The 71,043-nt window shown below is 42.4% G+C and overlaps 5 protein-coding genes across 5 annotated transcripts in view; 2 read left to right on the top strand and 3 right to left on the bottom strand.

Annotated features, from left to right (window-relative positions):
• Positions 1-710, top strand: part of LOC139384746 (adhesion G protein-coupled receptor G3-like) — a 5,322-nt gene extending 4,612 nt beyond the window's left edge. Inside the window, exon 12 of the mRNA XM_071129612.1 lies at positions 1-710. This exon is cut by the window's left edge and continues 373 nt beyond it. The gene's annotated coding sequence lies outside the window, so the exon portion shown is untranslated.
• A 2,733-nt stretch (positions 711-3,443) lies between these two features.
• Positions 3,444-6,723, top strand: LOC139384745 (solute carrier family 7 member 6 opposite strand). Its single transcript, XM_071129611.1, has 5 exons — positions 3,444-3,726; positions 4,426-4,734; positions 4,948-5,154; positions 5,974-6,106; positions 6,239-6,723. The coding sequence occupies exons 1-5, from the start codon at positions 3,535-3,537 to the stop codon at positions 6,346-6,348; spliced, it is 951 nt and encodes a 316-aa protein (XP_070985712.1). The 5' UTR covers positions 3,444-3,534; the 3' UTR covers positions 6,349-6,723.
• Positions 6,724-8,143: 1,420 nt separating this feature from the next.
• Positions 8,144-15,343, bottom strand: LOC139384510 (Y+L amino acid transporter 2-like). Its single transcript, XM_071129338.1, has 9 exons — positions 14,747-15,343; positions 13,994-14,119; positions 13,729-13,873; positions 13,105-13,228; positions 12,592-12,695; positions 9,613-9,709; positions 9,224-9,373; positions 8,800-8,983; positions 8,144-8,634 (listed from the first exon to the last, which is right to left on the bottom strand). Exons 1-9 carry the CDS (start codon positions 15,246-15,248, stop codon positions 8,567-8,569), a joined length of 1,500 nt encoding a protein of 499 aa, XP_070985439.1. The 5' UTR covers positions 15,249-15,343; the 3' UTR covers positions 8,144-8,566.
• Positions 15,344-26,096: 10,753 nt separating this feature from the next.
• Positions 26,097-33,957, bottom strand: LOC139384990 (receptor-interacting serine/threonine-protein kinase 2-like). Its single transcript, XM_071129951.1, has 11 exons — positions 33,812-33,957; positions 31,960-32,113; positions 30,713-30,862; positions 30,304-30,446; positions 30,105-30,154; positions 29,812-29,961; positions 29,317-29,402; positions 29,046-29,114; positions 28,810-28,951; positions 28,462-28,656; positions 26,097-27,823 (listed from the first exon to the last, which is right to left on the bottom strand). The coding sequence occupies exons 1-11, from the start codon at positions 33,955-33,957 to the stop codon at positions 27,513-27,515; spliced, it is 1,596 nt and encodes a 531-aa protein (XP_070986052.1). The 3' UTR covers positions 26,097-27,512.
• A 4,490-nt stretch (positions 33,958-38,447) lies between these two features.
• Positions 38,448-55,439, bottom strand: LOC139384989 (adhesion G-protein coupled receptor G5-like). Its single transcript, XM_071129950.1, has 14 exons — positions 55,017-55,439; positions 49,281-49,375; positions 48,705-49,151; positions 48,503-48,554; positions 44,454-44,568; positions 44,246-44,368; positions 43,867-43,995; positions 43,164-43,206; positions 42,686-42,792; positions 42,446-42,561; positions 41,933-42,192; positions 41,711-41,810; positions 41,310-41,590; positions 38,448-39,274 (listed from the first exon to the last, which is right to left on the bottom strand). Exons 2-14 carry the CDS (start codon positions 49,345-49,347, stop codon positions 39,165-39,167), a joined length of 1,950 nt encoding a protein of 649 aa, XP_070986051.1. The 5' UTR covers positions 49,348-49,375; positions 55,017-55,439; the 3' UTR covers positions 38,448-39,164.
• Positions 55,440-71,043: the final 15,604 nt, after the last annotated feature.

Here is a 71,043-nt window from a genome sequence, read left to right as displayed (position 1 = left end):
CTCCAAACAGTGGTGAATGGAAAGAGACAGCTGTTACACAAAACACCAAAAAGTGTCATGACATTTGGCATTTGGCATTAGGCCAGAATGTATGCGTCCACTGCTGTCTGCGTGTATCTCAGTGTCGGCCACTCATCTCTGCCTTGGCATAATTTCAGTGTTTCTTTTTGTCGAAACACATTACATTTTGGAGCATATGCCTACCACCTGTTTTCATGTCCATTTGCAAAATGCTCCTGACTCTGACATGCGGTAATGATAAAACATAGTATAATAGGCCACAGTTTTTTTTAAACATTTTGATTTAAATGATTGTGATAGGCTCATATTTTACCTGTACAGCGTACCCCCACCATTTATTTTGTGGACGCCAGACCGTACCACTTTACTTTCACCCCTGGTGTAAACATGACATTTATGATATGACACATAAAGTGTGACACAGGGAGCAAATAGCCATTAGCACACAGCCTATCTACTGGATAAAATGGTGTTGTGGTGTTAATCAGATAATTGAATAATTGAATGTTTTCTTATTGTTTCATTAAAATAATTTACCAACACTATCTAACCTATGATTCAGCCTTTTCCCCAACGGTTTAATGATACATAGAATGTCACTTTAAACTTTAATGTAATGTAATTTATTGTAGCAAGAGCATGGTGAACGGAGAGATGTGGTTATGGACAGCAAGGAAGAAGGAGAAGAGGTGAGTATAGTGGAAAGATGTGTGTTGAGGAAGAATGGCGCCAAGTATAAACCATATTCTGCTGTCTCTGATGGCTCAGAAATGGAACCTGACGCGAGTGAGAATGAATTACCTGTGGTGGCAGGTGTGTTGAAGACCTCCGAGCCCGGGCCTCGCCCCGATGGTCATGCAAAGGATGATTCTGGCCAAGTGGGAGTGACATTTCTGTATTTCTTCTGTCCAGAGAGAGTGGGTGCTTCTTTTATTATTATTTTTTATTTCACCTTTATTTAACTAGGTAGGCTAGTTGAGAACAAGTTCTCATTTACAACTGCGACCTGCCAAGATAAAGCAAAGCATTGCGACACAAACAACAACACAGAGTTACACATGGAATAAACAAACATACAGTGAATAATACAAGAAAAAGTCTATATACAGTGTGTGCAAATGAGGTAGGATGAGGGAGGTAAGGCAATAAACAGGCCATAGTGGCAAAATAATTACAATATAGCAATTAAACACTGGAGTGATATACAGTGCCTTGCGAAAGTATTCGGCCCCCTTGAACTTTGCGACCTTTTGCCACATTTCAGGCTTCAAACATAAAGATATAAAACTGTATTTTTTTGTGAAGAATCAACAACGAGTGGGACACAATCATGAAGTGGAACGACATTTATTGGATATTTCAAACTTTTTTAACAAATCAAAAACTGAAAATGTGGGCGTGCAAAATTATTCAGCCCCTTTACTTTCAGTGCAGCAAACTCTCTCCAGAAGTTCAGTGAGGATCTCTGAATGATCCAATGTTGACCTAAATGACTAATGATGATAAATACAATCCACCTGTGTGTAATCAAGTCTCCGTATAAATGCACCTGCACTGTGATAGTCTCAGAGGTCCGTTAAAAGCGCAGAGAGCATCATGAAGAACAAGGAACACACCAGGCAGGTCCGAGATACTGTTGTGAAGAAGTTTAAAGCCGGATTTGGATACAAAAAGATTTCCCAAGCTTTAAACATCCCAAGGAGCACTGTGCAAGCGATAATATTGAAATGGAAGGAGTATCAGACCACTGCAAATCTACCAAGACCTGGCCGTCCCTCTAAACTTTCAGCTCATACAAGGAGAAGACTGATCAGAGATGCAGCCAAGAGGCCCATGATCACTCTGGATGAACTGCAGAGATCTACAGCTGAGGTGGGAGACTCTGTCCATAGGACAACAATCAGTCGTTTAATGCACAAATCTGGCCTTTATGGAAGAGTGGCAAGAAGAAAGCCATTTCTTAAAGATACCCATAAAAAGTGTTGTTTAAAGTTTGCCACAAGCCACCTGGGAGACACACCAAACATGTGGAAGAAGGCGCTCTGGTGAGATGAAACCAAAATTGAACTTTTTGGCAACAATGCAAAACGTTATGTTTGGCGTAAAAGCAACACAGCTGAACACACCATCCCCACTGTCAAACATGGTGGTGGCAGCATCATGGTTTGGGCCTGCTTTTCTTCAGCAGGGACAGGGAAGATGGTTAAAATTGATGGGAAGATGGTTGGAGCCAAATACAGGACCATTCTGGAAGAAAACCTGATGGAGTCTGCAAAAGACCTGAGACTGGGACGGAGATTTGTCTTCCAACAAGACAATGATCCAAAACATAAAGCAAAATCTACAATGGAATGGTTCAAAAATAAACATATCCAGGTGTTAGAATGGCCAAGTCAAAGTCCAGACCTGAATCCAATCGAGAATCTGTGGAAAGAACTGAAAACTGCTGTTCACAAATGCTCTCCATCCAACCTCACTGAGCTCGAGCTGTTTTGCAAGGAGGAATGGGAAAAAATTTCAGTCTCTCGATGTGCAAAACTGATAGAGACATACCCCAAGCGACTTACAGCTGTAATCGCAGCAAAAGGTGGCGCTACAAAGTATTAACTTAAGGGGGCTGAATAATTTTGCACGCCCAATTTTTCAGTTTTTGATTTGTTAAAAAAGTTTGAAATATCCAATTAATGTCATTCCACTTCATGATTGTGTCCCACTTGTTGTTGATTCTTCACAAAAAAATGCTGTTTTATATCTTTATGTTTGAAGCCTGAAATGCGTCAAAAGGTCGCAAAGTTCAAGGGGGCCGAATACTTTCGCAAGGCACTGTATGTGCAGAAGATGAGTGTGCAAGTAGAGATACTGGGGTGCAAAGGAGCAAAATAAATCAAATAAATAACAGTATGGGGATGAGGTAGTTGGATGGGCTATTTACAGATGGGCTATGTACAGGTGCAGTGATCTGTGCGCTGCTCTGACAGCTGGTGCTTAATGCTAGTGAGGGAAATATGAGTCTCCAGCTTCAGTGATTTTTGAAGTTCATTCCAGTCATTGGCAGCAGAGAACTGGAAGGAAAGGCAGCCGAAGGAGGAATTGGCGTTGGGGGTGACCAGTGAAATATACCTGCTGGAGTGCTTGCTACAGGTGGGTGCTGCTATGGTGACCAGTGAGCTGAGATAGGGCGAGGCTTTACCTAGCAAAGACTTATAGCCTACTGTAGCATACCATGTTATATAATAAATATGTTGCTGGAGTCATTGCAAATCAATTTGTGCCACTGTGCCAGTGGTGGAAAAAAGTAAGTCACCCAAAAGTCATACTTGAGTAAAAGTAAAGATAGAAACATTATACTCCAGTCTAGTAGGTGGCGGTAATGCAACATTTATTGGATGCCAACCGCCGTTCAACCTCATAGAAGAAGATACAATAGTGGAAAAATAAGAAGAACCCTGCCTCCTCTTTCACAAGTGCGACTATAGCTAGCTAGTTACGGTAGCGACAGCTGGAGCAGTAGCCATGGATCCAAGCACCACTATTCTCCGGGTGAAAAGAAAGAGAGGAACTGACCCTGCCGATGCTTTGCTACTTGCCTGTAAACGTATTCGACCAGAGACCACATCCCAGACCGTTGGGGAATCTGTGCCTGAGCCGGATGATACAGAGGTTGAGAATTCGGTCTTCAAACTCGTGGCGACCGTTGCATCACAGGTATGGGCCGCTTTCAAACCACGGTGTCTCGTGGGCGCTGGACAGTCTGCTGGTGTTGCGCAAGACAATATAGTCTGCTGTTTAGCTAACTAACTATGGTTAGCTTATCAGCTGGTTAACGAACGTTATGTTTATTACTAGTTAGGTATCTAAATTAGATTTTCTCTCCAGCTCAAGTCATCCTTACTTAGCAAACTGGCTAGCTCGCTTTGTGTTGATTAGCAAGCTAGCCAACGTTAGCTGGCTAACAACACAGATAGCTATCGTTAGCAAGCTAGCTAGCCAGCCAGCCTACGTTCTAGATAATGGTGCTGTGAAGTTAACGTTATCTGGTGTACCTGCCTTTTTGTATTCATGCCATTTCAAGACCATGGGACAATATTAATTTGTATAGCTGTCTAGCTATGAGGAAATAATCCTTCGCAACACCTGTTGTTTGGGTAGGAAATAACTTTTGTTCGCAGATGACTTGTGTGGTCATGGTCCTGAAAGTATGACAGTCATAGCTAGGTAGCTAGTTTCTATGACCTACTACTTCTACATTGAAAATAAAACAATCTTAATGTGTTCTTAGCACTCAAACAGTTCTGTTAGCTAAGTTAATTTAGTAAATCTTTAATGTAATGCACTGCCAGTCTTATTAGTCTCTCAACCCTCTTTGTTAGGATAACTGTTTCCCAACTTTGTCACTATTCTCAGGATGCCCCGGTCCAGACACATGTTCGTGAAGCACTGACCCGCCCCCGCATGGCCCACGCCCTGCGCCCCTCCGCAGGCAGCTCCCAGAGGATTGTGGGAGATCTACGGAGCGCTAAGTGGAGCACCAGGCGGGAGGAGCGATACAGGATCCTCTCCAGCCATCGAGCAGGGCTGCCAGCAGAACAGCCCCCCTCAACGCAGCCAGAGCCCACAGAGGAGGAGCCAGGCAAAAATGCCTGGAGCCTGGGTGAAGTTCAGGTGTTTGACATTATCCAGGAAGATGGGGACCAGGACAAAGCTTCTAGCAAGGTAAGTGTGAGCCGGGCTCCCTAATGTTTAGCTAGAGCTGGGGAAACATTCTTAAAACCAGGATATCCTATGTAAACGTATCGGTTCCAACAGTTCCCATATGATGAATTCAGTTGATCCAGATTTTAGCCTACCTGCCACTGACATACAGGCCTAATATTTGGATGGCTTGAATATGATGCTTATTGTGTGACTGCACTCTGTGTTTCCCAGTTGCTGACCCCTGACCCAGAGACTATCCTGTGTAACTCGATGAAGATGATCCGTGAGAAGCTGAGTGTGTCTGGAGAGGGTGTGGGTGTTGAGCATCGTGAACGGGAGGACGACTACGTGTATGACCTTTACTACCAGGAAACCGTCACAGCAGGCTGGATCCAGGACATCCTGTCCGTCAGGCCCTACTCAGACGAGGGAGAGTTGGTAAGGATCAGAACACAATACTCAAATGCAATGCACATTCATGATACAAGTATGACCATTCACAGCCATGCAGATAACTTAGCCTAACACATAGACCAATCTCAATTGTACCCTCCTAATTGGTTTGGTGAACCGCTGTGGTATCTGACTAATCTCGTCTTCCAGCCGACTCTTTCAAACTGTCTGGTTTCACAGTGCCTCAGAAAGGGACTTGAATGGAGCCTATGGCAGGATTGGGAAGAAGTCCAGCTGGATTTCATTAGCTGATCTGTCAAAATTCAAAAGGCACTCGCACATCTGAGCAATGTTTTTGCAGGTGCATGGCAACAGTTGAACAAGATGAAGGAAAAAGGAAACCGCACACCGCTCTTGGTAGTATCACTGATATTTAATAAGCGTATTGGCCTTGCGGCCTTCATCAGAGCTTTTCAGAGCTTTTAGTTGATCTGTCACCATCTAGCAGAACCCCAATGTAGAGGGGAGGTTCTGAGGGATTTCAAAGCGCAAGCAGTAAAAGTGATTTTAGCCTAAACAAGGAAGGGAAATGGGAATGTTTTCAAACTGTGCCCAAACTCACTCAATTGGGCTTCCCAAAACTATGGTTGCGGTTATAACTTTTTACAAATTCTAATAGAGATGTAGCAGGCTCTCTCTCGCCTCGATTTTAACCCATGCCTCTTTCAAATAAATGCAAGGCCCACTTTGTTGCACTGTGTTTCCAGGCTCTATATGCGGTAGCAATTGAGCCTGGGATGAGGTTAGTATCTGAATAACATAAAATGGTGCAGGAGGGATAACCTCGATGTCTTGGTTTTCCAGGTGCCTGACTTGGTGGTGAATGAGGAAGAAGTGTATGAGGACGAGGATGATGAGAATGAAGAGGGGAACTGGAGGAATGACTACCCAGATGAAGACGGTGAGGATGGCAGCGACAGAGAGGAGCGCTATGGAGGTAGGCTAGTACTTTTTCATTTTTTTTCATTGTACAAAAGTTTCACACAATGATTATCAAAGCTCCCGTATTAAGGATAGTTGTGTTACTAGTTTCTCTCCGGAACCTAATTTTGCCGTTCTCATGCTGAAGGGTACTGGGAAGAGGAGCACTCGTACAGTCGGAGATCCTGGGACCAGTACCAGAGCGAGGTGATGCAAGAATTGGATGATGACGATGGAGACAAGGATGACTCCGACTGATCTCCAACTTCGAGTATTGGTGGATGTTTGAGTGTCCTTTTTTACTGTGCAAGTGTTGGTGTGAGATGTGTCGCACAACCGTGGTATACTTTGTGTGCTTCTTGTTAAATTTGTATGTTGGTGAGATGGTTTGGACTGCGTGTTTGCATTTTGTGCATGTTAGTATGTACATGTAAGCGTATGGTAGTGAATCATTGTGTGTTAATGTTTGGGTCTACATTCCCTGTCACATGGAGATTGTACTCTTGAAGTGTGAGTGACGTTTGAAAGATTAACTCTGAATCCCTTTTGTAAATATGTAGATGTGTATAAAATAAAGCTTTCAAAATAAATGTGCATTTATTGCTGTAATGAATTAAAATATACTGCAAACTGGTTAAGAATTTTTATTGCTAAAACTACACAAATTAGAAAACCATCAAATCTTCCATGGGGCATTTTGTGAAGTTAGTTGGCTCAGTCATGTTTGCCAGTTGTCATTCCCCAGAAATAAATATAGTGAACTTCATTGAGTATTGGCCCAGGAGATCCTTTGCATGTGTTTAATTCACTGCTGCTGCCCCAATAAGCCCATCAAGTGATCCCAAACTGTTGGTAAAGCTGACATGACCTCATGAGTAACCTTCCAAAGACCATGTTGACATTTGCCATTGCTGAGATTGCATGGCATTTAGTTGGGGCTGTTGCACATTTTCCAAAGCAATACAGAATGTCTGGGTGGGATTGGTTTTTCAGGTTAATGAATATTGTATAATTTGACAGAGGTCCAGCCCCATTACAGAAAATGTGTGCGTATGGACAAATAGTTTATATAATTGAATACTACATTAACCTTAGAGGTCAATCAGCAGTTCACAGAAAAATGAGCACGTGATAACTGAAGTTTTCCAGAGGAGGGCTGGAAAAAACACTGAACTAAAGGACAGTAGTAGAGCTGTGGTGAACCACATGGCAGCAGACGGAGTCATTTTGTTCCCCTTTTCCAAAAATCATCCATAACTCAAAAGCTCCATGAAAACACAGACCGTAGCATCACTTTTAAGAAATACATTTTAATATTTATAAAAATCTGTCTGTTTGCATGTCCCTTTGGCATTTGCAGTGTACAAAACATTAGGAACGACTTCCTGATGTTGAGTTGCACCCCCTTTGGCCCTCAGAACAGCCTCAAGATGTTGAAAGCATTCCACAGGGATGCTGGCCCATGTTGACTCCAATGCTTCTCACAGTTGTGTCAAGTTGGATGGATGTCGTTTGGGTGGTGGACCATTCTTGATATACACGGGAAACTGTTTAGCGTGAAAAACCCAGTAGAGTTGCAGTTCTTGACACACTCAAACCGGTGCCCAAGACAGCTACTACCATACCCCATTCAAGGGCATTTAAATATTTTGTCTTGCCCATTCACCCTCTAAATGGCACACATCCACAATCCATGTCTCAATTGTCTCAAGGCTTAAAAATCCTTCTTTAGCCTGTCTCCCCCCTCCCCCCCCCCCCTTTCATCTACACTGATTGAAGTGGAATTCACCTAGTCAGTCTGTCATGGAAAAAGCAGGTGTTCCTAATGTTTTGTACACTCGGTTTATATGTTTTTGACAGGCACAGCACATTCAAATTCTAAAAATGAAAGTGTACTCTGAGATCATAAAACAAAATTGTCTAACCTCTCTAGGTAATTCCATCACAAGATACGAGATGTATTGCCATCTTACATGGATCTCCAGCCCCTGAGAAGGGAGAGACCTCCACAGGCTCTGATGTGGATCTCACCCCCTCAGCTCATACACCAGGCAGGGGACAATGCTATGTCAGGAGATGGGGAGAAGTGAAACTATGAGTAGTATAATGACATAAGGAGGAGGGGATGTCCTAGAGTACTGGTCAGATGACCATGGCTTTCTTTGGGATCTGTCCTGGTCCAATGCTTAACTTCACATGAACCATCAGGCACCAGGTTGGCGACAGTGAAAAGCAACTGGAGTCCCACACTGTCACCTCTCTATACCTGTCTGTGTGTGTAAACGTGTGTATAGTGTCCCAACTTGTAAACTACAGACTAATGTAGTAGTCAGACGTTCAGGTAAAATGTATAAATATTCCCTTGTTTTTGCAAAATAGATGATTTTCCATGAGTTGGTCCCATGAGTCTGTTTGTGAATTGCAAAGGGTGGTGGGTAACATGGTGAGAACCTTGTGTCATGGTTGGGAGTGAGGTTTACCCACTGATGTCCATCTCGGTAAGCACACAGAAACAGGTGAGCTGGGTGAAGCGTGTGAAAGAACCTGGCACAAGAGAAAGAAAGAGCAATCGTAAATTACTAAAAGAAAATACTGATTACACATCTCTCAATGGAATTATTTTAAACTATTATACAAGATAGGAATATAAATCAGTTCTTATTTTAAAACAGGCTGAGGAAAGGGTCTTATTTAGAGAGGGTAACTCACATAGTAACTTCGTAATGTAGGGTGGGCGTTTGGTCTCGGGCAGGTGGATGCCCAGGAAGTAGATTGGCACTCCTGAGATGGCAATGGCAATGCCAATGAGAGAGTTGAGGGTGTCACTGTAGAGTGGCACTGCCACGAGGAACACAGTGCAACAACAGAAGATGATGGGGTACAACAGGGTCATCTGCACACAGGAACACAGTGCAACAACAGAAGATGATGGGGTACAACAGGGTCAACTGCACACAGGAACACAGTGCAACAACAGAAGATGATGGGGTACAATAGGGTCAACTGCACACAGGAACACAAGGACAAACATGGAAGAAGAAAATAACATGTAACTACTTATCTTTAGTCTATTAATTGGTAAAGTATGAACATACTGGTTCACGGGTGAGACAGTCAAGTTATCTCATCTCACCTTGAGTGGTCTGGGTCTGTCTGGTTCCTTCCAGCGCAGGTAGATCTGCCCAGCGATAGACAGACCCATAAAGAACCAGTAGCTGAAGCTGTAGTAGTTGATCAGCTGGAAGACATCCTCCACAGTCAGGTATACCAAGGCCATGGCACACTGTGGGCACAAAAAAAAAGACACTGGTTAACAGAGGCAGAATGTGTGACATGGCTCATCAGCATCATCCACTCCAGAGAGTCAGGAAGCTGCACTGGGCATGTCCATCCACCAGGTGTCAGCACTGACAGCAGGATTGCGTTGATGTGGACAGTGGAGATTAATCTACTTCGTTTGTTTGGCATAGAAGTTGATGACATTGTTCTAAAGTTTGTGATGTAAGAAAAGGGGGTGCTTACGTTGAAGAGCAGAGCAGGGACAGGTGTATACCTCTCCGCATGAATCATTGATAAGGCGTCCGAGAGGTGACCTTCACGAGCACCCACGAAGAACAGCCTGCCAACGGCAGAGGTATCACTTAGAGATCATGCTGAGCGATTAGTGCTTTGTTTGGTCAGTTCAGTTTCGGTTACATTATTTAATGCACTATGCATTATGTGGGTTGAACAACACAGAATTAAAAAAATCATAAAAGTCCCATTATGGTAGTGCCTGCCCATTACTGTTTATCACTTATTAATCATCAGTTATTCACATGATTTTAAGTATTAAAATTAAGTATTTCAGTTGTTGTATAAATTACATTTGATGACTTTATTATTTAATTCCAATTCATCACCTCATCTCTATAGAGCTCCTGCCTATGTTGTCTGACAAAATCATATTTTCTTATATTTAACCTTTATTTAACTAGGTAAGTCAGTTAAGAAGAAATTATTATTTACAATGACGACCTACCCCAGCCAAACCTAGACGACGCTGGGCCAATTGTGCGCTGCCCTATGGGACTCCCAATCACAGCCAGATGTGATACAGCCTGGATTCGAACCAGGGACTGTAGTGATGCCTCTTGCACTGAGACACAGTGCCTTAGGCCGCTGCGCCACTCGGGAGCCCAAACTATTTCAATAGTTCTTCAAAGTAAATAAGGCCTACTTTTATGACTGCTGAATACCAACTGTCCATCACTTAGATCGTGTATTTTCAGATAGAGATACCTCACGAAGCAACTGCCCTCTATCCCTCTCAATCGCGCCTCTTCTGTCTCTTCTCTCCCTCTCCGTGGCTGCCCCACACAAACCAGACAAATAGCCGTGCAATGGATTATCGTCAATGTAGTTAATAATCACGTTTTCTGCGCCAAACTACGTAGAAAATTGGCCTTTGGTAACTAGAACTCCCTGCTACATCGCACAGTTCAGGCATGATCTGATTTATGACGAGGGAAACTGCAGCCAACGTGTGCATTGAGAGCTCAAAAAAAAGAGAACGAAACTGAATTCAAATAATTTAACAGATGTCGGTCAATTACAAAAATAACATACATTTCGGTTAATCGCTCAGCACTAGCGGCCCCTAAATCAAATCAAATCAAAATCAAATCAAAATCAAATCAAATTTATTTATATAGCCCTTCGTACATCAGCTGATATCTCAAAGTGCTGTACAGAAACCCAGCCTAAAACCCCAAACAGCAAGCAATGCAGGTGTAGAAGCACGGTGGCTAGGAAAAACTCCCTAGAAAGGCCAAAACCTAGGAAGAAACCTAGAGAGGAACCAGGCTATGTGGGGTGGCCAGTCCTCTTCTGGCTGTGCCGGGTGGAGATTATAACAAAACATGGTCAAGATGTTCAAATGTTCATAGATGACCAGCATGGTCGAATAATAATAAGGCAGAATAGTTGAAACTGGAGCAGCAGCACAGTCAGGTGGACTGGGGACAGCAAGGAGTCATCATGTCAGGTATTCCTGGGGCATGGTCCTAGGGCTCAGGTCCTCCGAGAGAGAGAAAGAAAGAGAGAATTAGAGAGAGCATATGTGGGATGGCCCTAGAGTATCTGGACAACATAATGGTAAATCTGTGGCATACAGCATATACTATATATACAAAAGTATGTGGGCACCCCTTCAAATTAGTGGAATCGTCAATTTCAGCCACATCCTTTGCTCACAGGTGTTTAAAATCGAGCACACAGTCATGCAATCTCCATAGACAAACATTGGCAGTAGAATGGCCTTACTGAAGAGCTCAGTAACTTTCAAATTGGCACAGTCATAGGATGCCATCTTTCCAACAAGTAAATTAGTCAAATTTCTGCCGTGCTAGAGCTGCCCCGGTCAACTGTAAGTGGTGTTATTGTGAAGTGGAAAAGTCTATGAGCAGCAACGGCTCAGCCGCGAAGTGGTAAGCCACACAAGCTCACAGAACGGGACCACGAGTGCTGAAGAGTTCCAAACTGCCTCGAAGCAACGTCAGCAAAAATAACTGTTCGTCGGGAGCTTCAGGAAATGGATTTCCATGGCCGAGCAGCCGTACGCACACAAGCCTAAGATCACCATGCACAATGCCAAGTGTTGGCTGTAGTGGTCTAAAGCACGCCGCCAATGGACTCTAGAGCAGCGGAAACGCGTTCTCTGACAGTCCATCTGACGAATCTGGGTTTGGCAGATGCTAGGAGAACACTACCTACCCGAATGCATAGTGCCAACTGTAAAGTTTGGTGGAGGAGGAATTAATGGTCTGGGTCTTTCATGGTTTGGGCTAGGCCCCTTAGTTCAGTGAAGGAAAATCTTAACGCTACAGCATACAATGACATTCTAGACGATTCTGTGCTTCCAATTTTGTGGCAACAGTTTGGGGAAGGCCCTTTCCTGTTTCAGCATGACAATGCCCCCGTGCACAAAGCGAGGTCCATACAGAAATGGTTTGTCGAGATCGGTGTTGAAGAACTTGACTGGCCTGCACAGAGCTCTGACCTCAACCTCACCCAACACCTTTGGGACGAATTAAAACACTGACTGCGAGCCAGGGATAATCGACCAACATCAGTGCCCAACCTCACTAATGCTCGTGGCTGAATGGGTACGAGTCCCCGCAGCAATATTCCAACATCTAGTGGAAAGCCTTCCCAGAAGAGTGGAGGCTGTTATAGCAGCAAAGGGGGGACCAACTCCATATTAATGCCCATGATTTTGGAATGACACGTTCGACGAGCAGGTGTCCACATACTTTTGGCAATTTAGTGCACCTCCGTAGCCATTACCAGAAAGTAACTCCAGATGGGTTTTGTTATAGAACGTCACTATAAAGCTCTATAGCTCAACATAACCAGAGATATAACCAGATGGAACATGGAAATCGAGGCCTTAGACTGTACAGCAAGACTATAAAGTTTAGGGCATTGTATGGGAGTGTATGTGTGTGTCACAGGGTTTACCTGGATGCAGCGATAATAGATGCGTTTAGCCCTCCGTAACAGGACAGAGCCACAGCGATGGGGATGGTCCAGCTCATCACTCCCAGAGTGTGGTCGGCAAACGTCTACAGAGAAGATTTTATTTTATTTTAATTTTAACACAGAATCTCAAAAACACACTTTTCCAGGGGGCACTTTTACACATTTATAAAGAAAGATCCATATCTAAATGGGAGTCTGTTGGACTGCAATTAAACATCCAGACTCTCACTGGGCCGGGCCAGCCGACAGCGTTGCCTGAGGGTGAGCAGACGCTTATAGAATCAAAAGACAAACAGAACATCAACTCAATGTATACATAAATAAAAAGCAAGGGCATTAATCGCCTGGTAATAACTTCAACATGTGGCATGTGGGTCGGCGCTGCATGCAATTTACCTCTCAAACTACATTCCCGGAAATCAGAGCAATAATCTGCTCTTCAACAGCTCTATTCCATGATATAAAAGTGAGAGCTCTTAATTCTGAACTCACCACAGCCACGGCATCACTGGCGAGGATGGCACTCATGTCCAGCACGGCGTAGTAAGCCACGTTAGTCATGATATATATGATCGTGACAATGGGCATGGAGATGGCAATGGACAGGGGCAGGTTCCTATGGAAACAGGGTAAGAGGTCAAACATTATCATTCATACAGTATACGTCTCTCTCTCTCTCTCTGCTTGGCATATACTCTTACCAGAGTTTACTTGTTTTAACCTACAGTGCAACATGGTGGTAAGGTTACATGTCAATGGCGTTAATGTGTGAACGTACATACGGTAGGTTCTACTTTGGAATCACAGCCAGCTGCCAGCGATCACTATGGCACTCCATTTTCTAACCACTGCATTCACACATCCTTGTTACCAAAGCTTCCTCCAATTAGTAACAGAACCCAGTTACCGTTCTAGCACAGGAGCGGAGCAGTTTGTGCTTCAGCCGACCGCTCTGTTGGATTCGTTGTCATGCCAAACTGTCATGTACGACAAAGGAGTTGGCTAAAGCACAAGCAGATCTGTGGCCAGGCTAGTTAATGACTGACTATAGAGGCGGAAATCAAACAGGTCAATAACGGTATGTTTGGTATGTGTTTGTCAGGGTGTCATGAGTACCTCTCTGGGTCCTTGATCTCCTCGGTAACAAAGTTGAGTGTGTCCCAGCCCGAGTAGGAGAACAGGGCAGAGTACAGGGCCAAGGCAATGTCTCCTGGGTCTGTAGAAGAGCCCTGGAACGACGCCTCAAAGTTCACGGTGTATCCTGAGAGGATAATTACTAATTACAATAATTACTATACAACCTCTCATTCAAATGGGATAAAATTCTGATATGAAAATGAATCAACAATTGTGTGTTGGCAGCAGTGTTAGTGTCACTGACCTTGGCATAGTTTCACTATGCCTGTGATGATGATGACGACGAGGGCGAGAACTTTGGCATAAGTGAAGACATCCTGCACCCTGGTGCCCCACTTCACGTAGGCCGAGTTGATGAACGTCAGCAAACCTAGGCCAACCGAAGACAGTGTTCACACAACATCAGCAGACGAGTACTTAGCAGAAGACTGGTAAAGATCAAAGATCAGAGCCAAATTGTTTTACTGTGCTGTGAGACTTTCAATCACACAGTACTCTTTCAATTCGTTACATGTTATGTGTTACAATTCACAGGTCACATGATGAGAGGACTCGAAGCTTCTTAACTTTGAGAGTAGTTCTGCCTGCTCTATTGGGCTTCTGTCTGTACAGATGCACAGTCCAGTGAGTGCACGCACACACATGCATGAAAACAGATTTGGAATCAGTTAAAATGTACACCCTGTAATGCAGGAACAGTATGTACTATTTCTTGGCCCAAATGTTAGCACACCGTTCTGCTGAAGTAGCGAAGGGTTACTAAAAATGGGTATGAGGTAGGAAGGTACTGGAAAACCTAGAGAGCAAGTCCTACTAAGAGCAATTTGAGAGCATTTTTAGTGACTCAACTTAAATTAAACAGTCTGCTAATATTCTATTTTTACAGTGTCTGCATTTCAGAGCGTGTCCTTTGACACTTTGTTTGCCACTTGTGAGAGAAGGATAAAGGAAAAAGTGAGGCAGAGAGGGCGTAAACGCGTCATAAGTGTTTACTCACATATGCAGGCGGCTGCGATGAGGCGCGAGGCTGAGTAGGGTGGCTCACACGTGGGGAACAGTGGCTGCACCAGGTAGTTAGAGAACGTTATGGCGATGACCGCCTGACTGGTGGGCTCAATGATGAGCAGTGATGTCCACAAGCGAATAAAGGCAATGAATGGACCAAAGGACTCCAGGATATAGGCATAGCTGGCCCCGGACTTGGTGATGGTGGTGCCCAGCTCTGCGTAACACAGAGCGCCGACCACTGAGAATATTCCACCGATGGCCCAGATGACCAGCGACAGGCCGTAGGAGGCGCTGTAGATGAGCACGCCCTTGGGAGACACGAAGATGCCCGAGCCAATCATGTTGCCCACGATGAGGCTGACTCCGTTGAGCAGGGAGATCTCCTTCTTCATCTGCATGCTCTCTTTAGCCTGCTCGGGGGCCACGGCTGAGGTGCCGTCGGGGTGCGAGGAGCTGCCGTTCAGCTTCCTGGTCTCGTCCTGGTTCCCCATGCTGGGATTGTCTGTCTGGGGTCCTAGCTGGCTGGCAACTTCTGGGAAAAGGGTGACTAGGGTGACTCTGACTAGGTGCTATCTGCCCTAAAAGACTAGAGACAAGAAATGAGAAGACAGAGAATTAGAGATTTAAAAGAGAGAAAGAAAACTAGCATGGCTAATGCCTCTGAAGCAAATCCCTCTACTCTCCTTCAAGCCCACTCACCGGTGCAGCGGAAACCTCTGTAGCTCTGGGAGGCCCCATCATTGCCCATCATCTCACACCCATGTCTAAACTGTATGAACATTTTAAAGAAATAATTGACAATAACCCTCCTTTTTAATTTCCACATGTAGCAAGCAATTTTACAGTTGCATCGTCTATGACAATGTTTGACAGCTATCGTCGACGGTGACGACATTGTGATGTCACAAACAATGGTGTAGTATATTTGAATTTGACTGCAGGGCGACATGCCAAATGGCCTATTCCCTATTTGCCATAGGCCTAATACATTTCAATGCATATGTGGTAGTTAGACTATAACATAATGCAAGAGAACAACGTAGATTGTAGAAAGAGCAGAGAGCACCAACACAGCCCGAAATGTCAGATAGGCCTATATCATTGGTTGCTTGGGAAAAAGGGCCCTACACATAGGCTACTGTGAATACAAATGGCAGTAAACGTTACTTTCACAAGTTCATCTTTTAAACAAATGTGTTTTTTATTTATTTCACCTTTATTTAACCAGGTAGGCTAGTTGAGAACAAGTTCTCATTTACAACTGCGACCTGGCCAAGATAAAGCATAGCAGCGTGAACAGACAACATGGAGCAAACAATTAACAAGTCAATAACACAGTAGAAAAAAAGAGAGTCTATATACATTGTGTGCAAAAGGCATGAGGAGGTAGGCGAATAATTACAATTTTGCAGATTAACACTGGAATGATAAATTATCAGATGGTCATGTACAGGTAGAGATACTGGTGTGCAAAAAAGCAGAAAAGTAAATAAATATAAACAGAATGGGGATGAGGTAGGTAAAATTGGGTGGGCTATTTACCGATAGACTATGTACAGTTGCAGCGATCGGTTAGCTGCTCAGATAGCAGATGTTTGAAGTTGGTGAGGGAGATAAAAGTCTCCAACTTCAGCGATTTTTGCAATTCGTTCCAGTCACAGGCCGAAGAGAACTGGAATGAAAGGCGGCCAAATGAGGTGTTGGCTTTAAGGATGATCAGTGAGATACACCTGCTGGAGCGCGTGCTACGGGTGGGTGTTGCCATCGTGACCAGTGAACTGAGATAAGGCGGAGCTTTACCTAGCATGGACTTGTAGATGACCTGGAGCCAGTGGGTCTGGCGACGAATATGTAGCGAGGGCCAGCCGACTAGAGCATACAGGTCGCAGTGGTGGGTGGTATAAGGTGCATTAGTAACAAAACGGATGGCACTGTGATAAACTGCATCCAGTTTGCTGAGTAGAGTATTGGAAGCTATTTTGTAGATGACATCGCCGAAGTCGAGGATCGGTAGGATAGTCAGTTTTACGAGGGTAAGTTTGGCGGCGTGAGTGAAGGAGGCTTTGTTGCGGAATAGAAAGCCGACTCTAGATTTGATTTTAGATTGGAGATGTTTGATATGAGTCTGGAAGGAGAGTTTGCAGTCTAGCCAGACACCTAGGTACTTATAGATGTCCACATATTCTAGGTCGGAACCATCCAGGGTGGTGATGCTAGTCGGGCGTGCGGGTGCAGGCAGCGAACGGTTGAAAAGCATGCATTTGGTTTTACTAGCGTTTAAGAGCAGTTGGAGGCCACGGAAGGAGTGTTGTATGGCATTGAAGCTCGTTTGGAGGTTAGATAGCACAGTGTCCAAGGAAGGGCCGGAAGTATACAGAATGGTGTCGTCTGCGTAGAGGTGGATCAGGGAATCGCCCGCAGCAAGAGCAACATCATTGATATATACAGAGAAAAGAGTCTGCCCGAGAATTGAACCCTGTGGCACCCCCATAGAGACTGCCAGAGGACCGGACAACATGTATAATATTGTTGAAGCGTTTAGCCTTTTAATGCCCTTAAATTGCACAACCGGCAAATCGGGGTAGAAGCTCTCGCAGCAACACTTTCAATAAGCAGAAACAAAAGAAAATTGGCTAAATGAATGATGAGTCAGTGCATGAATGAATGATGAGTCTGTTTTATATGGCTTACAAATTGTGCATTTGTATAAAAGTCAACAACAATCAGATTAAATAAATTATTATTTAGCCTATAACAATCTTTATAACACTTGAATGAACATTGATTTAGGCTAAAAACGAAATAGGCCTATTATTCTTTTTGCCCATCGAACTGTAAAAATCATAAATATACAATGAGATAAAACAAGTGATTTATAACCTTTAAAAACGAATGGCTTATAACCTTTAAAAACATTGGCTTATGCTAAAAACGAATAAGCCTATTAGGATATGGCTTTTGCCTATCGAACTCTACAAATCATATAGGGCTACAAGTTTCAAAATAAATAAAGTAGCCTAAACAAATAAGTACGAAAAAAAACTCAATTAGTGCAAAAAAACTGTGCAAATAAGTCTTTCAAGGTCTATTCTATGTCTCTCGATTAAGATGAACCTGGATTTGAATATAGTCTACATTTAAAATGTAATAAAAAAGTGCAATGAGGAACCATTAGGTTGAGTTGTTTTTTACCTTGTCTTAGCATAAAAAGTTTCTGGCATGGAACACCAGCATCAAATCAAATCAAATTTTATTTGTCACATACACATGGTTAGCAGATGTTAATGCGAGTGTAGCGAAATGCTTGTGCTTCTAGTTCCGACAATGCAGTAATAACAAGTAATCTAACTAACAATTCCAAAACTACTGTCTTGTACACAGTGTAAGGGGATAAATAATATGTACATAAGGATATATGAATGAGTGATGGTACAGAGCAGCATAGGCAAGATACAGTAGATGGTATCGAGTACAGTATGTACAAATGAGATGAGTATGTAAACAAAGTGGCATAGTATAAAGTGGCTAGTGATACATGTATTACATAAGGATACCGTCGATGATATAGAGTACAGTATATACGTATGCATATGAGATGAATAATGTAGGGTAAGTAACATTTATATAAGGTAGCATTGTTTAAAGTGGCTAGTGATATATTTACATCATTTCCCATCAATTCCCATTATTAAAGTGGCTGGAGTTGAGTCCGTGTCAGTGTGTTGGCAGCAGCCACTCAGTGTTAGTGGTGGCTGTTTAACAGTCTGATGGCCTTGAGATAGAAGCTGTTTTTCAGTCTCTCGGTCCCAGCTTTGATGCACCTGTACTGACCTCGCCTTCTGGATGATAGCGGGGTGAACAGGCAGTGGCTCGGGTGGTTGATGTCCTTGATGACCTTTATGGCCTTCCTGTGACATCGGGTGGAGTAGGTGTCCTGGAGGGCAGGTAGTTTGCCCCCGGTGATGCGTTGTGCAGACCTCACTACCCTCTGGAGAGCCTTACGGTTGAGGGCGGTGCAGTTGCCATACCAGGCGGTGATACAGCCCGCCAGGATGCTCTCGATTGTGCATCTGTAGAAGTTTGTGAGTGCTTTTGGTGACAAGCCGAATTTCTTCAGCCTCCTGAGGTTGAAGAGGCGCTGCTGCGTGTTCACCCAGTGGCGAACTCAGCAGGATGATGAACTTGTAAATACTGTGCTCACTGTATTTTTCATACAGGAGTAATAAAGGCCTAGTTCAAAACTATATCTGGTGCTTCAGCACCCTCACCATCCCTACTTCCCGCAGCTATGCTTATATGAGTACTTTTATAGACAAGAGAAACTAAGCCCTACCAATGTGAAAATCATGCGGCCTAGACTAGATAAAAAATAACTAGGTGTAACACAGTTTAGACCTAGCAATGAGTCCTTGATATATCTACAATCTATAGCAAAAAAATTGCCTTAAATGATAACAAATAAAGTACATTCTTTGGGGCGAACCCTGCAATATAGTTTTCATGCATCTAATTAGCCTATTTCTCAGCCGCGCCAGCGACTGGCCTCGGCCTCCTCACCTAATTGGTTATGAAGATGGACAAACAAAAGGCAAGACCAAGTGGTGCACAAAAACGCCCCCCAAAAAACTTTCTGGGAAAACTAGAAAACAGGAACAAGAAAAAGACAGGAGCAAGGGGAGAACCGGTCGTAGGCTTGACGAACAAAACAAACTGGCAACAGACAAACAGAGAACACAGGTACAAATACACTGGGGATAATGGGGAAGATGGGTGACACCTGGAGGGGGGTGGAGACAAGCACAAAGACAGGTGAAACAGATCAGGGTGTGACAGTCTGAGTGTTGGAGTGTGCCCCTAGCGATCCGTCAATTTAAAAACAACAAGAAAGTTGTGGCGGCTGGTTTGCTTAATATAAAGAATTTGAAATTATTTATACTTTTGATACTTAAGTATATATTAGCAATAACATTTACTTTTGATACTTAAATATATTTAAAACCAAATACTTTAAGGCTTTTACTATAGTGACAGTTCCTCTAGTGAGAGTGCCGACCCTCCTTCTCCTCCTCTCCCAGGAAACCAAGCTGGCTCCCAGTGGCGCTCATGAGAGCAGGAGGAGTATTCTGTGAACACTGATAAGCCTACGAGTGATGAGATGAATTGCCCCAACAGTGTGAAGTCCGAGTTCCAATATATAATGTAAATAGGCTACCAGCTAAATACTGTATGTCCAGTGGCTTGCGAAAGTATTCACCCCCTTGGCATTTTTCCTATTTGGTAGCCTTACAAATTGGAAATAAAAAATATTTTTTGGGGGTTTCTATAATTTGATTTACACAACATACCACTTTGAAGATGCACTGTCCGGCTGGAAGGTGAACCTCCATTCCAGTCTCAAATCTCTTGAAGACTGAAACAGGTTTCCCTCAAGAATTTCCCTGTATTTGGCACCATCCATCATTCCTTCAATTCTGACCGGTTCCCCAGTCCCTGCCAATGAAAAACATACCCGCAGCATGATGCTACAAACACCATGCTTCACTGTGGATGGTATTTAGTCTGACCAGAGTACCTTCTTCCATATGTTTGGGGAGTCTCCCACATGCCTTTTGGCAAACACCAAACGTGTTTGCTTGTATTTCTACTTTAAGCAATAGCTTTTTTTCTGACCACTCTTCCGTAAAGCCCAGCTCTGGAGTATACGGCTTAAAGTGGTCCTATGGACAGATACTCCAATCTCCGCTGTGGAGCTTTGCAGCTCCTTCAGGGTTATCTTTGGTCGCTTTGTTTCCTCTCTGATTAATGCCCTCCTTGCCTGGTCCGTGAGTTTTGGTGGGCGGCCCTCTCTTGGCAGGTTTGTTGCGGTGCCATATTCTTTCAATTCTTTAATAATGGATTGAATGGTGCTCTGTGGGATGTTCAAAGTTTTGGATATTATTTTATAACCCAACCCTGATCTGTACTTCTCCACAACTTTGTCCCTGACCTGTTTGGAGAGCTCCTTGGTCTTCATGGTGCCGCTTGCTTGGTGGTGCCCCTTGCTTAGTGGTGTTGCAGACTCTGGGGCCTTTCTGAACAGTTGTATACAGTGCCTTGCGAAAGTATTCGGCCCCCTTGAACTTTGCGACCTTTTGCCACATTTCAGGCTTCAAACATAACGATATAAAACTGTATTTTTTTGTGAAGAATCAACAACAAGTGGGACACAATCATGAAGTGGAACGACATTTATTGGATATTTCAAACTTCTTTAACAAATCAAAAACTGAAAAATTGGGCGTGCAAAACTATTCAGCCCCCTTAAGTTAATACTTTGTAGTGCCACCTTTTGCTGCGATTACAGCTGTAAGTCGCTTGGGGTATGTCTCTATCAGTTTTGCACATCGAGAGACTGACATTTTTTCCCATTCCTCCTTGCAAAACAGCTCGAGCTCAGTGAGGTTGGATGGAGAGCATTTGTGAACAGCAGTTTTCAGTTCTTTCCACAGATTCTCGATTGGATTCAGGTCTGGACTTTGACTTGGCGATTCTAACACCTGGATATGTTTATTTTTGAACCATTCCATTGTAGATTTTGCTTTATGTTTTGGATCATTGTCTTGTTGGAAGACAAATCTCCGTCCCAGTCTCCGGTCTTTTACAGACTCCATCAGGTTTTCTTCCAGAATGGTCCTGTATTTGGCTCCATCCATCTTCCCATCAATTTGAACCATCTTCCCTGTCCCTGCTGAAGAAAAGCAGGCCCAAACCATGATGCTGCCACCACCATGTTTGACAGTGGGGATGGTGTGTTCAGGGTGATGAGCTGTGTTGCTTTTACGCCAAACATAACATTTTGCATTGTTGCCAAAAAGTTCAATTTTGGTTTCATCTGACCAGAGCACCTTCTTCCACATGTTTGGTGTGTCTCCCAGGTGGCTTGTGGCAAACTTTAAATGACACTTTTTATGGATAGCTTTAAGAAATGGCTTTCTTCTTGCCACTCTTCCATAAAGGCCAGATTTGTGCAATATACGACTGATTGTTGTCCTATGGACAGAGTCTCCCACCTCAGCTGTAGATCTCTGCAGTTCATCCAGAGTGATCATGGGCCTCTTGGCTGCATCTCTGATCAGTCTTCTCCTTGTATGAGCTGAAAGTTTAGAGGGACGGCCAGGTCTTGGTAGATTTGCAGTGGTCTGATACTCCTTCCATTTCAATATTATCGCTTGCACAGTGCTCCTTGGGATGTTTAAAGCTTGGGAAATCTTTTTGTATCCAAAGCCGGCTTTAAACTTCTTCACAACAGTATCTCGGACCTGCGTGGTTGGTTCCTTGTTCTTCATAATGCTCTCTGCGCTTTTAAAGGACGTCTGAGACTATCACAGTGCAGGTGCATTTATACGGAGACTTGATTACACACAGGTGGATTGTATTTATCATCATTAGTCATTTAGGTCAACATTGGATCATTCAGAGATCCTCACTGAACTTCTGGAGAGAATTTGCTGCACTGAAACTAAAGGGGCTGAATAATTTTGCATGCCCAATTTTTCAGTTTTTGATTTGTTAAAAAAGTTTGAAATATCCAATAAATGTCTTTCCACTTCATGATTGTGTCCCACTTGTTGTTGATTCTTCACAAAAAAATACAGTTTTATATCTTTATGTTTGAAGCCTGAAATGTGGCAAAAGGTCGCAAAGTTCAAGGGGGCTGAATACTTTCGCAAGGCACTGTATATACTGAGATCATGTGACACTTAAATAAAGTCTACCTGTGTGCAATCTAACAAATTCTGTGACTTCTGAAGGTAATAGGTTGCACCAGATCTTATTTAGGGTCTTCATAGCAAAGGGGGGGAATACATATGCACGCACCACATTTTCCATTTTGAATTTTGTTTTGAATTGTTTGAAACAAGTTATTTTTTTCATTTCACTTCACCAATTTGGACTATTTTGTGTATGTCCATTAAATGAAATCCAAATAAAAATCCATTTAAATTACAGGTTGTAATGCAACAAAATAGGAAAAATGCCAAGGGGGTGAATACTTTTGCAAGGGACTGTAGCTATAGATAAGCTAGTGGGCTAGACTGCATAGTCTGTATAATGAAACAATCCCTAGTAAGCTATTGTTTTGATGGTGGACTGATTGTATTTTTATTTATTTTTTGATGTGTTTTTTCACCTTTATTTAACCATGTAGGCTAGTTAAGAACAAGTTCTCATTTGCAACTGCGACCTGGCCAAGATAAAGCAAAGCAGTTCGACACATACAACAACATAGAGTTACACATGGAATAAACAAACATACAATCAATAATACAGTAGAAATATCTATATACAGCATGTACAAATGAGGTAGGATAAGAGAGGTAAGGCAATAAATAGGCCATGGTGGCGAAGTAATTACAATATAGCAATTAAATACTGGAATGGTAGGATGTGCAGAAGATGCATGTGCAAGTAGAGATACTGGGGTGCAAAGTAGCAAGATAAATAAATAAATACAGTATGGGGATGAGGTAGATTGGATGGGCTATTTACAGATGAGCTATGTACAGGTGCAGTGATGTGTGAGCTGCTCTGACAGCTGGTGCTTAAAGCTAGTGAGGGAGGTAAGAGTCTCCAGCTTCAGAGATTTTTGCAGTTCGTTCCAGTCATTGGCAGCAGAGAACTGGAAGGAGAGGCGACCAAAGGAAGAATTGGCTTTGGGGGTAACCAGTGAGATATACCTGCTGGAATGCGTGCTATGGTGGGTGCTGCTATGGTGACCAGTGAGCTGAGACAAGGTGGGGCTTCACCTAGCAGAGACTTGTAGATGACCTGGGGCCTGGGGGTTGGCGACGAGTATGAAGCGAGAGCGTACAGGTCACAGTGGTGGGTAGTATATGGGGCTATGGTGAGAAAACGGATGGCACTGTGATAGACTGCATCCAATTTGTTGAGTAGAGTGTTGGAGGCTATTTTGTAAATGACGTCACCGAAGTCAAGGATCGGTAGGATGGTCAGTTTTACGAGGGAAGGATGCTTTGTTGCGAAATAGGAAGCCGATTCTAGATGTAATTTTGGATTGGAGATGTTTAATGTGAGTCTGGAAGGAGAGTTTACAGTCTAACCAGACACCTAGGTATTTGTAGTCGTCCACATATTCTAAGTCAGAACCATCCAAAGTAGTGATGCTGGACGGGCGGGCAGATGCGGGCAGCCATCGGTTGAAGAGCATGCATTTAGTTTTACTTGCATTTAAGAGCAGTTGGAGGCCACGGAAGGAGAGTTGTATGGCATTGAAGCTCGTCTGGAGGTTAGTTAACACAGTGTCCAAAGAAGGGCCTGAGGTATACAGAATGGTGTCGTCTGAGTAGAGGTGGATCAAAGAATCACCAGCAGCAAGAGCGACATCACTGATGTATACAGAGAAGAGAGTCGGCCAGAGAATTGAACCCTGTGGCACCCCTATAGAGACTGCCAGAGGTCCGGACAACAGGCCCTCCGATTTTACATACTGAACTCTATCGGAGAAGTAGTTGGTGAACCAAGCGAGGCAATCATTTGAGAAACCAAGGCTGTTGAGTCTGCCAATAAGAATGTTGTAATTGACAGAGTAGAAAGCCTTAGCCAGGTCGATGAATACGGCTGCACAGTAATGTCTCTTATCGACGGAGGTTATGTGTAGCGCAAATCTTTACACATAGGAATGCACGGTACCTTTGACATCGGTTTTTAACATCGGCTTTAAACTAGACATCGACACCGATACCAATACCGATGTTTGCATTTTTAGCTAATATCGGCTGATTCCGATATGTTCACCGATATATCGTGCATCCCTAGATGACAACCAATGAATTCTAAGTGGTTTAAATGGGCTTTCTCCATTCTGATTGTTTTATACTCAACCCCAAACTAGGACAAAACTGACAGTAAACTAGTCCAATTTGTCCAACTTTTCATTTATTTAGCACTGTATCATAGACTGTATTTTTTTTAAAACAACGGTACGTGGATCCATAGCAGTATACATTAAAATACTATATATTGCCCAGCCTTACCACCATACTCACAAGGTCTCTACACAAAGGAAAGTAATGACTTATGACTATGAATCTTTTCAATTACCAGCCTTTCGTTTTCAGTAAAAGGATCATTCTGGGGTATGGCTTATCAAAATCTCTCAAACCACGTAGACATAAATCATGCATCTGACCAATGTTCCCTCAAAAGAAATTAGCACCTGAGCAAATTTCTGGTCTGCTGAGCACAAACTTGAACATTGTGAAAATTTAGTGCAACTTCTGCCGCGCATTTACTGTTAACACTGAGGATGTATCCACTTTAAGTTAGTTTTAACAGTAGACTGCTGTGGCTATTTGTTCATAACGTAGGCCTACCAACCATCCAACCACCAAAAACAATAGAGAAAAATGCACCCCATAACATTTTAACATGGAAATAGCTGTTCTATCATTCAGCCTACAGTAGCAGCAAATTATTACACAACCCCCAATGGATTTTGAGTAGGCACTGTGACAACCAACCCCGTTCTCCCCTACAGGGAAATCGAGGATTTGAATTTTTAGCCTAAATCAGATTGATTTTGGTCTGTTTCTAAAACAATATTGACATTATGTTTACTGTAATGTTCAGTAAAACATACAGTAAACCCCTTTGCAAACGCAAGGGACCAGTCATTTTTTCCATCTTCTTTCCAGGAAATAACAACGTCCTTTATCCTACATGGCAGGTAGGCTGTGAATCAGGCATTTACACCAACTAGTGAAATTAGTAGTAACCGCTACATTTTGTATCGGCTATTTGTCTTACCTTGTTCTTGTTTTCTGTTTATCGCTCTTGACGACCTGCCAAGATGTGTGGCTGCGGCATGCCCACTGAGCACACAGCAGAGATCAATTATCATAGTCACGTAACAGCGGCAATAAACGATCACACGAATGGATACGGTCTCTCAAATACAGTATATTGGAACACTTGTATGATTCACTATTTACTTTAAATATATATATATATACTTTGTGTTCACAGTGTATTTGTTTGATTTACAACTGCACTGGACCAAGAAACAAAAATGAAACCGATTTTTCACTTCAAAGTAAAATAATTACCTGGAATCAATTATTCAGAATTAAAATCAAATGAATTTGGTTGGAGGTAAGTGAAGTGATTCTCGTTTACTGTGTAATTTCTCATCTGTGGAAATTTGCAGGTGTTTTCGGGGTGAAAAAAAGCCATTCAACCACTTTTGAAGCGAGAAAAAACCCACTGGGCACAGATGACAATTAGTCGTCTATTCCACATTGGTTCAACGTAATTTCATTGAAATGACGAGGAAACATTGATACAACAAGTGTGTGCCCAGTGGGCTATATATTTGAGCGCAACAGTAATAGGCAACAATTCTAGAAGTAGACCTACTTTAAGCCACTGGATGAAAATTACAGCCTTTATTAAACATCTGCCTTTGTTTCTGAGTGCATGAACTCAAAACCCAACAAGAAAAGAGCTGCTTGAGTGTCAAGGAGGAGTCTTGATCTAATCATGTAGTTATATATTAATTTACTTTATTATACAACTCCAAATATTCCAATCATTAGGCTATTCACACAGACAGTGCTTGGGGAAATTACTGTCTTCTGTTCTCAGCATGATGTTAAACAGGCCAACAACAAAAAAATCTGTACACTATGGCCAATACTTCAGTGGGCCTCTCATTTGACAAGACCCCTTTTTACCCTTTTAGTACATAAACGTCTTTAGACTCTACTTGTGTGACAATTGGTACTGTGTGAAGCCGGTGGTGCAGTGTGAACACCAGACATGCAATTAGACATATACTGTTAAAAGGCGTGTTGCGCGAGATGGGCAACAAAATCAAAGGGTACCCTGAGGGGAATGTGACAATGACCTATAGGTTCAAGGATTTAACACAAATAACCAACAAAAGTGGCATAAAATGAGACTCAAGTTCAGTTATTTTATCTGATAAACCAACAAATAATAATCTTGTTTCAAGATACCAAGTCAGAAAGTGCTGAACAGGACAATCCAAACTATTTTGAACATATAGTTTCGTACAATATGTACTTTACAAACAGGCTGTCAAAAGACGAGCAACATTGTGGCACCACACAATAACCCACAGAGCAGAGAGAGGGTCAAAAGTCACAACACAACACAGAAAATGTAGCATATAATATAGAACAAACTGTGTTTTGTGTGCTAGCTCAGTAGTCCCTCAACACATAGTTAACACTCATTATCGCTAGTGATGGGTCATAAACATGATCAAAGCAGATGAATCATCCACACAGCTATTCACTTTCATTGGTTTCTCTCCAACACGATTGTTTCTATCATTTGACTGTCACAGAAGCTTCCTCTAATCAAACGTTTGATTGACATCAACTTCAGAGGTAGCACCACTCTGATTGAATACTCAGACTTATCAAAGGCATGGACAGGTGTGTCCCCAACATGGATCTCTATGGATATAGATGAGTCATTGCAGCTGTTCTGATGAAATTAGGAATCTCAGGTTCTCCAATTGATATTCACTCTGACTGACTGTGGTCTGTATTAGACCTGAGTGAGTATAGAATAGATTTGGTTAGGGTTCCTCAGCTCTTCATTCCAAGGCTCCAGTCTCAATTGACACTCTCTGAGATACAGTATGACATGATAAACCGTGAACAGATACATTTGGTTAGGGGCCCTTCACTACACAACCCCCCATTCTAATAACCATCCATCCACCTTCAGTGAGGCATGTGTGGAGGGCCACGATTGGTGGCAATGGACATCAGACCGAGGGTGGTAGCTACCAGGGAAGCTGCATGTTCCCCCTGACAGGCACAGGTGTCCAGTAGGGAGCGTATGCGAGAGGTCAGTGTCAGAGAGGCAGAGATGACCTCAAAGGCCTCCGGGGGAAGGGCTCGCCGTGAGATGAGCACATCCAGCAGGTTGTTGAGTCGTCCCTCCGTCATGCCTCGAATGATGCCTTCACGTCTCTCGCGCAGCATACGACAATAGCTCACCGCCACCGGAGTCGCAGACACACCCCGGGCAGCTGCGGACAAAGAAGGTAGGGTGAAGTTTCAAGGATGACACAAGAACTATAATATCACGTCTCTCTCAAACACTCATAAGACACAAATCGTGTAGAGAGGACTTTGAGAAAAATACCTGGACAACTCAGAGAAAGAGGACAAGAGACAAGCAGTAGCTATCTGATATGAAAGACAGTAATACTTACCGTAGATTCATAGCCCTACTAGACAAGTTACCCTCTTAATCAACACACTGGTCACAATCATAAATGTCTAGTAGCCATGTATTGCTTTTTAAAAAGACAAAATGTTTTTGACTCAGAGCATTTACTGGGACAACAGACAACTTGTAGAGAGAAACAAAGATCCTCAAGGGAGGAAACGCATTGGACACTGATAAGAAAGGATGGCCATGCAGGAAACCAGCAATCCCCCAAACTGCTTACTGTGCACATACAAACACACAAATGGAGGCACTGTTTGTAACGTCTACTCATTTTCATGTTGCTTTACTTTGTCTTCACCTTTTTCAGCAACATTTTAGACACGCTAGAGAAAGATAAGTCAATTCTAGATAGCTACAGTCTGGCACTGTACATACGTTTGCAGACAAAACTGGGTAATAGGTGGGAGGTCTAAGCTTAAACACATTTTCTACCATGGGAGCTGGCAGTGGGCTGGTTGAGAGGGCTCTGTCTGAGGGCTTTTGAGGGACTGGAGGAGAGTGGGGGTGGTGGGCTGAGTCTCTGTCCCTGGGAGACACCTCCTGTCCCTCTGGAATGCTCAGGACCCGGTCCACTGCTGGGACATCTGGGACTGGTGGAAGACACCACAGAGCCGCCAGACACACAGTCTGGGGAGAGACACGTTGCTGTTAGATTGTTCAAGGTACGATATCAATTAATTATTATTTAATAAAGAAGATAAACAACAGGGTGGTTTCACTGACAACAAACTGAGCATATTCACAAACTGCTCTCATTATCAATCAGTTTGAAGTTCTTACCCTGACAGTGCCTCCTCTGGGATGCTTCCCCTGTATATATGGCTGTAGGGGGACTAGGGAGTGTTTCACTAGGACAGGAAGTCTGTGGAAAGGGCAGTGTCTTGTTGCCCACACATTTAGTGTCTCCGGAACCAGCGCAGGCCTAGTAATGAGATAAGTAAATATTGTTTTCAATGTAAGACATCACAAGCATTAAATACAATCAGAATATCACAAAAAATGTGAACCAAGCTCACTTCTAGGTTGTTTATCTCAATGGGAATGTCCTTCACAGGATGTATTTTAGAGTCATGTAGCGCCCTCTCCTGGTAAAGGGACAGAAAACACATACGCATGTTTGCTCATGATTAGTGACTGGTCTATTTACTGTTTTCAGTAATTAAAAGCACATGAAACATATCCTGATTTCCTCAGTCAAAACAAACTGATAGCAGATCAGGTTTGTGGAAACAGAGAATATCGGACTTTGGAGTGTAATAGAACTTATTAAATGAGGATGATCCGTACCTTGCTTTCCCTCACCCTGAGGGTAGCCCTTGTCATGGCATCGGGATCAAAGGTTGCTATGACGCTCCTCAGTTCCAGTGCACAGTCTGTGGACAGAGAGCCAGAGAAAGAAGAGGACATGAGAATGAACATAAACGCACCAAAAGTTTCCGTTTTGTATATACCCACATGGCAGTCATAGGAAAGGAAATACATGGATAAGAACTAATACCAGAAAATAAACAATTGAACACAATTTAGATGAGAAGACTCAAAGAGTCTTATTGATTAAGTGGCAGAAGTAGGGTATGGGATTGTATCTCTCAGTCTCGGCGTGTGGAACAGAGAGGAAGTGGGTGCTGCAAGTGGTTCTGCTTGTCACTCGTCCTCAACAGGCAGGTAGGTAAGCAGTCAAGGAAGGGGGGCTTGTAGGGAGAGATCACAAAGACCAGGCACAGCTGCTCTCTTTCACCATTGTCTATCTACACTCTGATTCACCCTCACAGACAGACTTACCCTCTGCTGTTGGACGGCTGTGTGGGTTAGTGCTCCAGCAGTTGGTCATCAGCTGAGAGAGGGTATGGCAGTGGGGTACATGCTTGGGTAGCAGCTCATCCTTCAGGCCTGAACCAATCCCATCATCACCTGAAAGCAGCTGGAGCAAATCTGCTTGGGTATAGACAATGACGTGTTACAAATGACAAATGTAATAAAATATTGAGACTGTATGATATTCGGCCAGGTATAACCTAGCCTCTGCTGATAGAAACAGAGTTGTGCTTTGAATAGACGGAAAGAAATAGAATCACCTTCACATGGTTGTCTTCTGTTCAACGTCTCCCACAGCAGCACACCAAAGCTAAAGAGAGAAGATGCTCATTGGGTAACTGCATGGTCATTAGTAAAGGCATCTGTAGAAAAGTGGTAAACATATCCTTCCCCCACCTGGTAAATTGAATTAGTGAATATGACTGTTTGAAGTGGCAGGATCATGAAAGGTGACCTCACCTGTACATGTCTGCCTCCACAGTGGGTGTGGTGCCAGTCAGGGCCTCAGGAGACAGGTACACCAAGTCCCTGAAGCAGGGCCCTCCTCCAGCAGAGAGAGAGGAGCCAACCCTCCACTCCCTGGGCAGGCCCCAGTCACTCACCTGGAGGTAGGAACATTAACACCCACACAGATGAACATAAACACCCACACACAAACCGACAAAAAACACCTGCTCTAACACAGACTCAAACCCACGTACGTACACTGTAAAGCTTACACCTGCAACTGTTCACAATACACCATATCCCATGGAAAATATACCATCAATCAAAGGGAGTTCATTCTCACATTAGTTTCACCACTCAGAGAGAAGACTTGAGTCTCTGTAGTACAGGACTGGGTCAGTTATCAGTCACTGTTCTCTACCTTGGCCCTGTACTGCTGGTCCAGGAGAACATTGGTGGGTTTCAGGGCCTGATGGGGGAGTGGTATGCAGTGGAGGTGGCACAACCCCTCTGTCACATCTAATAGGATGCCTAGCCTGAAACTCATGGGTAGACCTGGATACAGCTGGGTCTGACAGGGATAACAAATGTTACAATCATTCAAAAGATGCAGTATCAAATCTATTCACTTCATTATAATGGATAATAAATACAAGGGAACTGAAAAGCACATGACAACACGAAGTTGAAATTGTGAACTGAAAATACTATAGAATTCAACATGACCACAACACAACTTACTGTGTGTAAATACAGTTTAACTACAGATAGACTAAATCATGCGCAGTGTCACGTCTACTGTCTGAACTTTCTCCTGAAACAGGAAGAGCTCTTTGTGTAAATAAGGCAGTGACAGTGCTGATGAAAGATAGATCTCTTTTTGCATCTGCCAGGGGCTTTCCAGACATAGCATGTGGATGACAAGCACAGCACTGGTCTCCATGAAGACACAGGAATTGTAAATAAAGCAATCAAAAGAAGGACATTACTTGACTAACTTTATGTGCATCTATTGACCACCAGTTTGTTGATACACTGAGTGTATAAAACTTTAAGAACACCTGCTCTTTCCATGACAGACAGACCAGGTGAATCCAGGTGAAAGGTATGATCCCGTACTGATGTCACTTGTTAAATCCACTTCAATCAATGTAGATGAGGAAACAGGTTTTTGAGGCAATTGATACATGGATTGTGTGTGTGCCATTCAGAGGGTGAATTGGCAAGAGAAAATATTTCAGTGCCTTTGAACGGGGTATGGTAGTAGGTGCCAGGCGCACCGGTTTGTGTCAAGAACTGTAACGCTGCTAGGTTTTTCATGCTCAACAGTTTCCCGTGATCATCAAGAATGGTCCACCACCCAAAGGACATCCAGCCAACTTGACACAACTGTGAGAAGCATTGAAGTCAACATGAGCCAGCATCCCTGTGGAACGTTTTCGACACCTTGTAGAGTCCATGCCCTGACAAATTGAGGCTGTTCTGAGGACAAAGAGCGACTCAATATTAGGAAGTTTTTTTGAATGTTTGGTGTACTCTGTGTCTACTGTATGCTGCAACACAGGGAAGCTGTAGAACCAACTTAGATGAATCAATTAGCCTACTGCCACACACTATACATGCATATTCATATTTGAGTTAGACTGAGCGCGCATATATAACACTGACCTGGTATAGTAGAGAGTGTAGAGAGCCCTCAGGCATCCAGTCATAGAGCAGGCCCATCAGACACCAGGCCTCGTACACACCCAGAGGAACCAAAACCCGCTCTGAATGGACTTGTCTGACCACAGCCACATCTCTCATCCACTCAGTCCACTTACTGGGGAAGAACAGAACACACAGTAAACACACCACATACAAACCTATGCACACATATACAGTAAACGCATAAAAACACACAAACCCTCAAACAGACACGCACCTGCTGCAGTGGTCTTGGTTCACAAGGCTTTAATTTAAACTAATCAAGTAACCACAATAATGTGTCAGATTTTTTAAAAATATTTTGGAAAGTTGTGAGAGAGAGAGAGAGAGAGAGAGAGAGAGAGAGACCCGACCTCACCCTCCTAGAATCTGAAGTAAAATGTTAACTGTTTGCTGATGATCTGGTGCTTCTGTTCCCAACAAGGGCCTACAGCAGCACCTATAATACAAATAATGGGGATCCAAAAAAGGTTCAATTGCCAGGACCACAAATACAAATTCCATCTAGACACCGTTGACCTAGAGCACACAGAAAAACACACCTACCTCGGCCTAAACATCAGCACCACAGGTAACTTCCACAAAGCGGTGAATGATCTGAGAGACAAAGTAAGGGCATTCTAAGCCATCAAAATGAACATAAAATTCAACATCCCAATTAGGATCTGGCTAAAAGAGCCTTTATATTCTACAACCACCTAAAAGGAAGTGATTCCCAAACGTTCCATAACAAAGCCATCACCTACAGAGAGATTAACCTAGAGAAGTGTCCCCTCAGCAAGCTGGTCCTGGGGCTATGATTCACAAATACATGACAGAGCCCCAGGACAGCAGCACAATTAGACCCAACCAAATCATGAGAAAAGAAAAATAGATAATTACTTGACACATTGGAAAGAGCTAACAAAAAAACAAAGCAAACTGGAATGATATTTGGCCTTAATGATATTTGGCCTTCTCCCGGCAGGCAGTCACTGAGTCCGAGGTGCTAAAGGAGCTCCTTAAACTTGACCCTTTCTTCTTCAAGGTTGCTGACCCTATCATCGCCAAGCCTATATCGAACCTTTGTAACCGGTCTCTCCTTTATGGTGAGGTTTCTATTGCTTGGAAGCGAGCCACGGTTCGTCCTTTACTTAAAGGGGGAGATCAAATTGATCCTAACTGTTATAGACCTGTTGCTATTTTGCCCTGTTTATCAAAAGTGTTGGAAAAACATGTCAATAATCAACTGACTGGCTTTCTTGATGTCTATAGTATTCTCTTGGGTATGCAATCAGGTTTCCGCTCAGGTTATGGATGTCTCACTGCAACCTTAAAGGTCCTCAATGATGTCACCATTTCCCTTGATTCTAAGCAATATTGTGCTGCTATGTTTATTGACTTGGCCAAAGATTTTGATACAGTAGACCATTCCATTCTTGTGGGCCGGCTAATGAGTATTGGTGTCTCTGAGGGGTCTTTGGGCTGGTTTGCTAACTACCTCTCTCAAAGAGTACAGTGTATAAAGTCAGAAAATCACAAACACCATTGTAAATACATACTATATTTATCTGTCTACTTATTTTCCCTTTCGTAGCCTAATTCAACTAGTTGCATATTGTTGCAACACTGTACATGGCTAGTAACACAACTTTTAAAATGGCTCTATTATTTAGAAACTTTTGAGAGTGTAAAGTTACTGTTTATTTCACTTTTGTTTATTATCTATTCCACTTGCTTTGGCAATGAAAACATGTTTTCCATGCCTATAAAGCCACTTGACTTGAATTGAGAGAGAGATTTTGTCATTGCATTTGAGATTTGCCAAATTTACCTTCCACCTGCAGTGCGAGACGAGAGGACCTTGATTGACACCTGTAGCTCTGTTCTCTTGTAAGTACCCTGAAGACACCCGCCTGCGCTGGTTCCGCACAATATCACATTTAGCACATCCTCTTGATGAACAGTTTCCACCGCCATCTGATAGTAGGAACAGAAATCAGTCGACTCTATAATAATAACACTTTATTTTATCTTGCTTGTTGCTCTGCCATGGATTAATGTATTTGTCTTTCACTGCACTGACACATTGAACAGGAAGCATCGAGTTGCCGCGTGGTGCTCTGAAGACAGTGTATGTACATCGACACGATTGGCTGCTTTGTTCACGGAAATCTCCTGGCTAGCTACAGTAGGCTATAAAATGAGGGATGAAGTCATTTTTTTTTGGCAATGGCGTAACAACCGATAAAGGCAGCGACATAACTTGGCTTGAACAACTCCTGATTCAACTACCCACCGGTCAAAAACGGGTTGAACCAACGTAGTTCCCACGTGATTTCAACCCGCAAAATCTACATGGCAATGTTTAATCAACGTGGAAAACTAATTGGAAAACTGAGGGCATTTCGTATTTTTCCCACCCAACGTTTAACCTAAATGACAATGACATAGTGAATATTTTTGTTAGTTGACAACTCAACCAAAAGTGAAAGGGCTGTTAGGGGACAGAGTTGGGAAATTCATTTAAAAAAAGTTTACATAATGTACCTTTCCCCTCCTTCCAAGCAGAAGGGCTGCAACCAACTGACTTTAAATACCATCTGTGTCAGGAAGCCTGCACTAGTGAAATATACTATATATCCCTATATAAACAGGGGGCTTAGGGTATGTAGTCCAATAGGCTACCCACTTTCCTATTTTCTACACTGTTCCAACAGAATTGACTATGTTACCTGTAAAAAAAAAATGGCCAATGTTTATTATGAGCACTTTTCAAACAGTTCCATTTTCACAAAATTCTTGCCCGCAGAAGCCTTCTATACATCCTGTTTGCATGCCGGCACCTGTTGGTTACCAGTGGGAGTATGTGCTGAAATTCTAATAAATCCATTGAAAATACATCACAAAGAAATCCATTATTAATTCATTTAGGCAGGTTCTAAGAAACATAAGACTAAGAAAAATAGAATAGCATATTTTGAGTTTAATGATGTTACTGGTCTGTGTAGCCTATAGGCTGCATGGCTGCGCCATGCAAATGAAATCAATAGTTCATTATATTGTTCATTAAACAGTAAACGCACATATTTTACAGTAAAACAATTATGGAATATAACAGAATAAAACAACTTACACTACCGTCAAAAGTTTTAGAACACCGACTCATTCAAAGGTTTTTCTTTATTTTTACTATTTTCTACATTGTAGAATAATAGTGCAGACATCAAAACTATGAAATTACACATGTAATAACCCAAAAGTGTTAAACAAATCAAAATCTATGTTATATTTGAGATTCTTAAAAGAGCCACCCTTGGTTTTCAACCAACCAGCGGAATGTCGCAGAGTAGTCTGCGGAATACACCACCTGTCAAAGCGACTAGTGCCTTCGCACACAAGGCGACAGCCCACCACAGTCTATGCGACAGCCACCGGTGACCATAGCAATGAAATAAACAAACATTGTCAACATGCGAAAAGGATAATCGCTATAACAACATAAGCATGCATTTAAACGTACTTACAGGCAACAGAAATTATTCACAAAAAAATCTATTACAAAACAATGATCTTTATTGTTAAACGTGACAGTAAGCAGATTGTGCTAACCAGCTAATTTAGCTAGCTAGCTAGAGTGGTGAAGTTAGCTGTGATGGTGTGATAACATTGACTGGTGATGATCAATGTGCTGCAGTAGCCTATTAGGCCTAATAATTGGCCAACGAATGATGGGATAATATGAATGAGCTTCTTCAGCTACACAGCCTGACGTTTCACCAAGCATGCCACATTTTCTAACTGTGATTGGTCAACAATGAAAGGCACTTCTTGAAAAAATAGAGCAGAAGCCAAAGGGCTGTGTTGGAGAGGATCAAAACAGCAGTTTATCATGGATAAATTGTGACTGACTGATCTACAAATAATAATGAGTTGTAATTTATGATGCAAGGTGATTTGTTGATCAGTCCGTAAGCAGTCAATTTGATGCTCTCCAACACGGTCATGTTCTCCTCTCCACCTGGATAGAATACCACCCCCACCTGGGCTTAATTGAAAATGTAGTGGCCACCGCTGTTTGTCAGCACCTTAATAGAGATAGCCCTAACCCTGTAGTCCTAACCTCTTGTTCTTTCAGCCATTCTTACAGTGTGGCGAAAATAAATGGGGAAAGAAAAGGGTTTGGGATAAACGCCGAAAATAAGGTATGAGGTTAACACACGCTTAGGAGATCGTATACGTTTTGTTCTACGAGATAATATTAATAAGTTAACATGACCTTTATGAATTATGAAGCCTTTGTGCTTTTTGGAATGACAAATGCTACAAAATTCACAAAATGTGACTTTAGCTGCTGAAGATTTTCATAGAACAATGCGTATAAGATCTCATAAACCTGTCAACCTTACCTTACTTTCGGCGTATATCACAAAAACGGCGTTCATTTCCACATAGACTTTGTCCAACGAACCATGGCGGAGTTAGTGCCTACAAAAATACGCTATTGCTATTGCTCTCTGGATTGGCTCATTCTCAAACCCGTGCTCAGTGGCACGCGAGCCGCCGCCTAGTCAATCTCCTTCTTCTTCCATGAGGTTTAACGGTGGTTTGCATCCAATAAATGTTGCATTACCGCCACCTACTAGACTGGAGTACAACCCCCTTATACGTTGCTTAAAAAAAATAAACAAATAGCATCCCATCTAACACAACACTCACAAAAAATGATCTAATAACCCAACACAACTCCAGGCTTCGTAAGGGCTATATGACCAACAACGAGAGTGATGGAGGGCTGCATCGGATGACCTGGCCTCCACAATCACCTGACCTCAACCCAATTGAGATGGTTTGGGATGAGTTGGACCGCAGAGTGAAGTAAAAGCAACCAACAAGTGCTCAGCATATGTGGGAACTCCTTCAAGATTGTTGAAAAGCATTCCAGGGGAAGCTGGTTCAGAGTTTATCAAGGCAAAGGGTGGCTACTTTGAAGGATGTCAAACATAAACAAATACAAATATATTTTAACACTTTTTTGGTTACTACATGATTCCATATATGTTATTTCATAGTTTTGATGTCTTCACTATTATTCTACAATGTAGAAAATAGTACAAATAAAGAAAAACCCTTGAATGAGTAGGAGTGTCAACTTTTGACTGGTACTGTATCTGACTTGGATCATCATTTTGTCCATGTGATGATTTTATGACTGGCCTGAATGACTCCGACACAGAGGAAGTGATATTTGTTGAGACGGATGAGGTAGACACAGGTGATGGAGGTATAAAACAGAAATAGAGAAGAGCATGACCTATGTGTCTATCTTTATTCCTGTTTCCATTTACTTTAAGGGCGCTATGCTATTTAACAATAGGCTACAATATATGTATGAGTGTTCAATGAGTAGGTTGAAATGTTTGTGGGTATGAAAACTGTGACTGTGTCTTATTAAACACTATGTTTTACTCACACCTGCCTTTGGGCATTAAACGCACAGGTTTGCTGTATCTAAGTCTGGTAACAGTAAATTCTAATGTAGGCTAAATATAGTCAATCCTCTTATAAGAATGGACATCTCATTGACAGGCTAAAAGTGACATAAGTATCAGTTTGATGGCTTACTTCCTCATTCTCCCCCACTCTTTTCCATCATGTGTTTTTACAGTGCATTTACCCTGCTCCCTGTCACTCTGAAGTAACCCAGTGTGTGGGCCACGTAAAAACCCTGTTGTGCAACTTTCCACACAGTCACTGTAACCATCCTGCAACTAAGCAATCATGACACTCTGTTTTCCTTAGAACCTCTGCAATTTACTGTAAACCAGAGCTACAGCGTCATACACTGAGTGTACCAAATATAAGAACACCTTCCTAATATTGAGTTGCACACCCTTTTGACCTCAGAACAGCCTCAATTTGTCGGGGCATGGGCTACAAGGCGTCGAAAGTGTTCCACATGGATGTTGGCCCATGTTGACTCCAATGCTTCCCACCGTTGTGTCAAGTTGGCTGGATGTTGGGTGGTGGACCATCATTGATACACACGGGAAGCTGTTGAGTGCGAAAAACCCAGCAGCGCTGCAGTACTTAACACACTCAAACCGGTGAGCCTGCCACCTACTACCATATCATGTTCAAAGGCACTTAAGTCTTTTGTCTTGCCTATTCACAAGCCATGTCTCAAAGCTTCAAAATCCTTCTTTAACCTGTCTCCTCCCCTTCATCTTTAACCTGTCTCCTCCTCTTCATCTACACTGATTTGAAGTGGATTTAATAAGGGATAAGGGATCATAGATTTCACCTGGCTTCAACTGGTCAGTCTATGTCATGGAAAGAGCATGGGTTTAATGTTTTGTACACACATTGTAGTTGTATACAGTGCAGGTATTTCGCTTATGAATTGTTAATAATGGTCAATTATTGCCTATTTTTTGTAGTTGTACATTCAAACTAAGGTCCTGGTGTTCTTTTCTTATACAGTCAACTTTTATTGAAGCAATATACATTTACATCCACACAAATACAATATGTTTTCAAAAGTTGCAAAAGATATACACACGATAATGTCAGTGGCACAACCAGTCATGTTTTCTAAAAAATACATCTCTGTACAATAAAGTGCAAAACATAGTCCAGTAACTATGATCTGAAAATACAGTGTTTGTCACAGAATAGAGCAAGTTGCCAACTTCAGCCAAATGTCATTGTACAATGCCTGCTGTCTTTCAGATGAATAAAACAAGCTTATCAAGGTTCGCCCTCGGCTTAAAGCTGAAATCTGTAGGGGTGAAACTGCCACATCCGTTTGCAATATTACAACAAAGACGTTACTTCAAACAACGAACACATTTTTTTTTTCATTGCACATGCGATAGATCAGCAGAGTACTATGATATATATATTTTTTTACCAGGATGCGTCTCTGCCCCATAATAAAATAATAACAAATGTGCCTGGAGTGACCAGTGGCGCTGTTTCACCTTATGTCAATTATAGCTTTAATTTTGACGGTATTTTTTTTTTACAGTCACTCAGATATGTGTATGGAAATGGCTTGTATCGTGCAATATTCTGAATCTCAACCCCAGAGTTGGAATGTTCTGAGTGACAGAGTTACATTTGGTACATTGCTCCTCCTTTAGCCTACAAAAAAATGGTATCCCATGTACCCCAGCTCAGCTCTTCTACTGCAGCATGTGTTGCCTGGTGGAAGATGCTGTGCTACCATCCAAACTAGACCCCGATTGTTTCCGCATCCGATCAAGAATGTAGAATCGGAGCATCAGGAAGAAACCTATGGGACAGACCACACAATGTTTCAGATTAGTTCTGTGATGGACCAATAATACAGTACATAAGCTAGAATCTATGCTCCAGAATTAGATTCCAGATTCTGAATTCAAAACAGCCTATAATCAACATCATTCTAAACTATCTGTAACAACTAAATGCTTAATGAATGTCACTTATTTCAACAGTAGTGAAACAAATGACATGGAAACAAATCCATATTCACTACCGGTCAAAAGTTTTATAACATCTTCTCATTCAAGTTTTTTTTAAATTGGACTTTTTTTTTTTACATTGTATTATAGTGAAGACATCAAAACTATGAAATAATACATATGGAATCATATAGTAACCATAAACTATATGTGTTCAACAAATCAAAATATATTTGAGATTCTTCAATGTAGCCACCCTTTGCCTTGATGACAGCTTTGCACACTCTTGGCATTCTCTCAACCAGAATGCATTTCAATTAACAGGTGTGCCTTCTTAAAAGTTAATTTGTGGAATTTCTTTCCTTGTAAATGCGTTTGAGCTAATCAATTGTGTTGTGACCCAGTAAGGGAGGGGGGGGGGGGGGGGGTATACAGATGATAGCCCTATTTGGTAAAAGACCAAGTCCATATTATGGCAAGAACAGCTCGAATAATCAAAGAGAAACGACAGTCCATCATTACTTTAAGACATGAAGGTCAGTCAATAAGGAACATTTCAAGAACTTTGAATGTTTCTTCAAGTGCAGTCGCATAAACCATCAAGCAATATGATGAAACTGGTACTCATGAGGACAACCACAGGAAAGGAAGACCCAGAGTTACCTCTGCTGCAGAAGATAAGTTCATTAGAGTTACCAGCCTCAGAAATTGCAGCCCAAATAAATGCTTCACAATGTTCAAGTAACAGAAACATCTCAACATCAACTGTTCAGAGGAGACTGTGTGAATCAGGCCTTTGTGGTCGAATTGCTGTAAAGGAACCACTACTAAAGGACACCCATAAGAAGACGAGACTTGCTTGGGCCAAGAAACACGAGCAATGGACATTAGATCGGTGGGAATTTGTCCTTTGGGTTGGAGTCCAAATTGGAGATTTTTGGATCCAACCGCTGTGTCTTTGTGAGATGCGGTGTGGGTGAACGGATGATCTCTGCATGTGTATTTCCCACCATAAAGCATGGAGGAGGAGGTGTTATAGTGTGGGTGTGCTTTGTTGGTGACACTGTCTGTGATTTATTTAGAAGTAAAAGCATACTTAACCAGCATGGCTATCACAGCATTCTGCAGCGATATGCCATCCCTACTGGTTTGGGCTTAGTGGGACTATGATTTGTTTTTCAATAGGACAATGACCCAGCACACAAGGAAAGTGATGGCGTGTTGCATCAGATGACCTGGCCTCCACAATCCCGACCTCAACCAAATTGAGATGGTTTGGGATGAGTTGGACCGCAAAGTGAAGGACAAGCAGCCGACAAGTGCTCAGCATATGAACTCCTTCAAGACGGTTGGAAAAGCATTCTAGGTGAAGTTGGTTGAGAGAATGCGAAGAGTGTGCAAAGCTGTCAAGGCAAAGGGTGGTTGTTTGAAGAATCTAATATAAAATATATTTTGATTTGTTTAACACTTTTTTTTGGTTACTACAAGATTCCATATGTGTTACTTCATAGTTTTGATGTCTTCACTATTATTCTAGAATGTAGAAAATAGTACAAATAAAGAAAAACCTTTTGAATGAGTAGGTGTTCTAAAACCTTTGACTGGTACTGTAGGTATTTTAAAAAGGTCACACCAGCAATAAAGAGCAGCTTTTTTGTGAACTTCTAGCAGACAGAGCTATACACTAGCTTATAATCTAAATATGTAGCTAATAGCTAGTGAATACAACTGGAAATCGGTTGCAGGGAGGTTTTTCCTGATACGCTGTTGAAACTTTTACAGGGCATTGTTTCAAAGCAACACAATAGACGGTTGGCTCTGACAGCCTCCTCTGGTCATGTGACCATATTAACCTTTTGATAGACTCAACAGAGGTGGACCTACCCTGTAGGGAGTTGAGGATGCAGAAGAGGAAGGGGATGAACTCCGAGAGCTGTCCAAAGTCCAAGAATCCCAGGCCCCACGTGGTCCCGAACAGGCAGCTGAGACCCCAGATACTGAGGAACGCCACCTTGTTCTTCCGCCACTCGTCTCGGTTCTGGATATTTCTCAGGACCAGGAAGAGCATGATCAGACCAGAGAGGACCACTACAGCCAGGAAGGTCAGGTTGATGAAGTAATGGGCTAGTAGGCCTACAGAGTGTGGAGACACATCCATCCAGCACCTAGAAGACCATGGTGAAAAAGCATGAACCACTGGGCTAACTTACTCATCACCTCAGTCAAATGTCAAAACTTTAACTACTGTTCATCTTACAGGTACAGTAGATCCAAAGTGCACTCACATCAAGTAGGGGTTGTTGACATCCTCACTGGACACAACCTCTATCACACCATAGACTTTTCCAATGGCAAGCAGTACAATGACCGGAACAGCTGGGAGACCTGGGCAGAGGATCAAAATGATGGTAACAGTCAATGGTTTAAAGGTGTATTCATGTCAATTGTATTCATCTACCAATGGGCAGTGGAATATAAACCGATTCTTTGTGTATGTTTCCACTCACCAAAGCCAACCAGGTGCCAAACATTCGGATTGGGGGAGGGGCTGAACACCATGTAGACCAACCAAAAGGTGTGTAACACTTCAATAAACATCCAGGAGAAGGAACTGAGCAGAGCATAGTGGAGAGCCGCCCCAAAAACCCAGCATGCCTTGTTACCTCCCACGTTGGCCACAGTCCCTGTCAGGAAGAAGAGGAGGCTAAGAAGGAACAGTGCCATGGCCAGACCCCGATGGACTGCAGTGGACTGGTCCTTCACTCTCCTGCCACAGTGCAAGAAGAGGAGATACAGTTAGTGAGTGAGAGAGATGGGGGAGGGGGGATGGAGAGAGAGAGAGAGGGTAACTGCTATGAAACAAATATCACTCATATTTTTTAAGCATTTAGGATTTCCCATGATCTCAGATATTTGCACAACAGGATTAGGAAGTATTGTCACAAGTTGAGGCCTGGTAGGAGATATTATGCGTAGGACAGGCTGCAGGGAGACAGATTATTGCATGTGAGGAGAAGTACCTCTGTGTGTTAAGGAAGTAGATGAGGACAACACAGCTCAACGTAGAGGCAGCACAGCCCATTGATGTAATGACTGTTAGAGCCACCAGATGGCGGACTGGTCGTGGTTCCAATTGCTGAGGTGAATAGAAGACAAAACCAATTTTAGGTCTACTATTACCAATCTACTTGAGATGAGTTCTTATTTATTTATTCAAATGATTGCCCATGTAAATATTCTAGATAGAGGTTATAGCTCACCACTAGGATGGCAAAGTATGTGAGATGATTACAGTGGCACTCTGTGTCCTCCACACCTTTCTGTATGGTCTCACAACCTTCCTTTTTCCATGTGACCTCTGCTGGATCTGCAACAATTAAACCAATACCAATAGCCGTAGCAAGACCGGGAAATGCTAACACTGCATAATTAAGCGTTAAGGCCCAAGGTGGTGTGGTATATGGCCAATATACCACAGGTAAGGGCTGTTCTTACACACGACGCAACGAGAAGTGCCTGGATACGGTCCTTAGCCTTGGTATATTGGCCATATACCACAAACTCCAGAGGTGCCTTATTGCTATTATAAACTGGTTACCAACGTAATTAGAAGAGTAAACAAGTAATTTTGCATCATACCCGTGGTATATTATCTGATATACCACGGCTTTCAGCCGATCAGCATCCAGGGCTCGAAAGACCCGGTTTATAATAATGAATAAACTCTTCTTTACAAACCTTTCTTTGTGTCCCAAGAAACACATTTTCTTGAGTGACTTGTCTGAAAAAGATAAGTTACAAAAGGGAGATAAGAGGCAAGTAGGGACTAACATATTCAATTCACCACTAGATGGTGACCTGGATACTGAACAGCAACACATACCAAATCATGTATATCTGTCTGGCATGCAAGATGAGCTGCAATCATATTTTACAAGTGCTACCGTTGACCAACTCACACACTGAGTCAGACCAGAAAGAGGGATCAAGTGTGCAATGATGTGACCCACAACATTTTCAATTGAACTTATACACCAGAATCAATCAAAATATCTAAAAGTGATAACAATAAGACCATGCTGAGATAAAGTCCAGAAACACTAAACACTACAACCATACAACAGAAAGTTAACTTTACTCTAACTGTACAGCTGTTTAAGGATACACATCTACTGTACTCAGGGGCAACACCCCTGTGATGTACAGTGGTGAATAAAAAGCTACTTGCTACAGTACAATTGCTAGATGACTCATTCTGTGATGAAGCAGACATCTTTTTCTACAAATCTTTCACTTTGTTTCCTTTTGCTTCTGATGGGGCTTTTGAAGTGGTTTGTGCTCGGAGGGTTTGAGACAGTAAAATACATCAAGGGAAGGAAATGGCGTGCTTCCAGTCAACTAAGACACACGGATGCATTCAGGCAAGCACGCACACACTTACTGGTATGGCAGAATGATGGAAACCAATCCTGATTGGCTCTGGAAGGTTGGTGATGATCTCATTCTCCACAGTGATTCCCACCACATCTTCTAGAATCCTGATGTCATTCTGGTCTGCCTTAGAACTCCCCTGTGAACACAACAACCAGAATCACAACTACACTTCATACTATACGGACCCAGATTAAACTTCGTCTTGGACTAAGAAGCATGTTCAATGGAGAATCTTCATTGTCTAATTCTTAGCTTAAATTATGTCCGGAAAGCCGGTCCTGCTATAAGGAAGCATTACCAACGGTTTGGTGCTTTAGTGTAAACTGTAATGTACAGTTTACATCGACTAGGTTAGCAGCCAAGTGAAAAACCCCATTGGCTCTTACCTGGAATAAGATACTGTTTTTGAAGTAGGTACAGACAACCTTGACCTTTTTCTTTTCTGGAGGTTTCAGACAAGAAGGCAGGTGAACTGATGGAATCATTTGAGGAGGAACTCCTCGAGGCACCTGCACAACACCAACACACAAGTTAGTTATAATAATCATATAACATTACGTGTTTGTGTGTCTGTGTGTGCGTTTATGGTCTTACAGGCAGAGTGATGTTGTAGCCCTGAAAGCCTTCCTCCATCTCCACCACAGAGCTCAGGGCACAGGGCAGCACCACGTTCCCCAGCACCTTGGACCTCATCACTGTCTCCTCTATCCTACAGACCAATACAGACAGTATTTACAACCCACTCTATCTCATACAGGTAATTTCTATGCATTACATACAGTGCCTTTGGAAAGTATTCAGACCCCTTGACTCTTTCCACATTATGTTACGTTACAGCCTTATTCTAAAATGGATTAAATGGTTTTTCCCCACCCTCATGAATCTACCCAGAACACCCCACAATGACTAAGCAAAAACAGGTTTAGAAATTGTAGCTAATTTATAATAAAGAAAGCTTGAAACATCACATTTACACAAGTATTCAGACCCTTTACTCAGTACTTTGTTGAAGCACCTTTTGGCAGCGACTACAGCCTTGAGTCTTCTTGGGTATGATGCTACAAGCTTGGCACACGTGTCTTTGCGGAGTTTCTCCCATTCTTCTCTGCAGATCCTCTCACACTCTGTCAGGTTGAATGGGGAGTGTTGCTGCATAGCTTTTTCAGGTCTCTACAGAGATGTTTGATCAGGTTCAAGTCCGGGATCTGGCTGGGCCACTCAAGGACATTCAGAGACTTGTCCCGAAGCCACTCCTGCGTTGTCTTGGCTGTGTGCTTAGGGTCCTTGTCCTGTTGGAAGGTGAAGCTTAGCCCCAGTCTGAGGTCCTGAGCGCTCTGGAGCAGGTTTTCATCAAGGATCTCTCTGTACTTTGCTCCGTTCATCTTTGCCTAGATCCTGACTAGTCTCCCAGTCCTTGCCACTGAAAAACATCCCCACAGCATGATGCCACCACCACGCTTCACTGTAGGGATCCTGCCAGTTTTCCTCAAGACTTTACGCTTAGCATTCAGGTCAAAGAGTTCAATCTTGGTTTCATCAAACCATAGTATATTGTTTCTCTGAGAGTATTTAGGTGCCTTTTGGCAAACTCCAAGCGTGCTGCCATGTGCCTTTTACTGAGGAGTGGCTTCTGTCTGACCACTCTACCATAAAGGCCTGATTGGTGGAGTGCTGCAGAGATGGTTGTCCTTCTGGAAGGTTCTCCTATCTCCACAGAGGAACTCTCGAGCTATGTCAGAGTGACCATCAGGTTCTTGGTAACCTCCATGACCAGGCCCTTCTCCCCCGAATGTTTCAGTTTGGCCGGCTGGCCTGCTCTAGGAAGAGTCTTGGTGGTTCCAAACTCCTTTCATTTAAGAATGATGGAGGCCACAGTGTTCTTGGGGACCTTCAATGCTGCAGACATTTTTTGGTACCCTTCCCCAGATCTGTGCCTCAACACAATCCTGTCTTGGAGCTCTACGGATAATTCCTTCGACCTCATGGCTTGGTTTTTTCGGTGACATGCACGGTCAACTATGGGACCTTTTACAGACAGTTGTGTGCCTTTCCAAATCATGTCAAATCAATTGAATTTATCACAGGTGAACTCCAATCAAGTTGTAGAAACATCTCAAGGATGATCAATGGAAACAGGATGCACCTGAGCTCAATTTTGAGTCTCATAGCAAAGGGTCTGAATATTTATGTAAATAGGGTCTCTGTTTTTAAATTTTTTAATACATTTACAAAAATCTATTTTTGCTTTGTCAATATGGGGTATTGTCACGTGTGCTCCCTCTCCGGCCTCTAGGTCACCAGGCTGCTCGTTATGGCGCACACCTGTCACCATCGTTAAATGTACCTGCACGTCATCAGACTCACCTGGACTCCATCATCTCCCTGATTACCTTCCCTCTTTATGATTACCTTCCCTCTCCCTTTGGTTCCTTCCCCAGGCGTTTTTGTGTCTGTTCCTAGGTCATGTCTGTGCATTGTTTGTGATACGTGTTGGTTTCATTTACTTATTAAAACACTCACTCCCTGAACTTGCTTCCCGACTCTCAGCACACATCGTTACAGAATAACGCCTCACCTAAGGGAAGCATCAGGGAGTCTTTTTTTGTTTGTTGTTTCAGTGTAAATGCAGTCGGGTCCGGGAGCCACTACAGGCTCTCATGCCTCAGCCGGATTGCCAGGCTCTCATGCCTCATGCCTCCTCAGGCGTTATTGTTTCTGTTCCTGGGTCATATCTGTGCGTTGTTTGTGTTACGTGTTAGTTTCATTTATTTATTAAAAACACTCATTTATTTATTAAAAACACTCACTCCCTGAACTTGTTTCCTGACTCTCAGCACACTTTGTTACAGCTATTGTGTGTACAGTTGTGGCCAAAGGTTTTGAGAATGACACAAATATTAATTTTCACAGTCAATTAATTGCAAAGTCCCTCTTTGCCTTGCAAATGAACTGAATCCCCCAAAAAACATTTCCACTGCATTTCAGCCCTGCCAAAAAAGGTCCAGCTGACATCATGTCAGTGATTCTCTCGTTAACACAGGTGTGAGTGTTGACGAGGACAAGGCTGGCTCTGTCATGCTGATTGAGTTCGAATAACAGACTGGAAGCTTCAAAAGGAGGGTGGTGCTTGGAATCAATGTTCTTCCACTGTCAACCATGGTTACCTGCAAGAAAACACGTGCCGTCTTCATTGCTTTGCACAAAAAGGGCTTCACAGGCTAGGATATTGCTGCCAGTAAGATTGCACCTAAATCAACCATTTATTGGATAATCAAGAACTTTAAGGAGAGCAGTTCAATTGTTATGAAGAAAGCTTCAAGGCGCCCAAGAAAGTCCAGCAAGCGCCATGACTGTCTCCTAAAGTTGATTCTGCTGCGGGATCGGGGCACCACCAGTACAGAGCTTGCTCAGGAATGGCAGCAGGCAGGTGTGAGTGCATCTGCACGCACAGTGAGGCGAAGACTTTTGGAGGATGGCCTGGTGTCAAGAAGGGCAGCAAAGAAGCCACTTCTCTCCAGGAAAAACATCAGGGACAGACTGATATTCTGCAAAAGGTACAGGGGTTGGACTGCTGAGGACTGGGGTAAAGTCATTTTCTCTGATGAATCCCCTTTCCGACTCTTTGGGACATCCGGAAAAAAAGCTTGTCTGGAGAAGACAAGGGGAGCGCTACCATCAGTTCTGTGTCATGCCAACAGTAAAGCACCCTGAGATCATTGATGTGTGGGATTGCTTCTCAGCCAAGGGAGTGGGCTCACTCACAATTTTGCCTAAGAACACAGCCATGAATAAAGAATGGTACCAACACATCCTCCGAGAGCAACTTCTCCCAACCGTCCAGGAACAGTTTGGTGACGAACAATGCCTTTTCCAGCATGATGGAGCACCTTGCCATAAGGCAAAAGTGATAACTAAGTGGCTCGGGAAACAAAACATCGATATTTTGGGTCCATGGCCAGGAAACTCCCCAGACCTTAATCCCATTGAGAACTTCTTGTCAATCCTCAATAGACGGGTGGACAAACAAAAACCCACAAATTCTGACAAACTCCAAGCATTGATTAAGCAAGAATGGGCTGTCATCAGTCAGGATGTGGCCCAGAAGTTAATTGACAGCATGCCAGGGCGGATTGCAGAGGTCTTGAAAAAGAAGGGTCAACACTGCAAATATTGACTCTTTGCATCAACTTCATGTAATTGTCAATAAAAGCATTTGACACTTATGAAATGCTTGTAATTATACTCCAGTATTCCATAGTAACATCTGACAAAATATCTAAATACACTGAAGCAGCAAACTTTGTGGAAATTAATATCTGTGTCATTCTCAAAACTTTTGGCCACAATTGTAGATTGCTTTTGGGCATGTGATAGTGATATAGAAACTGCTGTACTATAGATGGACGTTTTGTGTACAAACCAGCCACCACCCACTAGTCACAATGAGCTCAATTTTCTGCTTTGCAGCTCACTCATAATAGATGACATCATTCTTCACTGCTGCCCGAACATGTTTACAACCACGTCTTGTCATGGTGGTTAGTCAACTCAGGAGGATAGGCATAGCCATAGAAGATAAAGGAGTTTGAGAGATGACATGGAGGGGTGTAAAATAAGGTGCAAAATAAAGAGGTAAAACTTACATGTTCACCTTATCACCAGATCCCTGACTCGCCTCATCACAAAACTCATTTTCTGAAAGGCAAAGAATCCATTCAGAAACAGTGTAGTATTTATATTTTCAAGACTGTATAACACACCCAAAATGTACTTAGATGAACAATAAATTATTAAAGTTGATTTCCTCATCAGACAATTTAACTGACAACCTAAAAGCTTGCTTACTGCAGTTGATAATTTCGCCAAAAAACTCATAGGCTGGGTGTGTTTTGTAACTTATGATATCATCCCGTTGTGTCGCGTTGAGTATCCCGTACGTCGAAATCCCTTTGTTTCCGCCTTGGGACAGGTCAGTGCAGCAGTTCCCCTGTAGACCAGACGGCCAGCACAGAATGTGGTTCTGTCCATTCACCTCTACCCAGAGCTGGTCCAGAAGGGGCTCCCAGTACACACAGAAGGGTCTCTCTCTTGCCTCTGGGCTCGGATCCAGCTTGATGACAGAGGAGTTCTCACATTGGGCCGTTATCTCACCTCGGATGGACAGGGAGCTCTCATTGGCTGAGATGGTGATGGTGCCACAGCCCCTTTTCAAATCGTGAGCCAGAGTTAAGAGCCCGTTGCCATGGCGCCAGGTTCCACACATTTTGAAGTCCATGTCGTTTTCCCCTGATCCTGTTTGGACAATAGTTTTTGAGAATTATTTATGTTTTACTTTTAAACTTTTTAAGAAACAGAATCCCTCTCAGTTCATACAGTATTTTTATTTATTTATAAGACATTACAAATAAAATGTTCACTTACCTGATACAAAGAGGGCAAAGAGAAAGATCATCCACAGGGTCCCTCCAAACCCCTGATTAGGCTCCATTGTTACTGTATGGTTTCACCTCTGACCTCTATAGAACGGCAAGAAGAACAACACAGTTGTAAAACATGAATACTGCTCAACTTTAATTAGTGTTCTGTGAAAAGCAGGATAGATCTGTCCCAGGGTGATTGCAGTCAGTCTGAAAACACATATCTGTACCATTCCGTCCAGAGGCGATTCTCTAATTATTTATCCTGTCTTCTCCAAACAACACATTTCCTAGACACCATTCCTCTTCTTAGATACACTTATTCTTTAAAAAAAATGTATAATTAACTATTTCCTTATCAATAAAAACGTTTGTTCAAAAAATACATTCAGTGTCCTTTATTGAGTTCTTATCAATGAGAACACTCTTTCCTTCCAACGATCACACAGACGACACCAGTCACTGTGTCTTGTATTCACTGAGTCTTCAATGACATGTATGTGTTCTGAGGTCTCACAGATGCAGACTTACCAGTGAATGCAATGCTAATTCACTGTATTCACACTAATTCCCTTTTTGAGAACTAAAATATCTATATTGTGGCTGCTGCCATGGTGATCGACGTATCTTCCCACAGACACACGCCACAGTCTTTTATTTCATATCCAACTGAGTTGTAGTAGCAGACAAGTGACCTACATGCGCACAATTTAAAATGTTGGGAAGCTACTCTGAAGATATAGTTTACCAAGCTGCACTCTTACAAAAAAAAAAGGGTTCCAAACAGGTTCTTCAGCTGTACCCATAGGAGAACCCTTTTTTGGTTCCAGGTAGAACCCTTTGTATAAAGGGTTCTACATGGAACCCAGGACGGTTCTACCTGCAACCACAAAGTCTTCTTCAAAGGGTTAAACGCAAAAATTGGGTTTCAAGTAAGAATAATGCAGGTCTGATGCCGAAAAATAAAGGAAATTCTTGCCTACTTCATCCATATTTTATTTTTGTTAAAAAAGTAGTGTGTCATTCCAGTAGTTAGCTACACCACTACATGGAAGCTAGCTAAGGGTGAATTTCGCTAAATTAGTCAAATATGTTTAGTGAGATCTATCTCTCTTCAACATCAGATTTACAACTTTTCTGTTCACACTAGCCTCTGATGTGGTATGGCCAAAGCCACATTACTGCTTCATGTGTGAGTGCAGCTATTAGCATACTGTAAATACCATAGTTTATAGACAAACAAAATAAGGACACCAATTCAAACTATACAGGAGCTTCTCATCTAAACAATATTGAGCACAGTGTTGCACACTTGGTTAATGCAGTGATTTATTCACAAATATATTTGTGGATATTTTTAGGGCCTTTAATTTATAATTTGGCTAACAGAGCAAAAATCCCATCTACTGGTATTACGATAATTAAGGTAATTCTTGCAGGGAAATTATCTTCACGTTGTACGACTCAGAGGGGGGTATATGGTGTAGATGTCTCCCACATTACCTCAGGAGGAAGTGTTGAAGACATCTCTTGAAGAAAGATTTGAATCTAGATCTGTCTCTTTACACCACAAAAGTATATTTCCTGGAACTAGTTTGTGTCGTCAAAGTAGTGTAGTGTAAAGAGGCCCTAAGATTGAGGGGACAGGACGGGATTTTAGCTAGCTAACGTTAACAATGCTAGCTATTTTTGACAAACTTTGCTAGCTAATGGCAACATTGCCATCTCTCTAAAGTAAATTTGACGACATGATAATGATGGCAAAGTTATTTCCTACTAATTATTTGCCTACTTTAGCAATGCCATAATTTAGACTAAATAGTCATTAGTCCCCTTTCAGAATGACTGGATATCAGTCAACTTTTCGGCAGCAATATAGTGGACAGTGGCTTTAGAACGTTTATTACAATGGCATTCCCCAAACGAAGGACGGCAGTGCAAGCTATTGGCTACATGCTTTGGTTTGTGGGAAAACTGCACTCCTCCATTAACAGAATACAGACAAAAAACTGCACACAGCCATTGGGGTTTGTGGAGGAGACAGTTTACGTACAACATACCTAAGAAACCTGTCACCTGCAAATGATATCCACGTACAAGCACTGCGCTAAATGTTGAGACAGAAAGGTTTCCTACAGGTGAAGGCCTATTCTCATCTATGCAAAAATATATTTATTATGTAATGAGTGTGAGCACCAACACAAGTGAGATATCGATCAATCCCACAATAGGCCTACTGTATCACCCTTGCATGACCTACTCCCTTGTAGCCACCTCAACAAGCAGTGTTGCACACCTTCCCTATCTGTCACATTACTGCTAAAGTGGGCATCAGATCATTTGCCAACAAGTTGAAGTACAAAAACAGTGTAACAGTAGTGTTATTATCATGCAAAAAGTGAGCACAATAAGAGAGGTCTTGATTATTTGTCTATGAGTAAATGCAATGCAGCACATTTTTGAAAGTATGAAGACAACGTCAAATATCAGACAATCGTCAACAGCATGGTCTTTATGGATTATACAGTGGACTACACCTTAACCATATTTATAAGAAATGTCTCCCCCACCACATAATCAGACTTCACATAATCAACAAGTACACACACGGTGGTGCTCAGTTCTCTTTTGTTTGAGAAGGGCGAACCCGACCTCCACCCAGTCTCTGCCCCCACCCCCTCTCCATTGTTCAAGCCGAGGGCCTAAATGCAGTGAAAGAATGTCCCTTTCACTTCTCAACTTTGTGTGTGTGTGTGTGTGTGTGTGTGTTGACCCGGTTCAGACAGTTATAAATGTTCAAGGCCACAAAGCATATTGCATAGTAGCTAGCCAAATAACGCAAGAGCTTGGTGTCAAATATGAGTCTTAACATTCGGTAAGCAACTTAAGTTTACATTGTGATACTTCTGATGTGACAGAGGTAAATTCACACACACACAATCATACAAAAATTTGAACTGCTTACTGTAATATCTTTTCACACTTCCCTCACCCGTTTCACCCTTTCTTTTCAAAGATGCTGCATGTGTGAAATTGTGGCCTCAATCGAAACTTCCGCTATCCCTTGAACTCTTGTTCAAACTTTTTTCTTTAATAAGCTGCAGTATTTTAAGCTGCAAACGTTCTTTCTTTAAGCTGCAGTATTTTGATGTATTCAACAACAGTGATTCATCCTGTCTGTCACAGACAGCATCTGTATATCACTTCAGAGTAGTATAGCTCTGAGTGGCAAAGCAGTCAAAGCAATTGTGAGTCAGACAGACATGCAACAAGCTTTACTCCACCACCTTTTGTCTGAGAAGAGCAAACAGAGCATAAACGCCCCGCTAGGGCAGAGAAATGTGACCTGGTCCGTGACATCAGAGCTGAACAAAAAAGCTCTGTTGTTGGGGCACTAAGCTAAACAGACAAAGAGCGTGAATAAAGTTCAAGGTTCAAACGATGGTCCAGCATCTGCTTTAGCTATGTTGACCAGTGTCCCCTCAAAGACCTGATTTCAGCCATTTAGATGAACAGGTGGGCAGAGTAGCTGGTTCAGACCAGAGATGAAAGCAAAGCTAGGAAACTCAGCTGTTTCAAGAGGGCCAAAACAAAGATGAAAGTGACAAAAATATTCACATTTACTACATTTTAATATAGGGGTATACAGTTCATCCAGTAATTTAATATGACTTTAATATTGCTTCCTTCTGTGAGGAAGCCATGGCCCAGTAAGCAACAACATTGCCAATGGGGTGGGAGGTAGCTTAGCGGAAAAAAAAACAAAAACAAGAGTCGATTTAATTTTACCTTTATTTAACTAGGCAAGTCAGTTAAGAACAAATTCTTATTTCCAATGATGGCCTAGGAACAGTGGGTTAACTGCCTTGTTCAGGGGCAGAACGGCAGATTTGTACCTTGTTAGCTCGGGGATTCGATCTCGCAATCTTCCGGTTACTAGTCCAACGCTCTAATCGATGTCCATTCCCCTGCGGGAATCTAATTAGCATAAGAGGAAAATCCCCATAAAAATCTATCAGTTAGACCTAGAGATACTGTGCATACGGAGAGTATTCAGACCCCTTGACTTTTTCCACATTTTGTTACGTTACAGCCTTATTGACAAAAACAAAAAACTGAAATATCACATTTACATAAGTATTCAGACCCTTTACTTAGTACTTTGTTGAAGCACCTTTGGCTGTGATTACAGCCTCGAGTCTTCTTGGGTATGAGACTACAATCTTGGCACACCTGTATTTGGGCAGTTTTCCCATTCTGCTTTGCAGATCCTCTCAAGCGCTGTCAGGTTGGATAGAGAGCCTCGCTGCACAGCTATTTCCAGGTCTCTAGAGATGTTCGATCAGGTTCAAGTCCAGGCTCTGGCTGGGCCACTCAAGGACATTAAGAGACTTGTTCCGAAGCCACTCATGCATTGTCTTGGCTGTGTGCTTAGGGTCCTTGTCCTGTTGGAAGGTGAACCTTCACCCCAGTTTGAGGCCCTGAGCGCTCTGGAGTAGGTTTTCATCAAGGATCTCTCTGTACAGTATTTTGCTCCGTTCATCTTTCCCTCGATCCTGACTAGTCTCCCAGACCCTTCTGCTGAAAAACATCCCAGCAGCATGATGCTGTAACCAACATGCTTCACCGTAGGGATGGTTGTCCTTCTCCCCCGATTGCTCCGTTTGGCCAGGCGACCAGCTCTTGGAAGAGTGCTGGTGGTTCCAAACCTCTTCAATTTAAAAATGATGGAGGCCACCGTGTTCTTGGGGACCTTCAATGCTGCAGACATTTTTTGGTACCCTTCCCCAGATCTGTGCCTCTACACAATCCTGTCTCGGAGCTTTATGGACAATTCCTTCGACCTCATGGCTTGGTTTTTGCTCTGACATGCACTGCCAACTGTTAACCCCCAACAACAACTGCTACCTGGGCGCCTATGATGCTGATTAAGGCAGACCCTGCACCTTTCTGATTCAGAGGGTTTGGGTTGGGTTTGGGTTGAATATGGGAGACATATTTCAGTTGAATGCATTCAGTTGTGCAGCTGACTAGATATCCCCATTTCCTAAGGTGCATTTAGTTAATGCCATTAGTTATTGAACTTTGCAGTCTTTGCATGCATTTAGTCCCAATGTTTATAGCAACAATTGTAATCTGCTGGTTAAAAGGCTTGTACTGATACAGGAACTGTATTATTTTGCCAACCTGGCAAGCAAGCGGACAAACATTAAACTGCACCAAAACCATCACCCAAGCATTGATATACATACTAGCAGCATCTCATTCTTCGATTCTGCATTTCATAATAGTAATACCATTACAATTATGCCTACTAAAAGTAAGAACAGATAGAATTTTGAAGAAATTCAGCCAAAATCAACTGTCACGTACTTCAGAGCAAGTTATTCATGTTTTGGTCAACCTGACAAAGTTATCAAAGTTATCAAGTTAACGGAACATATTCCTATCAACAACAGAAGAAAAAAAAAGAAATGAAAGAAAACACAAATGTAAGAACTGGTTTCTAACGGGTTGTAGACTAATTTAGCGCAATGTGAAGCAGACCAAACCTGAGGTTCACTATTAGACCCTAAAATACAGAAACACCTGCCTCTGCTTTGTCAATAAATGAATTGCCTCCACACTGCATGTATTAACCGGTAGGCTACACATGTGTTCTGGTGAAATTAGGAAAACAATTAAATATCACAGATTAATGCAGTAAAAAACGGGTTTACATTTGTTTTGTTTTTGTTACCTTTACACAGTCGGACCTCGTCTGCGCCTCTGCTGAACGTGGTGGTTATGGTTTTGTTTTCCTTCGATTCCTTCCTTCGTCTAAAAATGTGTCAGAGGTCCTCCTATAAGCGATGCTCTTCACAACTCCACACGCGGACTATACACTAGTGACAGAAACATAAACGGACGGTGTGAAATGGAATGCGTAAAAAACCTGGATTCCTCCCCAAAGCTCACACACACTCAGACACTCACAGCAGCGTGTGAAAATGAGCTCAGTCATACATGACTGAAAGTTACTCTTTCAAAGACTCGGGTATTTTTTAAATGTCATTAGACAACTTCCAGACACTTCAGACCATCCGTCACTGCACTGGCACCCGTGCTACACAGTACACCCACAAAGAAAAGGTCCAGTATTGTTTGAGCTGCCTAACCCTGTACAGAAAGCCACTCCTTAGGGAATAGCTGTCAGCACGGACAACGTGTGAGCGCCAGACTGCCTGCGGGTGGTTGGTAAGAGGAGGGCCACCGTTTGGTGAGCTTTCTCTCTACAAGAAGAATAGAAAGTAATAGGCTATTCACTATACAATCTATTTTAGGCTATACCGGGTTCCTAGCTCTCACTTTCTGTATGTTTTCTTAGAGAACGTCATTATCTATAAGTGAAGTCTACATACTACTGTATGTCTTATTGTTATGCTCTGTTATTTCCCCAAGGTTATCAGCAATAGGCTCGCCAACTGTGATATTGTGCCACGTTAATGTTTAACCATGGGTAACAATTACCTGTAGACTTTGACAATTGACATTTTGTCAAGTCACATTTTCCATGAAAAACCTTCTCACAGGAAGGAGAGAGAGAATGAGGTAGAGGCTCCTCTTCTGTCTTCAGCTGTCTGTGTTTGTGTGTCTGTACAGGAGGGTGTGCACATGCCTGCATGTGAAGAAAGCAAGCTAACAAAGGGATACTTGTCTGTGGAGTGGAAGTATTTTCCAGTTGTATTTTATTATATGGCTGTTGCCCTCAACGAGATAAGGATATGTTCCACTTCACTGGTGATGAAAGGTGTCTGCTGATTCTCTGTGGCTTGTTTTTTTGGTTGGTATCGGGAACAGGACAATACAGAATTCATATAGACATAGGGGGCTACAGCTGAGAGTCACAACTGGCCGTCCGTCCAGCAATGCATGCACCCTGACACCCCAGTAACTGTTCCGCCTACCCCAGGATTTAAAAAGGGAAGCAGAGATTTGTCAAGCCTCCATTTAAGAGACAAAGAGGAAGATTTAACAAACGTCACTATTTATTTGCCAATCTCCAGACAGTGGTTATCATGGTTGATGATTAGGCTTTTTAACTATTAGGATTAGGACATAGAGTTTTTGTGGTGAAGGTAGTAGGCTATTAACTGTGGCAGTCAGCTCAGTAACAACTTCACAATGGTTCCTCAGCACGCGCACGCACACACGCACACACGCACACACGCACACACACACAGACCTATCATCTGTTCTAGAAGGTCTGTCATTTGTTAAAGATTTGTAAAACAGTGATGTTCTTTGTTAAAATTGCATGTTGGTGTAGTTTTCACTGGGAGACCAATAGGTAGTGATGAGTCAGCTCAGCTGCATGTCTTTATAGGTTTGGTGGCCTCTGTCTGGACTCCAACATCCTGCAATTATGGTTTTCACCTTCAACCTTTCATAAACAAATATCAAACACAAATGTGCTTTGCTTTTAACCACTTGTGAAAAAATTGTCTGTCATTTTTTGCAGAGAAGTCATCATAAAAATGTAGAAATAAGATGTGAACTTGGTGTTAAAGGAAGCTGCACTTCCTCAAACCTTTCTTTGAACATCGTGTCATTTGTAGGAGGTTTCATTCATTTGTTAATGCTCTGAAGCTCAAAGTTTAAAACATTCCGTAATATCTCAGACCGTATCAGGTAGATTCCCCTCATACACTTGCACACTCACAGCTATGGCTCAAATACAGCAGGTGCCTTGTGCTCCGAGATACTTTTGTTAACCTCCTCACACCCTTTCTCCCTCCCTCACCCCTGGAATTCCGTGGCGCCCCAAGGTAATAACACTGATGTATTGTGCCTAGGGTCACACACACACACACACACACACACGTGTACCCTATTAAATATTTGATGGATGCAAACCAAGACACTTGGACTCACGTTCTCTGAGGCATCCTCTTGTTATTCTCCAAGTCAATGGTTTCATAGCAATTTGGGTGAGTTGGGGCCTCACCACTAACTCCAGTCAATGGTTATAGCACCTTAAGCCACACTAAAGAGTATAATACCACATTCACAGCAAACACAAAGATGTAATAGTATTTTGGACCTGTAATGCTGAGTTTGCTACACTTTGGTATCACAGCTTTTTGGCATCTCTGAGTTTATGTGCCCTCATTGTCACCACAGGCCCAATCCTGACTACACATGCATGTGTTGTAGTTGTTATTCCAGGGTGCTGAACATTGAGACTGGCTGCCTGCCAATGAGGTGCCAGCAGACTTCTTAAAACCACCGCCCATATCCCTACTCCCACACCTGTTTTGTCTAACTCCTACTACCAACGGTGATAGAATGTGGGGGAAATCCAGGTGGTTGCCTCACAGGAGATAATATCTGTTTAGGTGAGAGTCTCTCTCACACTTAAAGCTCACATTGTAGTGTTTCCCAGACTATAGTCTATGTTTTTCAAAATTTAGTTGAGTGTGTACTGATGATCAGTGGTGTAAAGTATTTATGCAAAAAATACTTTAAAGTACTACTTAAGTCGTTTTTTGGGGGGTATCTGCACTCTACTTTACTATTTCTATTTTGGACTACTTTTACTTCACTACTGTCGTGTCTTTGGCTATGCCGGATTAAATGATATGACATGCTATTCTATAAAATAATTTCTCCGTAATTAATATCACCTGATTGAGCTAATCATGTAAATGTAATTAACTAGAGAGTCGGGCACCACAAAATAATATTTATAGAGCTGTTATTTTCCGAATAAACTCTTAAAGACCTTGTAATATTTTACATCAATAGCAGTCAATATCAATAGTCATCTTAATTCAGTCTCATCTGAAAGTTGTAAATTCTTGGTTATCTGCACGAACCCTGGCTAACAATTTGAATCAGCAATTCAAAATTGGGTTTAATTATTTATTTACTAAATACCTAACTAATCACACAGAATTATACATACACATAATTAAATCATAACTTGATTACAAATTACGTCATAGAGGAAAACGTCACTAGCGGGCGGAACAGATGTGACAGCTTGTTACACAAAGGAAAAGGGGCAGGGTTTGAGTGAAAGAGCGGGAAGACTGAGGAACAAAGGCGAAGCTGCTGTGCTATAGTAAATACAGTATCTAATGCATTCTAAATTACCACCCATTTGGAAAAGGAAAATGCTATAAATATTTACTCTGAGCTGCGCTTCGGTAGGTTGGTGGTAGATGGAAGGCCCTGTTGCCAAACCGAGTCCTTTGAAGAATGTCTCTGGTTGTCAATTGGATACGTTGTGGTAACATCGTTGTGTGGTAGACGGGATACTCTGTCTGTTCCTTCCTAACCTGCATTTGCATCTGCTGTTGCTAACTCAACGGCCAGGAGGTATCACTGATGTTGGCTTCGTTCTGTAGTTATTATCTGAACCATTCTGACATAAGGCCGTCGTCCTCACATCTTTGGAACATATAGTTATATTGTCGTCAAGGGCTTATATAGGAAGGGAGAGGAGGGCGTGTTTGAAAAGTTTTATAGCCCATGTCCCTTCACAGGGCGGGCCACTGATTGAGCAGCCCTATCTTATGAAAATCCAAATCTCTCATTTTAGAAGCTAAAATCACATTTCATCCCATCACAAATAATTTCATATTCAAACATTTAAATTGAACAACAATTCCATGTGAATCCGAGAACTCTGATGTGTAGACTTTCCACTGTAGAGTTTGTCATCTTATCATTGATGAGAATGTCTCAGATGACAACCGAACTGACATCATACCCCCCCCCCCTACTGATGTTCCCAGAATCTCTATGTTAACCAAGGGTTTTGCAAATGTAACCTCAGTAGGGTAGAGAGAGGAAAAAGGGGGGAAGAGGTATTTATGACTGTCATAAACCTACCCCCCAGGCCAACGTCATGACACTACATTCCTAAAGAAAATAATGTACTTTTCCGTGACACCCAAAAGTATTCGGACAGGAAAATGGTCCAATTATCACACTTATCAAGAGAACACGTGGCTATCCCTACTCCCTCTGATCTGGCAGACTCACTAAACACAAATGCATTGTTTATGTTAGCAGTTGATGTTATTCTTCAAAAACAGACCCCAAAGCAAATCGGGGAGAAAAATATGTTATTCAAAGAGAACAAATTAAAGTAGTTATACTGGGAAGTAGAGGGTAGATGTTCATTCTTGGGTGACTTTCACTTTTACTTGAGTAAAAGTGTGACAATTGGGTACTTTTTCCACCACTACTGATGATTTTGTGCTGTTTGTATAGTTGCTGGCAGGTGGAGTTAATCTAACAGTCAAACGCTGATAAGAATCTCTTATTTTAGATAGAATGCAAACACTTCCCCTCTAGTCTACATGACCTGTGTGCAATCAAACAAGCAAAATGTGAGTATAAAAGACAAAGTGAAGTCGCAATTCAACGTCTTAAACACGAGACACATGTGGCAGGGTCTACAGACAATCACGGACTACAATAGGAAAACCAGCCACGTTACGGACACCGACGTCTTGCTCCCAGACAAACTTAACACCCGCTTTGAGGATAATACAATGCCACTGATGCGGCCCGCTGCCAAGGACCTGGGCTCTCCTTCTCCGTGGCCGACGTGAGTAAGACATTTAAACGTGTTAACCATTGCAAAGCTGCCTGCCCAGACGTCTTCCCGAGCCACGTCCTCAGAGCATGAGCAGACCAGCTGGCTGGTTTGTTTACAGACATATTAAATCTCTCCCTATCCCAGTCTGTTGTCCCCACATGCTTCAAGATGGCCACCATTGTTCCTGTACCCAAGAATGCAAAGATAACTGAACTAAATGGCTATCACTACATAGCACTCATTTTTGTCATCATGAAGTGCTCTGAGAGACTAGTCAAGGATCATATCACCTCCACCTTACCTGTCACCCTAGACCCACTTCAATTTGCTTACCGCCCCAATAGGTCCACAGACGATGCAATTGCCATCACACAGCATACTGCTTTATCCCATCTGGACAAGAGGAATACCTATGTAAGAATGCTGTTCATTAAATACAGCTCAGCATTTAACACCATAGTATCCTCCAAGCTCATAATTAAGCTTGAGTCCCTGGGTCTCATCCCCACCCTGTGCAATTGTGTCCTGGACTTCCTGACGGGCCGTCCCCAGGCGGTGAAGGTAGGGAACAACATCTCCACTTCGCTGATCCTCAACACTGGGGCACCACAAGGGTGCTTGCTCAGCCCACTCCTGTACTTCATGTTCACCCATGACTGCGTGGCCATGCACGCCTCCAACTCAATCATCAAGTTTGCAGATGACACAACAGTAGTAGCCTTGATTACCAACAACGACGAGACAGCCTACAGGGAGGAGGTGGCTCTCGGAGTGTGGAGTCAGGAACATAACAACAAAACAAAGGAGATGATCGTGGACTTCAGGAAACCGCAGAGGGAGCACCCCCCTATCCACATCAATGGGACAGCAGTGGAGAAGGTGGAAAATGTTAAGTTCCTCGGCATACACACCACGGACAAACTGAAATGGTCCACCCACACAGACAGTGTGGTAAAGAAGGCGTAACAGCGCCTCTTCAACCTCAGGAGGCTGAAGAAATTTGGATTGTCACCTAAAACCCTCACAAACTTTTACAGATGCACAATTAAGAGCATCCTGTCGGGCTGAATCATTGCCTGGTACAGCAACTGCACCACCCACAACCACAGGGCTCTACAGAGGGTGGTGCGGTTTGCACAAAGCATCACCAGGGGCAAACTACCTGCCGTCCATGACACCTACAGCACTCGATATCAGGAAGGCCAAAAAAGACCATCAAGGACAACAACCACCAGAGCCACTGCCTGTTCACCCCGCTACAATCCAGAACGTGAGATCAGTACAGGTGCATCAAATCCTGAAAAACAGTTTCTATCTCAAGGCCATAAAACCATTAAACAGCCATCACCAGCACAGAGAGGCTGCTGCCAACATAAAGACTTGAAATCATTGGCCACTTTAATAAATAGAACTCTAGTCACTTTAATATTGCCACTTTAATTATGTTAACATATCTTGCATTACTCGTCTCATTTGTATATACTGTATTCTATACTATCAAATGCATTTTAGCCTATGCCACTCTGTCACTGCTCATCCATATACAGTATTTACACTACCATTCAAAAGTTTGGGGTCACTTAGTAACGTCCTCGTATTTGAAAGAAAAGCACATTTTTTGTCCATTAAATGACCATCAAATTGATCATAAATACAGTGTAGACATTGTTAATGTTGTAAATGACTTGTAGCTGGAAATGACTGATTTTTAATGCAATATCTACATAGGCGTACAGAGGTCCATTTTCAGCAACCATCACTCCTGTTCCAATGGCACATTGTGTTATCTAATCCAATTTTATAATTTGAAAAGGCTAATTGATCATTAGAAAACCCTTTTGCAATTATGTTAGCACAGCTGAAAACTATTGTCCTGATTAAAGATATGCGTGTATTTATATGTCCTTATTCCATTCCTTTACTTAGATTTGTGTGTATTAGGTATCTCTTGCGGAATTGTTAGATATTACTTGTTAGATTTTGCTGCACTGTCGGAACTAGAAGCAAAAGCATTTTGCTACACTCACTATAACATCTGCTAACCATGTGTAAGTGAACAATAACATTTGATTTGAGTTACAGTTGAAGTTTACATATACCTTAGCCAAATACATTTAAACTTAGTTTTTCACAATTCCTGACATTTAATCCTAGTAATAATTCCCTGTTTTAGGTCAGATCACCACTTTATTTTAAGAATGTGAAATGTCAGAATAATAGAAGAGAGAATTATTTATTTCAGCTTTTCTTTCTTTCATCACATTCCCAGTGGGTCAGAAGTTTACATACACTCAATTAGTATTTGGTAGCATTGCCTTTAAATTGTTTAACGTTTGTTTAACAAATGTTTCAGGTAGCCTTCCACAAGCTTCCCACAATAAGTTGGGTGAATTTTGGCCCATTCCTCCTGACAGAGCTGGTGTAACTGAGTCAGATTTGTAGGCCTCCTTGCTCACACACGCTTTTTCAGTTCTGCCCACAAATATGCTATAGGTTTGAGGTCAGGGCTTTGTGATAGCCACTCCAATACCTTGACTTCGTTGTCCTTAAGCCATTTTACCACAACGTTGGAAGTATGCTTGGGGTTATTGTCCATTTGGAAGAACCATTTGCGACCAAGCTTTAACATCCTGACTGATGTCTTGAGATGTTGCTTCAATGTATCCACATAATGTTCCTTCCTCATGATGCCATCTATTTTATGAAGTGCACCAGTCCCTCCTGCAGCAAAGCACCCCCACAGCATGATGCTGCCACCCCCGTGCTTCACGGTTGGGATGGTGTTCTTCAGCTTGCAAGCCTCCCCCTTTTTCCTCCACACATAACGATGGCCATTATGGCCAAACAGTTCTATTTTTGTTTCATCAGACCAGAGGAGATTTCTCCAAAAAGTGCCATCTTTGTCCCCATGTGCAGATGCGAACCGTAGTCTGGCTTTTTATGGCGGTTTTGGAGCAGTGGCTTCTTCCTTGCTGAGTGGCCTTTCAGGTTATGTTGATGTAGGACTCATTTTACTGTGGATAAAGATACTTTTGTACCTGTTTCCTCCAGCATCTTCACAGGGTCCTTTGCTGTTATTCTGGGATTGATTTGCACTTTTCGCACCAAAGTGAGTTCATCGCTAGGAGACAGAACGCGTCTCCTTCCTGAGCGGTATGATGGCTCTGTGGTCCCATGGTGTTTATACTTGCGTACTATTGTTTGTACAGGTGAACGTGGTACCTTCAGGCATTTGGAAATTGCTCCCAAGTATGAACCAGATTTGTGGAGGTCTACAATAAAAATGTCAAAAAGATTTTTTTATTTTCCCATGATGTCAAGCAAAGAGGCACTGAGTTTGAAGGTAGGCCTTGAAATACATCCACAGGTACACCTCCAATTGACTCAAATGATGTCACTTAGCCTATCAGAAGCTTCTAAAGCAATGACATAATTTCTGGAATTTTTCTAGCTGTTTAAAGGCACAGTCAATAGTGCATTTAAAGTTCTGACCCACTGGAATTGTGATACAGTGAATTATAAGTAAAATAATCTGTCTGTAAACAATTGTTGGAAAAATGACTTGTGTCATGCACAAAGTCGATGTCCCAACCGACTTTCCAAAACTATAGTTTGTTAACAAGAAATTTGTGGAGTGGTTGAAAAATAAATGTTAATGACTCCAACCTAAGTGTATGTAAACTTCCGACTTCAACTGTATGTATTTGGTATGATAACATTTGAATAAGAAAGACAATCCTAAATTCTGCTCCAACATGCTCCCAAGCACCGTTTTAATAATTTGGAATGTGCATATCACCCACACAATTTTCAAAGATAGGTAGTTTGATGTTTTCAGTGGGTAGCCTACTTTTTTTAAATCTCCCATTCTTCTGCCGCTGTTATCTTACTTAAAAAGCAGAATAACAAATGTTCTTTCCCCTTCCCCACCATCTCCCGTTGAGAATTTCTGTCCTGAGGCAGTAGCCAGCATCTAATATTCTCTCTCCCTCTCTCCTTTCTGTGTCTGCCCACAAGCAGCATTGTAGCTGACTGACTGTGTGGTCAGTGGCATCTCTCACAATACTGTAGACAGATGGCAGGGGTTTGGCTTGGGCTGGGCTGACAAAGACAACCACAGATGGACCTTGTCCCCTGCATTATTAAAACAATTTTAACTGAACATAGGGACTCACTAGGACACTGAACGACCCTGCGATTACATAAGGTCCTCATCTTCTGTGTCCTGTCACCAAGGCGACAAATGTGTGCCTAGGGACCAGCTAGTCAGCGTTGCTCCTCCCCCAGGTTCTCTCTCTGCAGTCAGTCAGCCACTGAGCTGCCTCTTTACAGCCATTGCTATATAGATAGCGCTTGTTTAGCCATTGAATGACTGTATCACTTATACTGGAGTACTGTATCATAAAAAAACTAATCTCACAAAATAGCCATATTGATAGGATTGTACTTTGGTCATTATGATAAAGGAATAATACCTCCCAATGCTATGGTTTATGGCTACTGAGTAGTGTGTATATTTCAGAACCATCGAACCCGGGGAAGTTGTAAGAATGTGTGGAGACCAGCTCTGTTGCTTGTAAGAGAGTCTACATCACATATGTCAGAGTCAAGGCCCGCGGGCCACATCCGGCCCGCAAGAAGGTTTTTTACGGCCCCTGGGATGATCTTGATTTATTATTAGAACCGGCCCGCAGCAAGCCGGCAGCCCGCAGATCTTTTACACGCACCAATACTACATTTCCCACAATGCAAAGGTGACGCACCGAGCAGTAGGCTGCTTCATTTCAATATTTATTGGCACAGCAGTCGTCAGCATCACAGTAAAATTAACTTTCAGATACCCATCAAAAATGGCAAAACGGAAGGTGGATACTGAGAACCGGGGGTTTCAAACAAGGTGGGAGTATATGTTCACGAAGGTAGCTGGAAAACCTGTGTGTCTTCTGTGTGGAGAAAGTGTGGCGGTACTGAAAGAGTATAATCTGAGACGACATTATGAAACGAAACACGCGGACAAAAACAAGAATATGGACATGGAACAAAGGCTACAAAAGGCAGAGGAATTAAAACGAGGCCTCAAATCTCGACAGGCTCTGTTCAAAAAAGCCAAATCACAAGGCCAGGCTGCTGTCAAGGCCAGTTTTATTTTGGCAGAAGAGATCGCTAAATCAGCCCGGCCATTTACGGAGGGGGATTTCATCAAAAACTGCATGATTAAAGTTTGTGACGAAGTTTGCCCAGAAAAAAGGCAACTCTTTTTAAATGTGAGTCTGAGCAGAAACACCATTGCCGAGAGAGTAGACCAGTTGTCCATCAATCTAAAAGAGCAGCTTGTGAAAAAGGGAAAAGATTTTATTGCATATTCCTTGGCTGTGGATGAGAGCACCGACATTTCTGACATTGCCCAGTTGTCAATTTTCATCCGCGGAGTGGACTCCAACCTAAGCGTGACAGAGGAGTTTTTGGCTTTACGTCCTATGCATGGCACAACTACGGGGCATGATTTGTATGAAGAGGTGTCAAGATGTGTAAATGAGATGGAGCTGCCTTGGGAAAAACTCGTGGGTTTGACAACCGACGGAGCACCTGCGATGTGTGGACACAGGAGCGGACTGGTGGCGAAGATACGGGAAAAGATGCAAGAGGAAAACGCGACAGGTGAGCTGACAGCTTATCATTGTATCATACACCAGGAAGCGTTGTGCGGTAAAGCCTTGAAAATGGAGCATGTAATGAGCATCATCACGCGCACAGTTAACTTTATCAGAGCCAAAGGTTTGAATCACCGCCAGTTCAAGGCATTTCTGACGGAGTTAGAAACGGAGCATGGTGATTTGCCTTATCACACAGAGGTGCGATGGCTAAGCCAGGGAAAGGTGCTTCAAAGATGTTTCGAGCTTCGTGAGGAGATTTGTCTGTTCTTGGACAGCAAAGGGAAAGACACAACACAACTCCGAGACGAAATGTTTCTGTGTGAAATGGCTTTTCTGTGTGACATTACGAGTCATCTGAATGCAATAAACTTGCAGCTGCAGGGTCGGGATCGTGTCATCTCTGATATGTACAGTACAGTGAAGGCATTTAAAACCAAACTGACTCTGTGGGAGACGCAGATGCGGAAAGAAAATTTGAGCCACTTTCCCAGCTGCCAGACCATGAAAGAGAAGCTCTCTACCAGTGCGTTCCCGAGCACACAGTTGGCTGATAAAATAGGTATGCTTGCCGCTGACTTTCGACGCCGATTTGCTGACTTTGAAGCACAAAAAAGCAGGTTGGAACTGCTCGGTAACCCATTTGCTGTTGACGTGGAAAGCTCACCACCAAACCTCCAAATGGAGTTGATTGACCTCCAATGCAATGATGCACTGAGGGCAAAATATGCGGCAGTGGGTGCTGCGGAGTTCGCCCGTTTCCTCCCCGGCACAATGCCCCAGCTGCGCATCCAGGCTGCTCAAACGTTGTCTATGTTTGGCAGCACATACCTGTGTGAACAACTGTTTTCTTTGATGAACCTGAACAAAACATCACACAGAAGTCGACTTACTGCTGAACACCTCCACTCAATTCTGAGGATTTCTTCAGCTCAGAGCCTTACCCCGAACATTGATGAACTTGTGGAAAAGATGGGACACCACCAAGTATCACCCTCAACCTCAAACAAGTGAACATTACTGTGCAATCACATATTTAGAGTTTTTACTCAGTTCAAGTTTAAAAGTTAAAATTTAATATTTGTTTTCACTGCATGTTACTTCTCCTTAAACAAAGTGTTGTTTTTGATTAATAGATTTTTGCACTTTATTTTTTTGTATTTCAATCCAATTATATTTTAAAAATATTTCAGTTGAGTGCATGATAGAAAATTGCTATTATTGTTTTTTCTTTGAAGTAAATTTAGCCCACTTTTGCTAAAATAGAAAATATAGTCTACTGATGGTGCCTTGAATACCGGTTTCTTTCATTTAATGTTCATGTTATGGGGATATTTATATAAAGGAAATTTGTCTTTTGTGTCTGTTGAAAATTAAAGATTACTGACAGAGCCATAAGAAAATATTGCTTTATTTATCTGATCATATTGTAATATATTTGTTAGGTTTTCAGTAGGTTCAATTAGGTTCACTAGACTATATGCGTCATTTAAAAATTTTTCAATGAACATTCGAACAGTCCGGCCCTCGTTTTGTAGCTGATTTTTTTATTTGGCCCTCCGTCCATTTGACTTTGACACCCCTGGTCTACATGATTACAGAGTAAACATGCAAAGGTTTCCATTATATCACTCCATACTTACTCACTCATTTCCAGCTGCCTCACTCTAGTATGCTCTTTAGTTAGGTTATATGAAACACATTCTATTCTGTGCTGAACTGATCAATTATCTGCTGTTTTTCCCTGGCCTTACTTGGTATGGATCCTGACACCCCTTACAAAAAAACTTGTGGAAAAACATGAGCTGTGTTCGAATAACCATACTGTATACTACATACGTAATGAGTATATACTACATACTATATATTATTAGTTCATTTAAGTATACTGTCAACGAACAGTATGCTTTCAGTTGAGCGTTTGAGTTGATGCTGTTGCTATGCAACCTCTTGCTAGCTAGCATAACAAATGACTAGTTAGACATTTTCAATCTGGATTGCCAGAGTGAGCTCGTAAATTCAGAGCTTTGTCAGGTTGTTAGTTTGTAAATTCAAAGTGTTTTGCTGTCGGAGCGCACACTGGAATCTCAGGACAAGGAGTAGGGTTGATTTGAGCGTTCTGACCTTACAAAAGCAGTCAAGCACCCAAGCTTGCTAGCTACTTCCGGACACAAATGAGACCACTCTGACCATTTTAATCGCCCTAGCAGAGCTGGTTAGGCAGTTTTCATGTTATCCAGAGCGTTGATGACCATAACTGTGCTGATAATTACGCTTTTTAGCCAGGTGTTGAGCGCTCCTCAATTCATTATTCTGCGCTCTAGTACACTCAGACAAGAGTGCTCTGAAATCGAAGTAGATAGCCTGAGCAAATTTACAAAAACACCCGAATGTCCATTAAGAAGGCACAATGACTATAACATTTAGCTAAGCTAAGAATGACAGGAAAAATCAAGTCAATAAATGTTGGGTAGTTAAGTTAGATAGTCTATAGGTAATATACTGGCAAGTTTGATGTATAAGTAGCCAACTAACATTAGGTAACGAGCTAACAATATACCGGCACATACTGCTGTAATGATACGCAGTGTGGTTCGTAAGGATTGTCAAGCAATATAACATATAAGGTAACTAATTTGAAAAGTCATTACTTTGTTACATTGCTCAACCTTTTAACATTTGTCATAATTAGTTAAAGCAATGAATTTCTGTCTTCCCTCGTTGTACTTCGACTGCATATTTTCCGCCATTTCCTGAAGAGTTGCATTATGTACCCTAAAGTATGGAAATAGTGTCCTTTAAGTGTATACTTCATATTTTGGCGAATTTAGTATGTTTAAGCAATTTAGTATGACATAAGCATACTATATTAGTATGTTTAGTGCGGTTAGTATGAGTATTCGAAAACAGCTGTGGTTTAAGACGTGTGAAATTTCACGTTAATTTTTCCTAATGTGAAAAAGAAATTACCACGTGATTTTTTTCTACACATTTTTTAAATTATTGTTATTATTATTTTTGATCACTTCCAACTACAGCTGGTGTCCCATCCAGGGACGACCCTGCTTAGCTTCAGAGGCAAACCAGCAGTGGGATGCAGGGGGCTGTTGATGGAATGAATATCCCAGAACTTACACCTGGACAAAAGGCAGCAAAAGCAAAGGCCAGGGTAACATAACCAAAGATAGGGAAAATTGCAGGAAAGAGGAATGTGTTTTATTAATTGCGTTGAACCCTGTTTTTTGTTTTTTTGAGATACAATGAATTTGCTCTGGCATTTAAAAATGATATCCTTGCAATTTTCTTGTTGCTATCAGTACTTTAGGGTTTATCTTTATGTTTTTTTCAATATCATTATTTTTGTTTGCAATACTAAGAATTCGTTTTCGACTACTGAGGTTTTGCTTGATATTAATGGCACAAAAGTAACTCAATCACTAGAGTAAAACATCTGTCGATGTGCCTTTGAGCAAGGCACTAAACCATAACTTTCTCCAGGCTGCCATACTTCTATGGCTTACCCTGTAAAACAACACATGTCACATCTGGTGTATGTGACAATAAATACATTTTATTTTCTTCAGGAAGCTGAAAAGATTTGGCATGGGCCTTCAGCGTTCTACAGCTGCACCTTTGAGAGCATATTGACTGGCTGCATGACTTCTTGGTATGGCAACTGCTTGGCATCTGACCACAAGGCCCTACAGAGGGTATTGCGTATGGCCCAGTACATCACTGGGGCCATCCAGGACCTCTATACCAGGCAGTGTCAGAGGAAGGCACTAAAAATTGCCATAGACTCCAGCTACCCAAGTCATAAACTGTTCTCTACTACTTCACAGCAAGTGGTACTGTTACGAATCCCTTTTGGCCCGACAGTCTAGGGGGGATGGTAATGAGACGCGTAACATAACTCATGCAAATTATAATTGTGACAAAGTAAAAGTGTGAACGTAATAACCAGGACAACTGAAATCTACCGTCAAACTCAAGGTTTATTTGATAAACACACGGTAATGGGGGGAGCAGGAAAAGGGGCTGAGCTGGACCCAAGGAAAGAAACAAATATGCAAAAACACCCCTAAGCTAGACTAGCCTACTTTAACAACAGCTAACTAACCAAAAATACAGTGGGTGGTCCGCCCAGTTCTAACTAGTGTTTTTAACAAAGTTTACCTACGGGTAGTGTATGCCCATGGGCGACTTGTCTTAGTTTCCCCTTTTCCCACCAGCAAAACACCATAAGCAAAAACAATACTCACAGGAGATGACAAAGTGATTTGGAGGTGCTCAAACAAAAGGAGAGGTTAATTAATACACAGAGCGAGCGAAGAACAGAGATCTACAAACATGGCATTTACAGAGAGATTTAGCTACTGAAATCTATGAAGAACAGAGATCTACCAACATGGCATTTACAGAGAGATTTAGCTACTGAAATCTATGAAGAACAGAGCTCTACCAACATGGCATTTACAAAGAGATTGAGCTCCAGAGCAAACAAATGATGGGGTTTTTAAACCATGGGGAAGGAACTGTGATAGGGTAGGAAACAGGAGGAGGTGTGTCTTCTGATTGATGGGTTGATTGTTGACTGATTGGGGAGTGATGATTTTCACCTGTAGGGGAGAAGGAGAGAAAAGAAACACACAGGATACACACACAGGATAACTGTATCCGTAACACTCCCACCCTTAAAAGAGCAACCCTAGGGGGGATTGCGATCACAGTATTTAAATTAATACTCACAATAACAAAGTCAACCTTACAAAAATCATTTTTACACACGAGACAAAGCATCTGCCAACACATTATCAGAACCCTTTTTGTGGCAGATCTCCAAATTATAATTTTGTACAATCAGCGCCCAACGCATAAGGCGCTGGTTCTGGTTGTACATTCGGTGGAGAAAAACTAAGGGGTTATGGTCAGTATACACAATCACTGGTAGGGCACTGGAACCAATGTATACTTCAAAGTATTGCAGAGCCAACAACAAAGCAAGAGCTTCTTGTTCTATTGTCGCATAGTTTGTTTGACATTTATTAAATTTACGTGAAAAATAACAAACAGGATGATCTACTCCACTCTTGTCCTGCTGCAGTAGAACAGCACCAGCACCTCTGGCACTAGCATCTACCTCAAGTTTGAATGGTTGTTCAAAATCCGGAGCAGCAAGTACAGGGGTACTACATAAGAGTGCTTTCGCAGATTCAAAAGCGCTCTTACATTCAGGGGACCACACAAATGGTCTAGCAGGACTAAGCAAATTGGTCAATGGAGTAACTACCGCAGAGAAATTTTTACAGAAGCTACGGTAGTAGCCAACCATCCCTAAAAAGCGGCGTAGCTCTCGTCTGGTGGTAGGTGCAGGGAATGCAGTTATAGCCAAGACCTTGGCATCAACAGGGCGCACCTGTCCATGGCCAACCTCTTTACCGAGATAGGTAACAGTAGCCTTCCCAAACTCACACTTTGCCAAGTTCAGGGTTAGAGAAGCAGCTGCCAACCGTTCACATACT

This window comes from Oncorhynchus clarkii, chromosome 26 (genome assembly GCF_045791955.1).
Source record: "Oncorhynchus clarkii lewisi isolate Uvic-CL-2024 chromosome 26, UVic_Ocla_1.0, whole genome shotgun sequence".
In the NCBI taxonomy this organism is placed as follows: Eukaryota; Metazoa; Chordata; class Actinopteri; order Salmoniformes; family Salmonidae; genus Oncorhynchus; species Oncorhynchus clarkii.
The sequence above is the reverse complement of the archived record's forward strand: the minus strand, read 5'-3'. Positions and strand labels throughout refer to the sequence as shown.

Excerpts from the sequence above, each read along its gene's own strand:
- LOC139384745 (XM_071129611.1), top strand. The coding sequence starts at position 3,535 with ATGGATCCAAGCACCACTATTCTCCGGGTGAAAAGAAAGAGAGGAACT. Across the intron at positions 4,735-4,947 it reads AGGACAAAGCTTCTAGCAAG|TTGCTGACCCCTGACCCAGA; the intron begins GTAAGTGTGAGC and ends TGTGTTTCCCAG. Across the intron at positions 5,155-5,973 it reads ACTCAGACGAGGGAGAGTTG|GTGCCTGACTTGGTGGTGAA; the intron begins GTAAGGATCAGA and ends TTGGTTTTCCAG.
- LOC139384510 (XM_071129338.1), bottom strand. The coding sequence starts at position 15,248 with ATGGGGAACCAGGACGAGACCAGGAAGCTGAACGGCAGCTCCTCGCAC. Across the intron at positions 14,120-14,746 it reads CATCGCAGCCGCCTGCATAT|GTTTGCTGACGTTCATCAAC; the intron begins GTGAGTAAACAC and ends CGGTTGGCCTAG. Across the intron at positions 8,984-9,223 it reads ACAGACCCAGACCACTCAAG|ATGACCCTGTTGTACCCCAT; the intron begins GTGAGATGAGAT and ends TCCTGTGTGCAG.
- LOC139384989 (XM_071129950.1), bottom strand. The coding sequence starts at position 49,347 with ATGGAGCCTAATCAGGGGTTTGGAGGGACCCTGTGGATGATCTTTCTC. Across the intron at positions 44,369-44,453 it reads GCTACAACATCACTCTGCCT|GTGCCTCGAGGAGTTCCTCC; the intron begins GTAAGACCATAA and ends GGTGTTGTGCAG. Across the intron at positions 42,193-42,445 it reads TACTTCCTTAACACACAGAG|GAGAGTGAAGGACCAGTCCA; the intron begins GTACTTCTCCTC and ends GCACTGTGGCAG.
- LOC139384990 (XM_071129951.1), bottom strand. The coding sequence starts at position 33,957 with ATGGCGGTGGAAACTGTTCATCAAGAGGATGTGCTAAATGTGATATTG. Across the intron at positions 30,863-31,959 it reads TACACTCTCTACTATACCAG|ACCCAGCTGTATCCAGGTCT; the intron begins GTCAGTGTTATA and ends TATCCCTGTCAG. Across the intron at positions 30,447-30,712 it reads ACCAGCAGTACAGGGCCAAG|GTGAGTGACTGGGGCCTGCC; the intron begins GTAGAGAACAGT and ends TCCTACCTCCAG.